Source organism: Myotis lucifugus, unplaced genomic scaffold (assembly GCF_000147115.1).
Source record: "Myotis lucifugus unplaced genomic scaffold, Myoluc2.0 scaffold_7, whole genome shotgun sequence".
NCBI classification, from domain to species: Eukaryota; Metazoa; Chordata; class Mammalia; order Chiroptera; family Vespertilionidae; genus Myotis; species Myotis lucifugus.
Window position 1 is genome coordinate 1443958 of NW_005871055.1, and position 72089 is coordinate 1516046.

Here is a 72089-nt window from a genome sequence, read left to right on the forward strand (position 1 = left end):
CGCAGCGTCCACTTGTACTCCTTATACTATTTCTCACCTGCCTGTCTAAGCCTCATGGAATACTTCAAAGGACCCACAAATAGGTGTGTGTGTGTGTGTGTGTTGAGTGAGTGAGTACGCACACACATGCATGTAGAGATTTAAGCCAGGCCAGCTCCAGGCACCCAGTTGGATGATCTTCCCTGGGATAATTTGTTGGCAGAGTTTCAGTAGATCAGAGAACAAATGTCCTGTTCTCAATTTGCATCCTGACTCATAACATAAATCATATTCACACAGGCTTACAATTACAGGCTCCAGGAAGACCACAGAGCACACTGGTCAATGGAAGCTGGAGCCAGATTGCCTGGACTCATATCCCAGTTCTGTCACTTACAAGCCATAGGTCTTCAAGGAACTTCCTAATTGAACCTCTCTGTCCCAGGTTAGCATCTGTGAAATGGGAATAACCATAGTGCCTGCTGGGAGAATTGCTCTTCTGGCATAAAGTACTTATAACAGTGCCTGGCACATGGCAAGAGTTCAATAAGCATTAGCCATGTACAGCTCCAGAAGCGCCCACCAGCCCCCTAGGGCCCTACTATGTCAACCCAGTCCAACTACCACTCCGGCTCCAGTAACAGCTCCTGGCTGCTGTCACTGCAGAATGCAGATGGCCACAGTTAAACAGGGAGGTTAGCAGTCAGCCTTGTTGGAGACAATCAGAAGTTACAAGGTTCCTGGGGGAAGCTGACACTTCATTAGGCTTTCTTCCTGGCACAACTTAAAATTGAAAACGCTGCCTGAAGCATCTTGTGATCAGAACAAATACTCTTCACTCATTCACCACACATTTATTGAGCACATCTTAAGAATAAGAGCCAACTATGTATAAGCACTCCCTGTACCAATGCTGTGCTGAGAAGTGTGCTTTCCATCCATGCACAGCAATGCTATAAGGGAGGTACTATTACTTTTTCCATTTTCTCCATGAGGCTCACAGAGGTACTGTGTGACCTGCCACAGGTCACACAGAATATGGCAGAGCTAAACCTCCACCAGAGCCAGAGCCCCATGTCTTACTACTCTGCCACTTCTCTCATGTCCTCAAGCCCATTCAGAGAGGCCAGGTGGCCTGTGCTTTATCTATCCTCTTGCCCTCTCATCTGTGAAATGGGAGATTGCAAATCTCAATTCCGTTCTCACTAACTCAGAGGAAAATCCCCAGGCTTCTGTCTACATGGCACACTGAAGCCCAAAGGAACAATGCTGGAATAAGCATTGCTACTTAGCCACACAAAATCTAGGCTTCAGTTTAAACTTTGCATGCAAAACCCTTCCAATCTCTCTGCCATCACATTCAGACAGAAGGTGTGAAGATACACTTCCTTGTTTGCAAGCAATACAGATGTAACTGTGATAAAAATTGTCTTGGGTGTGCCTGTCACAGCCATAAAAAAATAAAAAAAATCTGGGTAGGTATTTTGGGCTGCTTCAAGCAAATAGAAACTATAGAATGTTTTTTCTAGAGAAATGAAACTCTTTGTTTATTGTAATTTTGTCAACTGAACAATAACACTAGCCCTAAAGTACAGATAATGTAATTACAGAGCATTCATAAGGACTCTAAAAATATTCGTAGTGACATCAGTCAAATCATAACCACCACCCCACCCCCCACCTCACCCACTTCAAGGGCACACACACCACAAACACACACACACATACTACCACCACCACCACCACACAGAATGCTAGGACACCTTGCTCCATGATTTAGCTACACAGACTCATTCAAACTCAGTGAAAGTCACATAGTTAACACCTCATGCAATGCCCTGAAATCTATAATAATAAAAGCATAATATGCAAGTTGACTAAATAACCGAACAGCAGAACAACCTTCCGGACGGCCTTCCAGACAAGCACACTATGACAACTACTGGTGCCAGGCCAGCCAAGGCGGGTGCGATGCAATTGTTCGGGCCCAACCATTGCCCCACAATCTCCCTGCAGAGGGAGGCCCAGGCCACCACCTGGCAGGGAGATCAATTGGGGGCTCCATGATCTCCCTGCAGAGGGAGGCCCAGGCCACCAACTGGTGGGCTGTGGAGGGTGGGCAGGGCCTCCTTCTGCAGGGACGATTCATTGAGGAGCCCCAGCTGGGTGGGCAGGGCCTACCTCTTTGGGGCGATCAATCACGGGGCTCCCAGACTGTGAGAGGGCACCGGCCAGGCTGAGGGATGCCCCCCCTCCTCCAGCGCATGAAATTTGTGCACCGGGCCTCTAGTTTTTATAATAAAAACCCATAGAGCAAATCATGTCAAGAGCATTTTTAGCACAGAGATATGGACAGGAGGCCCAGAGGGGTTCATCCCTTAAGCACAGTGCCTTTCCAGCTGGAGGTCTCCTGTGGAGTCTTGGCAGGGAAGCTGCTGCCTTCCTTGGATCAAGAGCACAGAAATCCCAGCCCTCTCCTGCCTGTCCAGAAGCCCAGCTGCTGCCAAGGTGGAGCTTTCCGGCTCCTCCCGGGGCTGCAGTTCCTGCCCTTGTTCAGCCCTCCTGGGTCCCACACTCCTTAGGTGGTTCCACCAGAAACACAAACCCTAAGACCCTCAGGAGAGGGCGCTTGGTGGGGCAAGAGGCATGCACAGTAGGAACTGGCACATCCGGGTTTGGGGCCGTGGCTCTGCCTTTGGTTGGGTTGGAGATGGGGCGTGTTCCTGGGCCTCTCAGAACCTCCGTTTCATCATCAATTACATGGTGACAGTAATGCTTACCCCAAAAGGTGATTGTGAGATAAGTGTTCTTGACAAATAATAATAATAAACTAATAATACACGGGATGAAAGAAAACTTCGGGAGGTGATGGCTAGTTGATGGTGGTGGGTTCATAGATGTATATTTGTCCCTAAGCTCATTAAAGGTGTACAGCTTTTTACTGTCCGTGTGCCTCAATAAAGTGGTTTTTTTTAAAAAAAACTTTATAGATATTCACTCAACTTAGGTCTTAATCATTGCCTTCCCCTTCTATGTAGTCTTTTCCTAATGAAATTAAGAATTTGCTAGACACCATCTTGGCAAAAGTGTCTAGCAAAATTCTGGAAAAGCTGAAACTAGAAGAATAAAATGCTGCCTACAGAGAATTAGAATTCAGCTCACCTAGAGGGGAAATACGCACATAAGGAGGGTGGCCTGGGCCCTGAGGTGAGCCTGGGGGTCTTAGGGTGCTGTCCACAGCCAGTGTCACTGTCCTCACTAGCCTGTACTTCTGTGTACACCAGACCAGGCATGTGTCCTCCACCCTGTGACAAAGCAGAGACCCAGCCACACTTTGGAAGATTACACTAATGGCTAAGGGATCAAAAAAATACTTAAAAAATAGGCAACCAGATCATGTTTACACATGTAGTTTATCCATATTTAGCACATGGCCCGTATGGGGGGGCCTCCCTGACTGGCTGTCCTGCTGCCTCCACTTGCTGGAGGTCACGTTCAGTCCCTGCCACCCTGGCAGGGTCTTGTGACTCTGCACCAGAGATGGCCAATTTGTAGCCTGCAGGCTGCGTGGTTTCCCTGGGCTGCTCCTGGCAGATCACCAATCAACCACAGCACACTTCCTCATTGAATGGAGACTTGGATTCAGTTCTCTAGGCAGCAACTACCGTCAAAGTTATACCCACTCCTCAAAGTCCTTATCAAAGAGACCAGAGCCCTGAGAAAGCCAGAAAATTCCTTTCCCTGCCTGAATAAGGCCCACCTTCTAAATTCTGGTTTTCTTGTCTGAAGATCACCTTGTCTCCAAGTTAATAATCTTCCAGGAATGACTTCACATCAGAGGAGCCCACACCTGCCTGCAGAGAGAGGTACCTTCTCAGTACCAGCTCAAAACCACACATTCATGTGAAAGTCAATAAGAGAAGGGTCTTCACAGGAGTTTCCTCATACTTTCCAGCTAACCCCTGGGTTCAGAATCAAAACACCAGATGCCACGATATTGGCTGAAGATGGACATCTTCGTCATGTTGTCATCATTCACCCTGAGGTTATCCTTACTGGGGACAGAGAAAAGTGCAAGCCACTCGCTGGTTGAAAGGATTACTTTGCACCCCATATTTTACCTCCTTAGATCTAATGTGACACAAAGGAGCAAGTGGTCTGCTCCATCTGCTCTTCAGAGTGGAGACCACTCTTGAGCTGGGCTTTGATGGTGGGCAGGACTTCCCCTGAGAGCAGGTGAGAGTAGTGCAGGGAGCATGTGCAAAGGCATCCAGAGAACAGAAAGTGGATCTAAATGGCTGGTTATGAAGAATACAGAGGGGCACAGGTAGAAAATGAAGTTGGACAGGAAGGCTCGAGCATGGAGCATGGAACTTGCATGCCAGGCTAAGGAGTTTAAATGTGACCCTGTAGGAGAAGGGTTTTAAGCAGAGGCGTGACCTAACTGTGTATTTTAGAAAGATTATTCTGACAGCAGCCTGGAGGGTCGATTAAGAGGAAAGCACAGTAGGAACAGGGACTGCGGAGAGCGAGCTGTGGTAGTAATCCAGGCACGCAGGCTGCCCTAAAGTGTCAGAGAGAATTAGAGAAGAGGCATGAGCATTGGGAGAGCCACAAATGCCTACAGCCTAGGAGAGTAGAAAATTCCAGGTTTGGGTGATGAGTTGATGCCATTTTCCTAAACAGGGCACACAGGAGGAGGAGCAGGTTTAGGAAGAAATACACCGAGTTCTTTTTTGAACATGTGAGTCCACTTCTGCAGAAGCACATAAGGGCAGGATGTTGTGGCCAGTGCTCTTATTTTCCAGTGGCAGGAGCTGGACTCTTCAACCAAGTCACTGTACTATCCACGCTTCATCTCCTCTCAGGCAGGAGGAAAGCAAGTTATGATCGCCTCTTTCCTCGTGGGGGTGTAGCGAGGCTTTGTTTAGCTATTTCAAGAGCTGGGCCACTTCCAGATGAAAGGAACTCTGTGAGTGAGGAGCATAAGGAGACCAAGCACAAAGAAATGTTTAAAAGGCTGCCTGAAGGGTAGGAGGCAGGCTGGCAGGGGTTCGTTCTGGCTTCATAATGAGATTTAAAAATCCAGGGATGAAAAACAAAAGATATGGCTGCAGGAGACATGGATTCGTTCTCTCTCTGGACGGATTAACATTTGGATTGTTTTTTTCCAGATGTAACTGGCCAGGATTAAAAACCCATGCTTCTCCCGCAAGCGGACAGGCAGAGAGGCAGTGGAGACCCGAGGGGCTCCTAAAGAGACAGCTGTAGCTCATCAGCTCACCATGGGGACCGCTCTCTGTAGAGGTTCAGAGACAGGGACCAGTCAGGCTTCAGGTGTGGATGCAGCCCTTCGCCAGCCCAGGGAGCCATGAGTCCCTCCATACTCACAAAGCCCAAGGGGACAGCGCACCAGACACCACAGCCCAGAAGCCTGGAGAAAATAAAAACAAGTTTGCTTGGTACTAGGCACCAGATGGCTTCCTTTCATATAAGATTTTTGAAGTGTCGATGGTGTCCTCTCTTCTCAGCTCACCCCAGAGGCAGCCCCTCGGACTGCACCTGCCTTCTACAAGCCACTCCTCCTCGGGGTCTCTGTGAAAATAGGTCAGACTTTGTGAGTTCTGGACAAACAACTTCTCCAGCTTACCAGTTTCTGGGAGAAGCAGCACCTTTTCCTGCCTGCATGGCTTGGCTCCTTCACACTCACACTTTCCCTCCACTCCCCTCACTGCCCCGGGTCTAGCACATGAGCCGTAGCCATCCTTCAAGACTGTGACCATCATGCTTCCCCCCAGAACCTTCCTGGATTCCCCCGAGAACCTTCCTGGATTCTCTCTCTCTCTCTCTCTCTCCTCTGTCTCTTTGTTCTCCTGTTGCCCTTTATTTGCTCTAACCCTGAGTTAAGTCTACTTGCATTACAGTTTCTGGTTCTAAGCTTCTCTCACACTCTTGATGTTCAGCCACTGCAGAGCAGGGCTGTATTGGCTCTGTCTGCTAGCCTCCTGGGCCTGCCACATTGAAGCTGTTCAATCAATGTTTGTTGAATTCATTAAAATAGGTGAGTAAAAGCTGCATGTTATACTGCTGTAGTGTGGAGAGGCAGGTGTTTCCCAAATGAGTCTGTTTCTGCTAAAGCTGCCTGGATTTCATAACCTGGCATTATTGCAGCGGGATTTAGGGATGTCTGGCAGGAGCCATGGTTATAGGTCTGGGAGCATCCAAGGGCCAGGCCTGCCAGCAGTTAGGAGGGGCAGCATCAAGCCCCTGGGAAGAATTCTGGCTCAACATAGTGGGTTGAATCCTGGTTTCTTCTACCAATTTTTATTCCTGGAATAACAGGAAAATCTCTTCTTCTTCTATGATCTTCAATTTCCTACCCTTGCAGATAATTATAGAAAGATAATTGTAGATGCACAGTGCTTGGCACCAAATAGGTGTGCAATAAGTTCTCTGAATAATTAGTTCATTGATGGAGAATATTAACTAAGAGAAGGTGCAGCTTGGAAATGGGGAATCCATAGCTTGTGAACAAGAATGGTTCTTGTGATGCAGGTGAGTGAAAATGTCCAGGTGTCAGTGCATCTATCATCTGTCATCTGGGTTACCTGAATTCTGCGACTTACCTGGATTCTGTCCTAGCAACTCTAGCACCCTCAGAAAATGCCAAATGACTTTTCTGAGCCTTGACTGCACTGTCTCTGGTCTGTGGTTTCCATTATCTCTGCAGGGTTATCATAAGTAATAAACCATCAAAGGGCTGCTGAGCCTTTTATGAAATACAAATATATTACATAGCCCTGCACCCAGCCCTTAGTAAGCAAGCCATTAAAAAAGTTAGCTTTTATGATGATCTTTTTCCCCTGTAGACTCTAAGCTCCATGCGGTCAGTAACTGTGTCTGTTTTGCTTTTCACTCTATACTCAGATCCTCAACACAGAACCTGACAGAGAGAGGGGTCTCAATGCATATTTATAGAAAACATTAATTATGACCTGTCTGGCATTAAAAAAAAACAACTCTAAAGCATGGAGGCCATGATGATCCATAATGTTTATTTCATTCTACAACATTCAGTAGTTTCTAGTCAGATAGGGGGACGAGTTTAAGTCAGAAAGTATTCTTGCTATTGAATCTGTGGTTGCATTGTATCATGAGTAAAAATCAAAATTTTTTTCTCTTTTTCAATCTAGTTAGTATCTCAATTAGTGCAATAATTGGGAATTGGGAGAAATTATATGTTCCTCCTTTTAAATGTTGACCAATAAAATCGTGAATTTGAATATATGTTAATAATGACTATTGATTAATTTGATGTACAAGCTTGGACACAACTTTATGTTGGGAAATCTGCAAATTTTCTTGACCACAGCCATGGATAGCCAGAAAAAAATCTGAATCCATGACCACTGTGAATTTCTTATAAACCAAAGACCCACACTTCTGAGCCTGCCCAAACTTCTCCAGGAGTGGTAAGAAAGAGAAAATTTTCCATTTTTAATGTGCCAAACCTTGTGCAAAGACTTTGGGTTTGTGTAGCAGTATTTTGTGCTGCCTACCAAATAAATATCTTCAGTTCTTCTTTTGAGCATACTTCCCTGCCCCCTCACAGTTAGGTTGAACCATGTGACTTGCTTTAGACAGTGCATGTGAGCAAAAGTGATGTATGTCACTTCTGGGATAGAGTTTTAAGAGCCAGCATGCTATTTTGCACACTCACTTTCCCTCTGCCATGGCAATGTGCCACATCATGAAACCTCCTCACCCTAGGACCAAGAGTGAGGATAACTTAGAACAGAGTTCCTAGCCCATTCCCCATTAGTGAGTGGCATTAGCAAGAAATATTTCTTTGGAAGTTTAGGGCAAAGAAATTTGTTACTGAAGCATAACCTGAATTATCCTAACTGATATATTATGTTAGATCATTTAATCATTTTTTAAAAAGATCCACAGGTTTTTGAGGGAGACAATTTTTCATGGGTCTCATGAATTCCTGCATGTCTTGCAAGCAAAGCAATAGCTCCCTTTGTTCCAGAATATCTTCTCGAGGACATTAGCAAACAGTCTGCAAAGATAGAGATACATGTTTGCTGCCCTTTATAAATTTAGGACTCTAAGCCTGGGGTTTCTCTCCTATTACACAGCTGGCTGTGTGTATAGCCATCCATCTAAGCATTGCCGAGGGAACTTATACAAATATGATGTTCATGTTTTGCTGTTCCATGAGTAATAAAGTCTTGTATCTGACCTAAAAGTCCACATCCTCTCCAAGCAACTTTGAAACTGTGGCAGGCTAACAAGTAAGCTGGAAGTCAGGTAAAATTTAAGCTTTTCACATTTCTTGACAATAGGTATTAGCATCACCATTTTACACATGGCAAAATTGAGCTTCAGAATAAGTTACCCAAAGTCATGCTGCTAATAATTGGAAGATACCATTTTTCCCATTGTTCCCTATTGCTTGCCATAAAAAACAGTATTCCTGAATTCACTCATTCACTTATCTAATTAATGTCTATTAAATAACTATTTTATTTCAAGCATTATGCTAGTATGCTGTTTTCTAGAGTTCTTTAAAAATTAGCATTGAATTATCCCAACATACCCAGTTTTGATGCCTAAAGTAAGACATTTGATATTGTTTTAATCTTGGCATATGCTACACCATTTTCAACTGCCTTCCCCTGAGCAAGCAGATGACCAGGCGAGTGTAGCAAGGAGTCAGTTTTCCCATAATTCAATGTCAAAGAGTATATTTTGCCCCTGAATGCAGTGATAGATCTAGAAGCTTTAGAGAGCTCTGGAAGAAGCCCGAGTATGTATACTGTCAAAGATCTCACCAAGGAGCAGCACACAGTAGACGCTTCACCTTTCCCCTGTCCTCTCCGAGGCGCTGCCACAGGATGAAGAGGAACCAGGGGCTTAGCATAATTAAGCTGCAATAGAAATATGCACTTCCCCCACTGAAAAACCTCAGGGTGCTAGATCTCAGGAAAAGTGAGCCAGAGGCTGACATCCAGCCCAGCCTTACGTCATCCTTTTCTAGTGGGACATACTTACTGAAAACGATTTAGACAAATAGATCTTGGTTCAACTCTTGCTCCAACTCTAATCTACTACTTAAGTGATTTGGGTATATTTTTAACCTCTCTGAGTTTCAATTTTCTCATTCATAAAGTAGGATAACAATATCTAATTTATCAGATTTTTATGAATATTAATAAATGAGATTCCATATGAAAAGCGCAGTGTCTAGCACGTAGTAGGCTTTCAATAAGTAGCAGCAATTTTCATTACCATCATTATTTAGCTTTGACTGAGTGGACAGAACATCCCTTTAAACAAAAGAAAATTAAAGAGTAGGTATAGAGCCACTGGCTGAAAGCCAAAGAGGGAAGATAAAGCATTATAATTGCCTCTCCTGGGAAAAGCAATAAATCCAGGCAGCTGTGCTGCTCCCACTCTGTGGCAGCGTGAGAGGAGGGCTGTGTCTGAGAACATCTGTCTCAGAACGAGTGCCCACCATGTACAAAGCCCACTCTGGGTGATGTAAGGGATACAGTGCTAGGAGGCAAGCACTGCCCTGCCTTCCAGGCGTTTATTATCTACTGAGAATGGGACAAAGGGAAGATGAAATAATAAGAGATCAATAATAAAAGTGGGTAATCTTTATCATCTACCAAGAATGAGACAAAGGGAAGATTAGAAAATCATTGTTTTATGAGAGAAACTGAGGAAAGGGAACTAATGTGCCTTATTTTTATGGTGGGTGAGCTTTCATTCCAGTGAAGAGGCATTAAGACAAGCTTCATATATGGTATTTGGGATTGGCACTGAGAGATGAAATTGCAAGAAAAACATGGAGGGAGAGGGACAATTAAGGCAAAGGGAAACAATGACTGGCAAGGATTGGGTCCATTCGGGAAACAGCAAGTAATTTGGTTTGGCTGGAAAGTGTCATGGGCCAACCAGGAGACAGTCTACACAATGGGCGGCCTTCAGAGTGTGCTTAAACTGGTCATCAGTGAAGAGTGGCAAACCCAGAACTGTGTTTCAGGAGCGTTAATCTGGCATCTAGGACAGGTTGGAGGAGGAAGAGGTTGGCAACAAAGAGACCAATTAGATAAGTATGCAGCACTTGGTGCAGAAAGAACAGGAGCCCCGATCGTGGGGAGAGGGGAGGGTGAGGCAGGGCAGCAAGACTAGAAAGGGTGATTCCAGAAAAGGTAAAGATTCTAGATCTAACAACATAGAGTAGCTTGAGAAGAAGCTTAATATTTGTGCATGTAGCAAACTTTTCCTGTGCTGAACCCAGAGAGGTACAGACAGGGCACCCCTGTGACATGGTGGCCCACACAGTGTGGAGAGAAGACGTGCCCCTGGAGAACACTGCTTAACAAGACCAAATTGGTCAAGGATTTGGGAGGTAAACTCAAGCAGTAATTTCAAGCAAATGAGAGGCATTAGTAATACACTAAGCAAAGAACCCATGGGCCCAGCTGCTCTGAAAGCTTTTAAAGATGAGTATGATGGAAGATGCTATTTCACTGGTCAGAAGACTGAATTAGGTAAGCTGAGGTCATGAGGTCAGCTCAGGCTTGGGTAACTCTCCAAAAGGACCCTCAGGGGCATTCCCCAGGCAATGTAGGAGTAGAAGGAGAAGGAAATTGACTCTTGATTGAACAAGAACATAAGTTAACAATTTGTCTACCCTTTTCACACACAAACAAACAGAAACCCAGACTATTGGGAAATGTTGATGTGTGCAGCTTTGAAGAATGAGCTTTAAAAAGTAAGCACTGCTTCTTTTTGCAAAGCAACTTGCCAGTTTGAATCAAGATTCTGACATGTTTATGTTTTGACCCAATAATTTTACTTCTAGAAATCTATCCTAAGAAAATGATGAAAAGTGCAAACAAAGATTGATATGTCAGGATGTTTATAAAAAAAAATGGGGAAAACAAAACTAACTTTCAACAATGGGTAAATAGTTAAATAAATTATGGTATGTCTATTTATGAAATATTTTGTAGACATTAAAAATCATGTGTTTGAAGAAGAAGGGAAGATGTTCACAAAAGAATGCTAAATGAATAAAAGCAGCCTGCTAAATTATATACCCATTATATTATGATGATTCCACAATGGGAAGAGTAGCAAATTCAGAGGAATGAAATTGAGGCAGCATTTCTCCTTCATACTTTTACGACCTTTCATATTTTTCCATAAGTATTTATGAACAATAGTAATAACAATTATCAAGGACTTACTATACGCCATATACATTATTTGGAACTTTGCGTATATAGCAATCCCCTTAATCCTCATAACAACTCTACAAAATAGGCACAGCTATCAAACCCATGTTGCAGCTGAGAAAACAGAGGTTTAGAGGCAAGTTCTTTGCTCAAAGTCCTTCTTCTAAGAAAGTGGGGAGGCAAGACTTGAAGTCAGGCCCCTGAGGCTCCAGTCTCCCTACACTTACTACCAGATTAACTCCCCTCTGTGCTCAGTGAATATATAGGTGTGTGCTTTCAATGCTTTCAATTCCAAAATGTCCTTTTCCTTCTACATTTTACTTTATAAGGGAGTATAGGGTGTTTAGTAGAGAAAAGCATGACCTTCCAGAATTGGACTCTGGTTTTCTGCCAAGTAATTCACCTTTTATGCCAATGTCACCAAATCGCTGATGATTGGGACTTCTTTTCTGTGTGGGAGTAACGTGGACTATAAAAGGTCAAAGAAAACTACTTTTCATTGTTAGCAATTAGCTAGTTAAGTAAATCATGTTAAGTACTTAATACTAGAACTAGTCATTAGAGTTTACAAGTAGATTAAGAACAAATAGGAATGTGTTTTTTGCTCTGGAATAAAATGAAATGGGGAAATATGCCCATTTTCCCTCTTGGGAGCCCTAAGTCTGTTTCTTTGATAGGCAAAGTAATGAAGCAGAAGCACAGTCATACTCACCTGAGTGAGGACCTTGGGCGAGTCACTTGCCTTCTCTGGGTCTCAATGTCCTTATCTCTGGGATAAAAAAGTCAGTTGGGGAATGTTTTGATCCATTTCCTGCTCTGATTGTCAATGCATCTATGACAAAATCATATAAAGTATAAACCTGTTTCTGAAAAGTCTGGTAGACCAGCAGGCACAGAAATCCAACATTTTATGTGACTTTTCTCCTCTAGAAACAGGGACCCTCCTCTTCTCTCCAGCCTGGCAGCCCCGAGGCTTAATCCAAGCTTTTCATGATAAAGCAGCCAAAGTAGGGGTGATGCTAAGGAGAAAAGGTGGGATCAGGGAGAGGGGACAACTCAGGGTGCCCTAAGGACTGTCAGATTGTGTTCCTACCCATGCTTGCTCTTTGGAGCTGCCAAGAGAGCTGCATTCTGATTCCTTTGTTGTTGTTGGTTTTGCTTGTTCCTTTTAAAGCACTATTTATGGGAATAAGGGATCATAATCCCAGGCATCCTGAGCTAATTTACAAATTGAGAAAAGGAAGTTATTTTCCGTGCATGTAGCATGACTTCCCCTGACAGTGCGCACACTGCGCTGGCAGGGCCTGGCTTGCTGCTTCCCCTCACCAATTGATATTCTGCTCACAGCACAGAACACAGGAGAGTCAAGGCCAAACACAGAGAATGCACAACAGAAACGGGCCAAGAGCAGGCCATTTTCCAGGGGACAGATCTTGTTACCCTCTTATCGTTTGGGGACAGCAGGGAACAGAAAGAGGAGCAGGCCCTCAGCAGTGTCTTTGAGAGACAAACCCCTATGATAAATCTCTACAGGATCTGCCTGCAGGAACCTCAAAGAACCAGAACATCATTCTAGCTCCATGGCCCCTAGCAAATGGAACACTCTCCCTTCATTCGACCCAACTTCATTCCTTCATTCAGCAGCAGTAACAATGATTACACATATGCAAGCCAGAGGCCAGGCATGGGCTAGGCCCCTATGGCATATATGAAGTGAGGTGAGTCAGGTCAGACCTGGATGCTGCCAGTAAGGAATATAAAATCTGTAACTAAATAAAAGATTGACTGCGGGCATGCTCCCATGGCCAGAAGAGAGTACATTTTTCTCTTCTGGGAGCCTCCCCCTGCTCAACTTAAAGGTTCTTAAAACTAGAGCTGAAGTAAGAATGAGGAAAAACTGGTGACTGCCATTTATGGACTGATCATATGGGTCACACCTGAAGCTCAGGACTGGGAGATATTTTATCAGTTCATCCTCACAATAACCATACTTCATAGTTGAGGAAACAGACTCGCAAAGTTTAAGAAATTTGAGGGAACACAGCCAGTAAATCATGGAGCTGGGAGGATTTGAAACCAAGTTGGATTGCCCCCAAACCAGATCTTTTTCCATTATGCCACACTAACACCTCCCATCTATATGCTATATGTCGAGTGCCTGCTATTTAGTAAATAGTATGGGTGGAAGAGTGTGTGTGTGTGCATGCGTGTGTGCGCATGTGTGTGCATGCATGTGTGTGTGTGTGTGTGTGTGTGTGTGTGTGTGTATACAGATCTCTAAACACCCTAGGACTGGGACACAGATCAGTCCAGCAGAGCAAGCTTCCCAAGACCCTGCTCAGTCCATCTTTCCTAATTCTAAGAACCCTTCTTCCCAGTGGAGGCAGCCAGGTTGAGTGTCAGCCTTTGCTTTACTGCTGGGGCTGGCAGCAGACGTGACTGTGACCTACCTCAGTGAGTACCTCTGTCACATGCTGCCCCCACCACATAGCTACATCATTAGCATATTGTACCCAAAAGAGTTCTGTTCACACCACTGGGTCATCAAGAGCCCAGCCCTGCACGCCAGCTTCCCAAAGCTTCTCCCCGCGGCAGCTTTGGTGCTGAGCGGGGACTCCAGTGAGACTGGGGCCTGAGGAGGAACCTGGGACCGATGTCCCACTGCAATCTGCATTTTTGTGCAGCTTGACTCCTTTTAGGCTTGCCTTGGTGTTTTTCCCAATCGACTCACGTTTCTCCTTGTCGCTAAATTACTGTGTGAACATAGAAGCATGTGTCTCTTTGCTGCTCCCCCAAAACAAGAAAAAACTAAAGAGATTAAACAAGAGACAAAACAAATGGCATTTTCCTATGAGGTGCCTACAAATAGGGTGACTACATGATCGCAATTCAAAGGGGGGCCACTATGAATAATTACACCAGGACGGCAAGCATAACCCAGACTGGCCCAGGCAAACAAGATGTCACCGCTCTTTTCGGGGCAGCATGTAGCATATTAGGACGTGGTGGTAGGGGTGGTGGCTGTTTTTAATCGTATCTAAGAAGAAGAAGAAGAATTAAAAAGCAAGAGTTTTTGCTAGGGGCAGGGGGTAGGGCGGGCCAGCAAAGGTAGGTAAAGTGTCTTCTTGCCATTGTTCCCCTTTTCCAGTCAGAGATGTCCCTCATCTACACTTAGCCCCACCTTCCTCAAATCTCTAAACTCTCCATTATTCTAACTTCTCAGGCAAGGTGAAAAAAAAACATTTTGAATAAATATCTTGGCCAATGATATTTGCATTTTAACTATAAACAAATACCTAAGGCAATGGAGTGGCTCTCCCAGCCTGGGATTCTCAGGATCTTACAAGAGGTTGGCAAAGTTGACAGACTCAGCTCCATTCTCCGGACAGGTGAGGCCTCAGAAGGAAAAAACACCTCCCCTTCTGCACTGTGCCAGAGGTTTGAAGGGAATAGCCTGGCACTCAAGAATATTGAATCACTCGGATTAACAGGCTCTAGGTTTTGCCAATTCAGGGTTAATGAGAGCCAGACACTAGAAATGCATGGCATGCCAGGCTGGCATTCTCAACCTCGCAGGAAAGGGCCAAAGTAAGTATCAGTTCTGAGATGCCCCATTGGTGTGGGGCCCACTTTAGAACCTCCTTTCTCCTGTTGATAAAATGGACTTTCTCTCTCCCTCAGGCAATGATGACAGCCATGCAAATGTGAGCTCTGCTGCTGGCCAGATCTGCAGCCAAATGAGAGCAGAGCAGCACTGAGAGGGAGCTTCCAGGGCACTTCTTAATTGTGTGCACGGAATCCGGAGTCTGCTAATGGCCACTTAAATACCAGCACCATTAGTTGCATCACTGTGCAACTGCCTACCAGATGTGTAACAACCATATTTACTGGTCTGTTTGCAGCTGGTTGTACCTTTTCTGGGCTCATGCCCCATTCGCTCAAATGACTGTTTCCCCATCTGCTTAAATGAGAGAGCCTGGTACAGCCCCAGGACATGGTGTCCCACATGTGCCCACAGGATGCCAGGTACAAGATCAGGAGGGAGAGCAGTGTAGAGGTCAAATGACTGCAATCATCTGATTTTTATTAAGCACAACATTTAAAAAGAACAATCATTCTATTGTCACTGGAGTATTTTATTTTTCTGCTGGGAGAAGAAAAGCTCGCCAAATGTTTTATTCAGCAGGAACTAGAACACTGTTATTATAAACTTTCTTTCCCAAACTAATTCCCTCAGCTGATGCTGCCAGAATTCCTCCTCTCCGGGGCAGTTCTGTCTTCACTCAGTGACTTCTGAGATTTTGCTAGAGAACCTGTCACTTGGACTCCAGCAAGCAGCAGATGGTCTCAGGGGGGCCATGCGGTGCAGCCCTGCCCATGATAGCTCTGAGAGAACCAACACACTGTGTGGTATCATTGGGAAGGAAGCCCAAGCTACCATTCTAACCCAGGTTTTCCTCAGTAGAAGATCAGAGCCTGTTGAAGGCCCTGTGGTAGTCCCTCTCTGCACTATCACCTCTGGGGTTCTGGGTAAAACATCACCTCCCAAACACAGCCTGTCGGCCAAAGGACCCTTTAAGACTGCCGGGGGTGGGGGGCAGGGAATATCAGCCACTATTTCAGGGATGATGAACAGAGGGAAAATGAGAGACATGGCATACTCCAAATTCTGGAAGTTTCTGGATCATTCCACAAATAGAAGAGATTTATATTCTATCCTCAAAAAGGAATTGAGGAGCCCAGGCCTGTCCTAGGACACTGGTGGATTCCTGTGATGGATTCACCATTGAGATACATTCCAACACCTCTGATGGAGTTGGCAGAGGAACTACAAAGCTGTAAAAGCCAGCTCCTCTGCAGAAGTTCATTCAGAGTGACCACTGTTAGAGGAAAAATTCTCCCACACTCTGGTGGCATCAGGGAATGCCACCAATGGGTGTGAGCATTAAAAAAAAGTGACCAGTCACCAGGGGATGAAGGAGGCGCTGACAGAAGAGTCACCAGACACACAATGAAGCAGTAGTGATGGTGACAGCAGTGGTCACCAAATGAGGCTGCTGCCAGATATTGTCTATTGGCACTGGCATTGATTTTCAACCTCTTTCCTTATATTACAGGGCAGGGAAGATTCCAACTACATTTTCCAGTCTCCTGGATAGATCCAGTTTTTGGCTAATTTTAGGTTTAGTCAATGAGAACCACTTGGCAGTATAACCCCTGAAAGGTGGAAGGCTTTCCAGGTGTGCTAGTGGGTAAGAAGCACCAGCAGAGATGAGTGTTGGCTGCAGATGGACTCCATGTTCCAATGTCTTGGTACCAGTTTGGAGGGTGTGGGGATGATACCAGTGGCAGATGCAGTTTCTTGATTTCTGGGTTGATGGCACGGGTGTGACCTCAAAGACAAATGTTAAATGGCAGCCTTTGGCTGCCATTCCTCCAGTCTTTCCAATGATTTGTAAGCAACTAATTCTCTGCATTAAATCCTTTCTCCTTACAACCCATTTATTTTCTTCTGTATACCCAGCTAGACTAAATGTTTCCCAGGTTCTTTTGCAGTTGGGTGTGGCCCTATATTAGCGGATAGCGAGTGGGAGTGTTGGGCACCCACTTCAGACCTGTACTAAACAATCTCCACCTAAGACCCTCCATGCTCTTCTCCCCTCTACTTGTCTGATGCAGACAAGCACAATGACCTTGGGAGCTATGGGTGGTAATAGTGCAGCCACAATGAGCCTGGGTACCTGAATGACCATTTAGAAGAGAGTCATCTTGGAAGACTAGCTCACTCCCATCATAGTGGCCCCAGACAAAACCACAGCTGGCATGTGAGGGGGAAGAAAGGTGTTGGGGATGAGGCAGATATTATAGAAGCAGCAACCAAGGGCAAAATGGTGAAAGCATTGGTCACTGAAGTGAAGGGATGAAACCTGCTATTTACTAAGTCACTGGCATAGTGATGTTTCTCTAATGTGGCAGCTAGCAGCAGCACCCCAGTTCAAAGCAGGTGTTTCTGTTCCTGTATTGAACTCTGATGGATGACAGCCACAAGTGAAAGAGCAAGTCACTGGCAATACTGACATAAGCACAATATAGACCACAACCAAAAGGAGCACATGAGTTGGTAGAATCTAACTAAAAAAGAGAGGAGATTGGAGAGCCTTGGGGTTCAGCAAAAATTTCCTGTGTGGCGGCTAAAGGACCAAATTCCTTTGATGTCATATAAACCCTGGCCTCTGTTCATCATTCCATCCTCATCCTTCACATACACAAAACTCCAGAAAAACCACTTAGAAGACCCCAAACACACCAAAGGTTTTTGTTTGTTTGTTTTTAATATTCCCATGTCTAGTCTAGGAAACCAGGCTCACAGGTTCCAGGATGTCCAGGGGTGGCATCCAAGGAGAAGCCTCCCATCTGGACAGGCTGAAAGCCATCTTTCTCCTCCATGGACCTTGATTCCAAGGGCTGTTCCCTTTGAATGGATTCCAGGAGCAGATGCAGATCTCAGAGACAAGTGGGCACATCCTGAGGTACAGATGTGAGGCCTGGCAACTGAGCTGACAACTCAAATAGCATCTCTCATCAATGAGCCAGGCCAGCTGGTCTGTTCCCCTGGCTGGGAGCATGCCTGAGAAACGTGCCTGCCTTTTATATTTTGATGTGTCACGATTCACCCTATTGTTGTTCCAGAACATTCTGGAGCACAGGAGGCTAATCATCCTTAATGGTATGACATCTGTTTGAGATGACTGGGGGCTCACACCCAGAACCTCCCTCCATCATCCTGAAGGCAGCCACACAGTCACCCTCTCTCCAAACATTGTCATTTCCCTTTCAGTGGCTCACAAATCAAGAAGAGAAGGAAAACACAGTCTTATGGCTGGCAGTGCAAACTAGCTTTAAAAGATAAATATATGTTACTAAAAGTAGAGTACAGAAAACATACCTACGCCTGTTTAGAGAAGATTGATGTTCCATTGACCACAGCATGTAGGAGAGCACGTGCATGTGTGTAGTTCCGGGATGAGGCTTAATGAGAGTTGGCCTTTGGTTAGGCTTTCAGTGGCTCAAAGGAAAGGTAAAGCACCTCAGTTTCTGCTGCTCGTGTTGCTCTGTCCCTTGGAGTCACAACATGAAAAACATAAGCTCTGAAGATCAGTTGTGGAGTCAAAGACAGAGAGAGGGTGTTCCAGCCTTTGGAACTCTTTCATACCAGAAGGGCACCTGCTTAAAGACTCAGTAGTTGCAACAAGTCTTAAAGGGGGGAAAAATGTAAACTCTGATCCCAATTAGCTTGTATCTTGCCAGCCCAATTTAAACCTAAAGTTCAAATGAGAAACAGGGATAATAACTCCTGTTCAGGACAGAGCATGTGACAAAGACTGTGCTAAACACTTTATATACTGAACTAGGGGCCCAGTGCACGAATTCATGCACCTTGAAAGGAACTGTGGGCTGCGAGGCTATGGTGGGCATCCTCCATGCCCCCTCTGGCCCCTCCCACCGTGGCCTCCAGTGCTCTGTCTGATGGCCATGGAGTGATTGGGGCTGGTGCCAGCAGCAGGTATAAGCAGGGCCAGCACCATCAGTCAGTGCGAGCTCTGGCTGCTGCCCAGATCGCCCCTCAGGAGCAGGGGGAGGTGAAGAAGCCCTCAGAGGCGATCAGGGCTGGCAGTGGCCACTCTCACCTGCTGAAAGCGCTGAGAGTTTGGGCTGGCGCTGGGCGCCGGCAGGGGGTGCGAGCAGGGCCAGCTCTAGCAGCTGGTGCGAGCTCTGGGCAGGACCAGGGCGTGTGGGAGCAAAGAATTTTCAGTAACCACCAGAGGCTCGCCCCAATGACAGTGACAGGCGCCCCGTCTTGGTCTGGTGCCCCTGCTCACCTGCTCCACTATCCCACCATGTCCAACACCTGCCATGTTCCATGCTCTGCTGCCTGCTGCTGACGCCCACCATGTTTCGCGTGCGCCCCCTGGTGGTCAGAGCACATCATAGCGACCAGTTGTTCAGTTGTTTGGTTGTTCTGCCATTCAGTCTATTTGCATATTAGGGTTTCATATATATATAGATACTATTTAATTCACCCAATAAGACTCTGAGGTAGGTGGTTTTATCCCATTATACAGAAAACAACACTGAGTACCAGAAAAATTAAAGAACCTGCCCAACACCATGTTGCTTGTAAACAGTTGAACCAAGAGTCAAATCCAGTTTGGCTTGACTCCAAATCCTACACTCTTAACCTCTGTGCATCATTAATTAGTATCAGGACTCACCTAGGCAGAGATGCTTGTGGTACTGGGGTAGAGATTGGACAAGAAACATTGAATAAAACCAGTGGCTGGGGAATTTTCAAGGTTTGGAAAGTCTCGCCAGGTAGGCTTGACTGATGCCCAGAGCTAGACAACTCCTTCCCTTGGCGATTTCAGTTAACTAGAGAACACTTATAGAGGCAAGCAGGTCACCACAGCTCTTCAAAATTCCCCAATGGCCCCCAAAATTATAAATATGTAGGAAACCCTCAGAGCCACTGGTAATGCTCAGTCACCCTCTGGGGTAATTTGAGCCCACAGTTCCCTTTTTCAAGAGGAGACCTGAAGAAGCCAGGTTCAAAGGCTACATATTGTATGATTCCACAGAGATAGAAAATAGATCAGCGGTTGCTAGGGGCTAGGACATGAGGTAGGAGTTGACCACAAAAAGGCACAAGAAAGGTTTGGGGGGCAATAATGAAAATGTTTTATAGGCTAATTATGGTAGCCTTGAGACAACTGTATACATTTGTCAAACTCATTTGATCACACACTTAAAATTAGCAGATTTTACCACATCTCAATAAAGCTGATTTAAATATATATACATAGTTGTTGTTTTTTATTCCCAAAATAAAGCTAGCTGATGAATTAGAGCTACATTTGTATTGTATAACTTTTTGTAGGAAACCGTGGAACCTGAATCCATTCAGTTGTTCAACCTTCCCAGCAGGGAGGTTTTCTGCAGGTAGCCCCTGCCGGCTGATCCCCTGTGCCCAATGGCAAGGTCCTGGAGGGAATTTTCAGGCAAATGCTTCTGTAGCAGTTTAAATAAGAAGCTGATTGCTAGAGTTACCTTGGCTTCCTGCCTCCTTTCCCGAATCTTCAGAGGTCATACTGTGTATTCAGTAGAAACATTCATCTGGAAAATTGCCTAGGGCCAGATTAAATATAACATCCCTGTTTTTAACTTATATCTCACATGACATACCTGTCTTTATCTTCATATCTTGCTGTACTTTGAAGGCCATGCCTAGTCTCTATGTTTAGCTTTGAATGACAGGGGAAAATCCTGCTAAAAATACTAAATATTACAGCTACCACCTGCCTTAAAAGGCTTGGCATGGATTAAAAATTAGCATTTTGGTAAGACTAACTACACAAGCCTTGCCAGTCTGTCCTTCCAGCTCTGGGTCACCCGTCCCTTCCACCTTCTCTTTGATAAAGGTACTCTCTCCCTAGTATGGCCAGTTAGTCCCTTTGCTTGCTGTGCAAGACCTCCTGTTTTGGAAAGATCTGGAGGTTCCTGACCCATGTTAATAGCTCATTTGGAAAAGGAACATAAGCCACACAAATATAGTCTAACATTGGAAATAATCAGATCAGTCATGCAAATTAATAAGTACATAAGGTCATATCCCAACAGAAAAGAGTGCAGTCTCATACAACAAAAGCTGCCAGAAAGAATGGATTTTAAAAGGAAATAAAAAGACCAGCCTGACTTTGGACTCCTTTAAAAGCTATTAATGTTATTTGCCGTCATGTATATGATCTCCCGGGCTTTGTTGTTTGGGAGGTAGCCATTCTCTGTGCCTCACAGCAAAGTATGAGCTATCCTATTAAGATTTTTTTTCTAATTAAATTAAAAGAGTAAATAAAAACAAAAGACAACAATTTTTTCAAAGCACATGTTAATCATTTATTAAAAGAAGAAGAGTACAGCATTGAAGGAGCCAGTTCTAGAGAGCAGAACTCATGAACATTAGGGGAAAATATCCCAAGACCAGATGATAAAGCCTCCAAAAGCACAGAAGCACATACACCCACAAGGTTTTCAAACTGCATTGATTGAAGAGGTACTTGCAACAAGTTTTCTATATTTCTTCCTCAAAAAAAAATTATTTTCTTACAAGTTTCAGTCTTAAACAAAGACAAAAATTGCATGAAACAATTTATATGACTTCATACAAGTCTCACATGTGCTCCAAGGGCTTTGTTATATAACCAGACATGCTGCCATTTTGTCTCTGCCATCTGATTTTCTTACAGTCTTAGAGTCATGTCAGTAAACATTCATGATGAGGGGGGGAAAAGATAATTTTATCTCATATCTGTTCCATTAAAAAAAACTGGTTAATTTTTATTTAAAAAAGAAGATGTAGGAAGATGGGAGGCAGTAATTGGTTGGCAAATCTGTTTCCAATCTTCCAATCTATCTTTGGGTTCTACTTATTCATATAAGTAGACAATGGGAGGGGGAGGGAATAATCCAGAGCCTCTTCTGCAGATCCATATGGGGTTGATTTTCAGTGTATGCTTTGATATACAAAAAGGCTTTTCTCCAGAAAACTCAGAGCATTTTACAGATAAAATATAAGCACGCTAAATTTACTTATCTGCTCCATACAAAACACTCTTTCAGGCTTGAGCAAGAAAAGGAAGTTAAAGATTTGGTTCTTCAAGGAGCTTCAGATATTACTCTGCATAATTAGGCCCCAGGTTTTTGTCAGGTATGAAAGAATTATTTGGGTACATGGAGGAGACTGGTCACTGAGCCTCTCTGCTGTACAAAGGCCCCCAGAAGCCATACAGAGTCCTCTTTAAGTTTCATCATTTCCAGATGTCACTGCACTGAAGGCTTTTTTGGGGTCCATAATGTTCCCAGACCCCTGACAACCCTACCCTGGAAAGGCCTTATTTCAGGAAGGAAATGCATCGCAGGAGGCAGATGGCTTCCAAGAGAACTAATCAAATCAGGACAAATATCTTAAGTCTCTAGTATGGTAGAACTATGCTCCCAAATATTAGTACTAAGCAAATATACTTCTGATCCCCTTGCAGGTATCTAAAAAAGTGGAGAATAGAATTTTTTCAACTAATATTTATTTCTCTCTTGCCCTAATACCTAAACAGTTTAGCGGGGTTCCTGGTCAAAGATAAGATCATAATTCAGAAGGTAACCATCATTATAGACAAAAAGTTTCTGCTCAAAAGGGTGATAATTAATGCTCTGCACGTTTTCCTGCATCTTCTGCATGACAATGTGTAGGTTGCCCTCTCTCCCTGTGTTTGTGTCATAGTAGTAGAAAATCTCCTCTGTTCTGGTGTTCAGAGTACGGGTGGCATAGAGAACCCCACAAACCATGAAGGCGTTAGAAACAGATGGTTTAAACTGCTTGGTATGCCAAGTTTCTAGCACCACAAGTGTGGTGTCATTGAGTTTACTAATCACTATGTTACCAGTGCTGGCTTCCGTTGAATAGATCACCCACAATCCATTCTCATCTACAGCCAAATCAATATCTTGCCAAGCAACGTTAGCATATGAAAAGCGGTTATTAAAGGCAGCATCAGGGAGAGTTTGAGTCACAGCAACCGTGTTGGTAGTCAGGTTAACTTTGGCAATGTTGCGGGTGTTGTACCAGTTGATATACATGTTGTTTTTGTAAACTGCTGTACCACTACCTTGACCATACAGAATCCTGTACTCTCGGGCATTTACATACAATAGCAGATCATCCAGTGTGTTATAGAGTCTGTAATATTCCAAGATTCTCCCATCTGTATTCAAAGGTGCCACCCAATACAGCCCTTTGTCTGGATTCTGGGGAGAATAATCCCGGCCCCAGGCACCATACTTGTAGGCAAACCCTCTCCAGTTGAGCTGAACTATAATAGGTCTGCTGATGTTCACCACACCACCGTGAGCACATGTCCCTATACAAACAAGAAAACAAAAGGGTATTCTTAGAGAAAATGAACAACAAGATACAAACAGTTCAATATCCTAAGAACTAAAGGAAGGCATAAATAGTTGTCTTATTGAAATTCAATGACAACAGTGGTTCTAATGGAGAAGAGCCAAAACCTTCTGTTGGTTTCAGTCTCAGTGCAAACCTGCTATCAGCTCCACAGAGAACTTACCTTTTATTTCCATGGATTGGCTCTCAATCTGGAAAATGGGGATAATGAAACTGCCAAGATTAGAGGGACGGCCCAAAGACAGAAACGGGGGACTGGGGAATTTAATATATCTTCTTCTATCAGGGAGCATTTTGCAAATAGTATTTTATTTCCTTTTTCTTATAGAAAAATCAAGATAGCAGGATCATCCCTGAATCTTACTCTTTCCCAGAAAGCCAGAAGGTGCCAGGGTCAGGAAGAATGTGATGAAGGAGAAGATTGTCCCAGGCAACTCTCCTTTCCCTTCACCTTTCTCCCTTTGCCTGGACTCCAAGTGCATATCCACACCCAGTACCAAGGCTTCCCCAAGCTAATCTTAATCAAAGAAGTTTTAAATGTGATATTTTAAGATACAGAAAGATGGTTCTATAATGGTGGGATTTCAGCCTTGAGAAGCCATGGGAGTTATTTTAGGGCAACGCTGCCTGCTCTGTGCCCAAAGCATAGCCCATCACATAGATCACTTGGTGATTATCTTGCTGCAGAGTTATAAGGAGGGTCTTGCTATTTGTCACCTGTGTTCTACTACACCAGCGGTCACCAACCAGTGGTCCTCGGACCACTGGTGGTCCATGAGGTCCGAAAGGTTGGCCACCGCTGTACTACACCACAGAATGACAGGCAAGTGCCTCATCATTCCCATTATATACTGTCGTTGTCACAATGTATATAGTCAAGTGGGACCAGACTCACTGGTCCACTGAATTGATATCCCCTGTAACATTTGGGTGAATGACTCAGGCTGGGTAAATGGCCCTTCACCTTGCATTTCCTCTAAAATGCCTGTGAGCCCAAACTGTTTTTACAACCGAACAACTGGAATGACCAGTCGACCAGTTGCTATGATGCACACTGACCACCAGGGGGCAGACTCTCAATGCAGGAGCTGCCCCCTGGTGGTCAGTGCACTCCCACAGCGGGAGCGCTGCTCAGCCGAGTGAGTGGCAGCAGCAGGAACCATGCCCAGTCCTGGCTGGGGCTCCTCCCCGGCAGCCTGCTGCTTCATCACTGCTAAATCCCCTGATGGAGCCCGGATTGAGAGGGGGCGCGGGCCAGGCTGAGGGAACCCACCTGTGCACGAATCCGTTCATATTTTTATAATAATATTCAAAGAGTGGAACACACATTTTTCTGGGCTCTTAATAAATACCCTTAAAAATGGGTGAGATTGTGTCTTGGATAACACAAAAAAAATACTACAACTTCAAGTACGTTTTAGGACATTTTGCCTCATCCTGCTGCCTGGAACAGAGCAGGTGAGAGAGGAGGGAGCAGAACCGGAATTTCTGGCTCTGGCTTTAAATGCTTGGAGGGAATCGGGGAGCTTTGGAGAGCATATGAAGTGAGCTGGAGCCAAAAGCAGAGCTCCAAAGAATTGCCTGAGGTTAGCATTGGGGGGGTTGGGGGTAAGGGGTGTGTAAAACTTTGCCTTGGAGTCTCTGCTCCAGACCCATTCTCCTCCTTGCTAAATGTCTCTCCCTCTCCCCACCTCACTCAAGGACTGCTCAGAGGTGAAACCATTACTAGAAATCCTGCTTTTGTTTTTCCAATCTGCTGGTGTTTTTTGGTCCCAGAATTAAATACGTGCTCCTTAAATGCTCTCATAAATCTGCAGTTGGTGGGAAAGCCAGCCAACCATACAACAGGTAGAGAAATGAAACCACTCTGTACCCAACCTCAAATAATTTTGCATATCATTAAGCAGAACACAGTCGTGGGTTTATTTTAATAATGCATGCGCCATTTCATAAATAAAAAAGCAACATGTGTTCAGCCAAGAGACTGCTCCCACTAAAGAAATAATAAATAAAATTATAAATTATTATTTCTTCTCCTAAAAGTGATCTCTCAGATGAATGCTTGTTTGCTTTTGTTTATGAAACAATGTATAAATTATTAAAATAAAGTTAGCGGTATGTTCAGTTTAATGATAACAAAAAGTATTCGAGTTTTCATATGCTACAAACTGAATTTTCTAGTTAAAATATCTTTCTAAGAACTTATTTATTCAACTGCCTTTCACTCTGAGGAAATGAAAGAAAGTCACTTTTTTCTTGCAGGTTAGAAGACTTGGGAAAGGAATTGTTTGCTTAATTGAATCATGCCTTCCTGGAAAGGAAATATCCCAAGCCAATAGCCAAAAAATATTTAAAGAAAATTTATGATGCATATAATTAATTCAATCATCACCATGGGGTTGAAGATAATAAACTACTCTGTCCTAGATGTGGAAATCCTTATATATGAAGGAACCAAAATAATCTTTTCTTTAAAATCACTAGCACTACTACTAGCACTAATAATAGTAATGGTTCATCACTTCACATGTTGGCCAGGAAATTGAAATTATACCTGGTATAAATATTAAAACTGTATGAACTTAAATCTCTTTTCCTCACCTCCTAAACATTCCTAAATAATCTCCTGTTTGTTATTTTTGTTTTGTTTTGTTTGTTATCTTTACTTTATCCTCTATCGCCTTTGGGCCATTTTTAGGATGCTGGCTCTGGTAAACAGTGAATTCAGGGGAAAAACTAGTCATTGTTGCCAATACTACAGATGTGGCTATAGCCGTGCAAAGCTATGGCGGACTTCCCTGGGTCCTGGCAGCAAACGTTCTTGGAAACAATGCTGAAACTGACAGCCGTACCCACTGCTCATCCAGCCCAGCCAGAGTCCCCAACCCTGCCCCCACCTACTCACCTACCCTAAGCTTCTCCTTATCCCCCTATACTGACCCCCCTCCCGGTCTCTTCCTTCATTTCAGGAGTATGTTAGAGATACTCCATTCCCTTCCTTACCCCTCTATCCTAACTTTACCCTGCTACTGGCATAACAACCCATAGCCCAGCCATGACACAAGAACTGTGAAAAAACAATGAATCATTTTGCATTTTCTGGTGGAAGAGAACACAAGATAGAACTGAGAGCAAAAGTGCCCCTTTAGCTCCTCCACAAGCAAGGAAGAGAGGGTAATTTGGTATTAATCTGGTTGGTGAATTACTGGAGCTTTCTTGTCATTCCAGGAGTCACAGGTGTACCTCTCTCTATCAGAGCATCTATGGAAGGCAGCCTGGTACAATGAAAATATTACCAGGCAGATTCCAATTCAGTCCTGACTCCAATACTTATTAGCTGTGTATCCTTGAGCAGTTACTTAACCTCTAAAAAAAATACTAATACCGACTCTGCAGGACTGTTCAGAGAAATAAAGAAAAGGTAGGTACATGTAACTCAATGAATGGTAACTATCATGTTACTACTGAAGGTCTATGTGACTGTCTCCCTTCCTGGATAGTGGTTTTATACCCATCCTGGTAACCCCAGTACTCAGAACAGGGCCAGCCCTACAGTGCTTGTGGAATAAGGGAATAAATCACCAATCAAATCTCTCAAAACCAGTTTATCTACCCTTATTTATAAAATATCAGCCCTCTCCCCTGCTATATATCTGAATTTTTTGAAGACCCTGGTGTTCACTTCCTAGAACATCATACAAGGAACCTCTACACAGTGGTAGCCTTGATTGGCAATCTCTTCACCATGTAATTCATTAGCTATTGCCATGGCATTCTGAAAATATCCTGGGGAGCCACATGATGAAACTTTAAATTCTATAACTTGGCTTTTATAAAGTATCATGGTTAGCACTTTTCTTTAAAGCTGAAGATTATATACCTGCAGAAGAAACTTCATCTTAGATCTATCAATATGCTCTCTCACCTGGACAAAGTAAACTTTGAGCCAAAAGGAGAATATAATTGACTTGTAAAAATTAGGCAATTAAAATGGTAATAATTATAAAATAATTAAAACTAAATTGACCCTGAATTATTGGATATATGCTACCCAACACTCTGCTCTTCCCCTAGGCTTGTGATTTTGGCAGGTCACCCCAAATCTTTCACACCCTAGTCAGTCACCAACCATTTACTGAGCACCTTCCTGAGCACAATGGTGATCAAGCCCTGAATGTTTCCATCACATTTTGCCTATGCAGTCATTTAGATTCAGGGGGAAACAGAGCAACAGAGTCAGTTGTTTTCAGGAAAAAAGTTAATGAGCAGAAGGCCAATTATTTTAGATTAGGAAGTTCTATGAAATGAAGCAGAAAAAGATGCCATTTGCAGCATAAAGCAAATGCAAAGTGCACTTTATTGAACCCTCACTGCATGTCCTGGTTCTAAGATCAAGCTGACCAGGGGGATAGCAAGCCACAGCTGCAAGGGAGGGGCCAAGAGGGCACAGAATGACTTCAGAGCTGAGACTTGCATGCAAGCTCTTTTGTTCAGTACAACTCTGCAGTCCAAACAGCAGAGAGGCCAGATTTTAAAGTCCCATAATAGCGAGGAACTTTAATTAAAGTCTCCACAGGCTCACAACTTGGTGGAGCCTGGGGATTTTTCAATTCTGCATTATCAACCAATCCAAACAGAAAGAGAGCAAGTGAAAGAAATTGATTTAAAAGCATGACAAAAAGTCAGTTTAATATAAACATCATAAATATAATATGAACAAAGCTGGAGGAGGGCCAAGTGGCCTGGCTGGGATCCAGAAACAGCCAAAGTTGTAGGAAAGTGAGAGGAAATCTGGGTCCAATTTGCTTAAACAACACAGCTGGGCTGGGGTGGCTGACACAAGTCTAAGTGTGAGGACCTACGGGAAAGTTCTGGGAGAAAGTATTCTGACGAAAATAATTCAACAGACTCACTTGTTTTCCTCCTTAGATACTAATCAGTGTTCTTTCTCCCGCATCACTACCATTGAGTTATTGATGCCTGACACTGTAGGTCCTGAGATGACCAAGAAGGGAAGGCCTTGCATTTCAGCCTCAGCTCTGTCACCACCTATGTGGCCTCAGGAAAAGCAGTGTCCTCACCATCTAAGTCCCCTCCTCTGAGAAATGATGGGCCTGGGCTAGGTGACCTTGAATGTTCCTTGCTGCTCCACAATGTCCTCGATCTAAGGGATGCATAGGAAACTGTGCCAGAAAAATCTATTCCCTGAGGAAGATTTGCTGAGGTTAAAAAAAAGAAAGAGAAGAAAAAAGGAAGAAAGTCTTGCTCAGGTATTACCAGAGGGTGTCAATGCTTCGACTCTTGCTCTCAAGGAGCCCTTGGTTGCCTAGCACAAGGAGCTCTCATTTACAATGTATGTTGACACCACTGATCCCAGACCCAATTGAGCCTCACTTTGTTACAGAGGCCAGAACATGGCCTTTGTCTTAAACCTCCTCTGAATGTCACACTCCTACAGATTCCCAACAGCAGAAGGAACAGGACCAAGAGGCTTAAAACTATGGCAGCATCTAATTAAAGCCTTAAAGAAGCCAGCCACACTGACAATGATCCAGAAACTCGGGGCCTAAAAGGAAACAGGTTTGACAATAGGAATTGATGAAAATAACAAAAGCTGGCCATTTGATGAAAAGATAGTCCTCATTCAGATGGGGATGCTCACGGCCTGTAGCAATTGTTTCCCTGTGACAAGGTGTCTCTAAAGGACAGGCTGACTGCTGCAGCAGAGGCTGGCTTCCGTTCGCAGGAGGGAAGTGCTGAAGCGCCAAGAACCTGGCCCTGCCTTAGTTCGCAGCAAGGTTTTCATTTCAATGATCCTCGTTAGTAATAACAACTGCCAGAGTATAAGTGCCGATCATAGAGCTCTGAGCTCCTCAAGTTAACCCTAACAGCAACCCTGCAACCCTGCAAGGCAGGCACTACTATTCTCCCACCTTATAGTGAGATTAAGGATCTTTTCACTGTGGTCACATAGCTGGGAAGTTCAGGTCTTTGAGGACCCAAAACCATGCTCCTGGCCCCTACACTCCACTGCCTCCATTCGCATTCACAGGGTACTTATGCTATGCCTCAAGTGTGATTCATTAGAGAGTGAGATGCCACCTCTGCCCTCCAGGAACTCAGTCCAGGAGGGACAACAGGAGACACCCACAAGTATAGGACATGTGGGGCCCCCGTTAAATCCTCACTGAATCCCAGGACACACTATACAGCAGGTGTTCAACATGCACTTAAGAAGAGCACAGAGAGCCCTAGCTAGATGGCTCAGTTGGTTGGCACGTCATTCCGTACACTGAAAGTTCTGAGTTTGATTCCCCGTCAGGGCACATACCCAGGTTGCAGGGTTGATCCAGCAATCGATGGATGTTTTTCTCTCTCCCTCTTCCTTCTTCTCACTCTTAGATTCAAGTCATAACCCCAGCTCATCAGCTAAAGGAGCTAATCAGCCCTTACAACCCACAGAGAAGGAGGAGGCCATGCAGATTCCAGACCCTCTCACAGGCCCCCTGATAGCAACTCTGTCACTGGAGGGATGTTTGTCCTATTCATAAATGCAGAGAGGATATATGTAACATGTGGATTTTGCTTTAAATCAATTCATTGTTCGTGCTTTTCCTTTGTGAGCTCCAGAATGTGATAGTTTGTAAAGCTACTAGGGAAGGAGATCTAAGAGATGGAAGGGTAAACTCAGGACTGCAAACGCCCATCCTTGCTTAGGGTTACAATCCGAATCCCTTCCCCACCCTGCTCTAGGCTCCTGGGGGCCTGGCTCAAGTGGTAGAAATGTGACATGCTTACCTGGAGCTGGAGGAGGGGGGCCAACAGGGATGTTTTCACCTTTAGAGGCTTCACATTCCTTTAGCTTGTTCTTCAGCACTGCGATTTCTCGGCGAATGCTAAGGACATTGTTTTTGTCTAGTGTCTCGAGCTTCTCTACCAGGAGAGTCATATTCCTTATCTAAGAAAATAAAAATTCATAGTGACTTTATATTATTGTGCAATTTCTTTTATAAACATTCCAAGGCTGAATTTGTCACTTAGTGAAACATCGCTAGAGAATACACCCGAGATCCTTCTGAATGGTTTCATTTGGAAGAATACATTTTATGGTTTTGCGTGAATGCCTGTCAGATCTCAGGCAGATGTGTGTGACGAGAAGAAAATGGCAAAGATTTTAACAGCTTCAATAATAGAGCACAGGCTCCATCTTAAGCATCCACAAATGTCCATTAATGTTCATTTCTAATAACCTTCTTCTGTAAACGCGTGTTTACTCCTGTTGTATCATAATTAAGTTTTTAATGAGTGGTGAGAGCCAGAAAAAACTTAAATTCTAAAATATGTGACTAGAATTCTCAATTATAGCCTATGTCATGACTGTGCTAGTAAATTCTCATTGATATAAATGACTCAACCATGGTCTTTATCCACAGAGTTTAAAAGGCTTCACTAAAACATGCTCAGAAGAACCTCCTTTAAAATGGGTTGCCAGTATGTAGAAAGAAATTCCAAGAGGGATCAAGGATTACATGATCATCCAAAAGGAGAAACAGATCTAGTGAGTCCAAAATCGGGTAAAATGTGGCTTTTAGTCCCATGAGGATAAATCCAGAACAGAGAAGACACTTGATCTATGTTGTCCACAAAGTTGTTTTATGTCATCTCCTTTCTAGAGACATGTAAATGCCATTTGGCTCTGGGGCAGGACCCTGATCATTAGCTGGCACCTGCTCCTCAGTCAGTGTGTCCCCCTTGTCTTTAACTTACCATCTACAGCAGAACACCGGAATATGTCACATGATCATGAGAGAGTGCAGAATTAGAAGTCGGAAGAAAGAGATCTGTACATCCTCAACCTACCACTGATAACTGAGGACATTTATTATTAATACACTGAGAAGTGAGTTCACCCCTTACCTCTACTTCTAGCTGGTCAACAATTACTGAGCTTCCAACAAAAGTGTCCTTCAGCCGGATGATCAGCTTCTCCATCTCCTTCACTTCTATCTTGATCAGTTCAAAGTCCAATTCAGTGTAAGAAATAGAATCCTTTTCCATGATCTCTACTCGGACAGTTAGGTTTGAGAGTCTCTTTTCATAGACACTGATTAACTGGACATACTCTTTGACCTAAAATGGAATAAAAAAACCTCAAGTCAGTTCTCAGAGTGGGATCATACAGTCTTCCTCCACTACCACACCCTTGGAGGCAATTTGATTGCTGTTAAGCATTAAAGAAATGGATCAAAAATATATTTCACAATATATGTTTTTATCTAGCCAAATCAAAGCTAAAAAAATTACTACAATTGGGGAGGTGAATTTTGCACTTATATAGACTACAAATAATTTTGTTTCAGAATCATCTTTTGCAAGTACATTTTTATCTCTGAATTAATATTTGAAGATATCAGCTCTCCAAACTGAACTGTTTGAATCAACTCTCCCTTCAAAGCACATGCTCTAAATCAGGGTTTCCTAACCTCAGCACTATTGACATTTGGGGCTAGATCATTCTTTCTTGTGGAAGGCTTTCTTGCATATTACAGGATGTTTAGCAGCATCCCTGGTCTCCAAATGCCAAAGGCACCCACCCATCCCCGAGGTGTGACAACCAAAAATGTCTCAGAGATTGTTAAGTGTTCCCTGGGGGCAAATTCACCTTCATCGCCACTACCACCACCCTCTCTCCATTTAGAACCGCTGCTCTAGAAGAAGAAATGCACTAAGTACAATTCTTTCCTTGGTCACCATATGCAATGAGTTTTAAGCCCCTCTGCCTTTTACAAAATGACATAAAGACTCAACTTACTACATAGAATGTAGGTGTATGTGCAACTATACTGGTAAAGTGCACATTTCATTAAATGTACCAACATTTATTCCAAGAACTGATAATTGCAATCAGACCTTAAAATTACACATTTGTTGCATATATTTAAATGTCTTATCATTAAAATACTTCCAAAAATTCCCTTGGTATTTTAACGTATAATTGGAATCACCAAATGGATATTTCAATAAACACAGTTTGTTCTTTCTGTGTCTGATCTCTAAAAGAAATGCCATGGCTTTGGGTTTTTTTAAGGATCTGCTCATTATAAGTTGCTGGTTTTACATTCTTTTTAGAAATTTGAACATAAGTGATACTTTTCCCCAAACCATGCTAATGTCAAGTAGCTGATCCACTGTGCCTGGATGAATTCAGGGCCAGATGTTGGCCTCTAATCCTTCTAATACTAAAGGCAGCCCTAACTTCTGTCATTTTAGCCCTTCCACTTAACCTCACTGTGCAAATTAGTATGGACTCATAGGGCGCAGACCTAAAGAGCCAGGGCTCCAGGCGAAGAGGATTTTAATGAAAGTTGAAAATGCAGCCCTTGGCACTGCTCATGTATCTCCTCGGGCAACTGATGCTCATGGCCATCAGATGTGCCATCACCCAGAGGATGATCAGGCTGGTGATATTTTGGCAGATAAGGAGGTTAAATATATACACATATATATGTATGAAACCTAATAAGCGACCCTCCAAAGTACAAACACAGATATAACGTAACCAGGTTTCAATTTCTAAAATAAAAAAAATTCTGCATAAAACCTTGCCTATGGTAAAATAATAATAATAAAGTGCCAATCTATTGCAGAAATAAAAGTTTGTGAAATGAGTATTTCCGTTGGCATTTGGCCTTGCCAGATCTTAGAACAAATGAAACACCCTCCGCTTTCCTGGAACATTTGGGTGGCACGTCGCAGCTGTTGTTCTACAAAAATGAGTGACTCAACTGTCATCTGTGCTAAATGAAATGCGGCTCTCTCTGAAAATCAAGGCATAACTTGGAGTTTGTTTCCTATGAGAATGTGTGGTGTGCCGGCACTAGTTCGGCCACTAAATGAAAGGTCTCTGAAGATCTGTCTGGGGAAGGTTTAGGTTCTTTCAGCTGAGAGAGAAAGAAAAGCTCCGTGGTGTTCAGGAAAACTGGAATCATCCATGGAGCTCTGGAAGACGGGAGAATTTGAGGATAAACCAGAAAAACTTCACCGTCTGAACTTTACTAATCCAAGTGGATTGTTAGTATAAACCTTTCACATGTACAAATCTTTAATGCTGAGATGGCATGGAAAATTCTGAGAACATCCCAGCTCTCTGGAAGCTGCAGTCTTAGCTGAGGCAGCCCAACTTGCCCTAGGATGTGTGGCAGGAATGCAGGTCTAGTCTTAAGGAGATATATCCCTGTGTCAATATCTCTACCCAAGACTCCTCCTCATCACTACAAGTTTGAGCTTTAGAAGATTCATCTATGCTGGCCTTCAGTTCAGAGTCTAACATTCAGAGCATCCATGCTTATATTTGTTGTATACATATTATGTCATCGATGGGTTCTAAGAATCAAAGTTTGTTTAGGGATTTGTTCTGGAATGTTTGTTGTTGTTCTGTACAATAAATGAGGTCCTGCAATAAATAAGGATGCAATACAGCAGGCTATTAAACTAAAGAATTAGTCTGGCTCGTGTTTCTACCAGTTCTCCAAAATCTGTGATCATAACTATGGCCAGGTTATTTGAAATAAGTAAATGTACTTTGCAGCATACTCTTATATTAATACTGGGGGGGGGGTCCTCAGCCCGGCCTGGGCCCTTTCGCAGGCCGGGATCCCTTGGGGATGTCCTAAGCACTGCCACAGAGGCAGTAGAGGCTCCCGCCACCGCAGCTGCACTCACCAGCTGTGAGCCTGGGTTCTGGCTGAGTGGCACTCCTCCCTATGGGAGCGCACTGACCACTAGGAGGCAGCTCCTGCATTGAATGTCTGCCCCCCTGGTGGTCAGTGCATGTCATAGCAACCGGTCATTTTGCCATTTGGTCGATTTGCATATTAGGGTTTTATTATATACTAGAGGCCCGGTGCACAAAATTTGTGCATGGTTGGGGTCCCTAGGCCTGGCCAGCGATCAGGGCTGATCAGGTTCCCCGCCTCCCTGCCTCCCTGTCTCCCTGCCTCCCTGCCTCCCCCCCTTCTCCTTCCCTCGCTGCCTGCATCTACCGCCACCCATCCCCGATTCCCTGTCCCAGCCCAGGACTCAGCCTCGATCTGGTGATCAGGACCTGCCAGCCAGGGGGAGGGACCAGGAGGTTGGCCGACAGGCCCCATCAGCAATTGGGGCCTAAGGGCTGGAGGCAGCTCCTGTGTTGAGCGTCTGCCCCCTGGTGATCAGTGCACATCATAGTGACTGGTCGTTCCAGTCATTCTGGTTGTTTTGTTGTAATAGTTGCTTAGGTATATATATATATATATATATAATATCTTTCAAAATAATGCAATGAGATTAAATGAGCTTGAATTGACCATCATAACATATGAAGCACCTCAGACTTACACCCACATGAACTCTAATCTGACCAAATCACTTAATTTCTCTAAGCTTTAGTTTCTTCCTATAAATTGGGGATAAAGGTATCAAGATACAAGATTATTGTGAAGACTAGAGATAATATGTATTAAGTGTCTGGCATAATGGATGCCCAATAAATTATAGCAATTATTAGTGAAACAGTGATTTTGGTTTTTTTCAATCTGACCTTTCAATTTATTATATTTCACTACACAAAACATTGGTCAATCAATGTTGCTTGTTTATGAGTTGCCTAAATGTCTTGCAGGCTGCCTCAACCTTCTCATGCATGAAGATCTATTAGCAATGCTTGGTATTAAATAACTTGACCCAAAAAACATAACCTTCCAGAGAAATAAAATCCAGAGCTGCCTTTTGTGTCGTCCCCTTCCTAAGTATAGTCACAAGAGGACATACCATAAACAACAGAAAAGTATAAAATGCTTTCAGCATCTTAGACAGAGACATAAGTCTTCTCTGTGTACTGGCAGATAATGAATCAATGAAAGGCAGTGAAAACCCTTTTCTACTGGCCTGCCCAAATGGGCACTCCCCCAGGCCTCTAGATAAACGGTATTTCCAAGGCAACCTAGGGACAGCTATAATAATTCACCTGGAAATTCAAAAGCCCTCAGCTGAAGAGATAACTTTGGGTTTGAAGGCATTAGTGACCTACTGCCTCTCTTCTTGGGTCTGCACTGGAGGATGGTAGCAGTATGGCTGAGAGGAAAGAGAACTGGGATTAACCAGCCCAGAGAGCAATGACCTTTACTTTTATGTCTCTTTACCTTTATGAATCTCAGTTTTTCCCTCCCTAAAATGGGAAGGAAAACATGGGCCTATCTGCCTTGAGAGTAGAATAGAAAAAGCATTTAGAAAAGCACAATCATAACATGTTAACATTATTTTTATTATCAACTGTCACACCTATCTAATATGCAAATCTCAACAGGCAGGACTATTTCTTTCTTAGGCCTTAATCACAAATATTTTTAGGTCAAGTTACTGACATTTTCAGAACTGAAAGTTTTCCCATCTACTCCGAACTCCCTCCCTGCCAATTATTAGCAAGGCAGATGCCACCTGCCCCTCTCACAGAATTGGAATTAAATGCCCCATATTCACAAACTGGCAAGTTACATGCTCTCTGGAGCAGCATGGGGCTTCACACTGCCTTCACACTCCTGCCAGCAGAGGAGACATACAAATCAGGAGCTTGCACTATTTCAAAGCAAATGATTCTGACTGAAGAGATCTTTACCTAGGATTTTCCTCCACTTGTTATGTTTTTATGCATAACTTCTTATCTGCACTTGATTATGCTGGAATAAGGCTATGAATATTAATGGTTGGAATTTATAATTTAGTGCTATGCCTTTTCTGCTGATTAATTCAAGGACATTTTACTTCTTAAAAAGCTAGGTTCCTGGAGTTGTCAAACACATTTTCCTGGACACTCATTTAAATTTAGAATATTTATCTACCAATTCAGGCTGAAAGCAGGATGTCAGCTTCACCATAATTTTTGTCTTAAAGGATAACTATGCTGGATATTGTGGTAGCTAAACTTAAATGTCTCAGGAAAACTTATTTTGAATCTTGCAGGTAGGCCAGAGCTCCTTGTAAATTAATGGATTTGTAATTAATAATGCATAATGTGATAATAGCCTAGCGTGAACTTCTCCTGTGCAGAAAATGGGGGCCTTTCTAATTGATTTTTAAGTTGGGTAAAAAGGTAGAAAGGGTCAAAACTGGAATGCCAAGTCCCATTGCTCCAGCCAGTTCAGAGGAAGGCAGGCCCTGCAGGACAACCTCCTCCCCTAGAGGAAAGGGCTAATCAGGGGGTGGAGTCAAGGTCTCTACCGAGGCTGAGTGACCTTTTAGTCTTGATTCAGATTCCCAGGAAAGCCTTAATTTTTGGTCTAATGCTGGACATGCCTAATGTACTGTTCCCACTGAGACAATAAATGATAACCACCAAAAGAAGAGAGGGGAAAAAAAGTAAATTGAAAAGAGGAAATAAGAAGATAAAGAAAAAGATTAAGAAAGGTAGGAGTATAAGAGGCAGAAGATTTGGGGGAGAGAAGGAGGAGAAGGAAGAGGAACAGGAAGAGAAAGAGAAGGGGCCTTCCAAAAAGTAAGAGAAAACCAAAAAGAGCTTTAAAAAAAATTAAGGAAAGGGAAAGAAAGATTAGGGGGAATGGACAAGAGAAAGGACTGAGGCAGAGAGAGAATTTTTTTTTTTAAAGGGAAGGAGTAAAGGAATAAGAAGAAAAAGTGAAAGAAAGGGAAGATAAAATAAAACATAAAGAGGATAGAGGAGAGGAGATAAAAGAAAGAAAAGTTGGAGGGAAGACCAAGAAGAAGACCAAAAGGAATTAAAAGCAATGAAACAAAAACGGTTGTAGGTTTGGGGTTTGCAGGGAGAGCTCCAGGCCCCTTTCCAGCGGCATGAGCACCGCAATACTGACATTAGTGTATCCATGGCGTGAAGAATCCCCATCCCATGTCTTCCATGCCCTCATTTCTCCTCCTGTAAAGAACTCCACAGGTGTGCTGTAAATAAACGCTAAAGCCTCCAGAGATGCAAACATGCTGTCTGTGATACCGTGAAGAACAGCTGCTTAGAAAGTCCTGAATAAAAGTGTTTTGTGAACTGACAACAAAGGCAAACTCAGAGATACAGAAAACAGAATGGTGGTTCCAGAAGAGAAAGGGGGTGGGTGGAGGGTGAAGTGGGTAAAGGGGGTCAAATATATGGCAATGGAAGGAAACTAGACTTCAAGTAGTGAACATGCCATAGAGTACACAGATGTTGAATTATAATGTACACCTGAAAATCACATGAGGGTGTTAGCCAATGTTACCCCAATAAATTTAATTTTTAAAGTTTTCTGTTTTGTTTGTTTGTTCTTATTTTCCCCTTGTTGGGAGAGGGGAAAATGCTTACTTTAGAAAGCTCCTTCTCGAACTTCTGGGAGAGGATGCGTGCTGTGATTTCCAAGTGTTCCATTCTTTCCACGGGGAATGTGGTGTCTGGCAGGGCAACAGAGCACAGGCAGGTCCCGCGGTCATCCTTGGAGCCGGTGAAATTGGAAAACTGTAAATAAAAATAAGTTCAACATCAGTAATAAGCTGAGAAATGAGCTTTTTGGCAACTGGAGTGACAGAAATTGGCTTGTCAAAAGAGTGCTTAGAGCAGTGGTTCTCAACCTTGTCTGCACATTAGAATTACCTGGGAATCTTTTTAAAATCCTCGGAGGATGAGGCCCAGAAATCAGGATTTTAAAAAGATTCCCAGGTAATTCTAATATGCAGCCAAGGTTGAGAACCACTGGCTTAGAGGCAAGCAAGTGGCGTCCAATACATAAATGAATAGAATCATAGAAACAAGCTACAACTGCCATGAGTCACGGGCAGTAACTACTCTTAGCATTTTAGCCACATCCCCACCTGTTGGGCTAAACCACTGTGTTAGCCACCTGTATCTAAAAGAAGATTCTCCTTTCTTGAGGAGCCTTAAAGGAAACTATTACTGTCTCTATGTAAGGAAAGGGAAATAAAGAATGAATGAGAGTCCTAAATTTAAATTCCAATTCTACCACTTATCTGACAAGACTATGAGGCAACATAATCCTTAATAGTCATTGAAAGCTTCCCTACACAGGAGAACAAGAGACCAGGAAAAAAGCTTGCTGGATACCAGGAGTCAGACCAGACAAGGAATAGACACTGTCCTGAAGGCACCTGATTACACATCTGCACTCCATCTGCATTCCAATCCCACCCCCTTTAGCCCCCAAACCCACAGACGACAGAAGTTTCCCGCCAATGACTGCATATAAGGATGAAACTCCAGCTCCTGGGTGCTGCCACCATTGACCCAATGTCCCCTTGGCTCGGTGCTATGCAGCCCTTGCTTTGGATACCCCATTTCTCACCCTCTTCCCCTAAATAAATTCAGTTTTTCTTTAGTCACCATCTGAGATGGCTATTTAGCCTACCGTACCTGTCACTTCCCTCTTTAAGTCTCGGTTTCCTTATCTGCAAAGAGATGACTTACTTCCCAGGTTGTTCTTCAAATTAACTGCGTGATGTAAACCAATTCCAGGGCACATGGTAGGCGGTCAGTACATGTTACTTTCCTTTTCCTTCTACTTACTCATTTTCTTTTCCTCACCTTCACCCAAACCCCAACCCAATCCCCCCCTCCAACCATAGGAATGAGGAAAACATCAAGGATATGGGTTACAGTGAAAATACACAATGCAAATTCATATCCTCTCTTCACCTGGGAAATGATATAATTAGCATCCTTCAAAGTGAAAACAAACCAGCCATTTGTTAAAAAAACTGAACAATTTATGAGTTTGAAGGTTTTGTGCAAATGTTTAAAGTTTTCCAGCTTACCACTTTCAGAAAAGCCATTTTAAAATATCGGATGTTTCTTTAAAATATTCAGGCTCACACTTCATCGCCACTGCATATTTTAAAATGACATGTTTGAAAGATGTGGTTTTTCTTTTGTCCCCTTTGAACTTCCCCAATGGGATCCTGCCACAATTAACACTTTTTATTACTGCTATTGCTTTGCAGAGTAACTCTTAGCAGCCACCTGGCTGTGCCTTTCACTGATCACATCTGCCCGCCAGCCCAAAGCTCACCTGTGGACCTCAACCCAAAGTATCTGTTTCTGAAACTATCAAGGGGAGAGCAATGGTTTGCAGAGTGTGAAATAAATCCAGGCTACTCCTCTCAAAGATTAGGTCGGCTGGCTGCAGCTAAGGTTGTGAGTTCTGTGCATTAATGTCCACCAACCTCCATGATTCCTAAGCAAGCTGGACCTAGATGCTTTTATTCCATCAGTGATCTCTGGCTTTTGCAAATATATATATAAATTTGTACCCCAAACTGCTATGCCAAGTCAATCCTGACAATCCCTCAATTTCTGTTTCCCAATCACACCCACGCCTACATAAGCTGCAGAATAAGGAGGAGGGACAAGCAGGTTTATGCTGAACACCAGGGCTAGGAAGGGGGAATTGAAGGTCTTTGCCAGGATGAATAGGACTGGACAAGCCACACTGGGAACCTGTCACAGAGGCCAGCATTCCTCGGAACCAGCTTTATAATTCCCTCTGAAGATAGAAAGACTCCAGCTCAAGCATGCCAAGCCTTTTACAGAAGGACCAATATATCATGGGCTTTTGAAGAAATAGCTTATTATAATAACTGTGCAAAAAAAAGTCTTACATTGCATTTTGACAAGGGAAGGTTAATTAGCTGCACAAGGCACGGTTGGACCATTCTTCGAGTTCTGTGAAAAGCTCTGTCAACTCAAAAAACACTGCCGGTCATCAAGCAGTCTCAGACAATCAACTAGAAACCACTAGCTAACAACTTTTAATCCTGAAGTTCACCTGAAAGGCAGGCAAATAATTATGAGCCCTGCTGACAGTCATTCCACCGGCTTCTATTGAACATCTCTGTCCCAGTGCTGCGGACTCCCCAGCTGCCACCCTGCTTATCATCAGCCCAGCGTGCTCAGCTGACATCAAAATGGTCCATAAGTTTGATCAGTGTCTCCCATTAGAGATATTTTTGCTCCTCGCATTCAAAGACAATGAAGCTAATGGTGATGGGTCTCTCTCTGTGGTGAATGCTTAAACTCTGTGTGTGTAATGTGGGGAATGGACGACAAAGGCAAGTGCTTGTCCTTTAGTTATTGGGAAGGTATGTGATGCCCCTTGTGGAGGGCAAATAGGACCCTGAATGCCCTACAAGACACCTTCTACTGGTAGGTCCTAACTCAGCATGTGTTCAGTTAACATTTACTGGTGTCTACAATGTGCCAAGCTCTGTGTTAGAGAGATAGACAAGGGAATCAGGCTCATGTTCATGGTGAAAGCCTCCATTTTTTCAACAGCCCCTTAGCCTGATGGCAAAAGTACATTCCTCACTCCCGTTCCGACTCTGCCAGTTACTGTGTGGAGCAAAGCGTGGAGCCTTTTCTCATCTGTGAAATGAGGACCCTGATGGCGGCCCCTTCATTGGAGGGCGGCACCTGAGGCATGTAGAGTGCTCTGAGCACTACAGCAGAAGGTGCGCCTCACATTTGTGATTTGAGGTTGCAATTGGCTCTAATTAGCAGCTAAGTCTAAGTGCCTGTGAAGATTCAAGGCATAAAATAATGGCACTCAACATTTTCAAAGTACCGAAAATGATACATTTGGAATTTGCTCAATGACAGTTATGAAGGGGTTTTCCACCATTTTCCAAAGAGCTCATCAAGCTGACAGCCAGCCCTAGAAAACTGGGTTTACAGTGGAAGTAACACCTTGCTATCTGCTGTAAAAAAGAAGTTGGCGTTATAATCCTGACTCACCAGAGGAAGATAAGCAAACCAGGAAAGAAATTAAAACCTCTAACCACAATTTAACTACCATTTCTTATCTACTTTTAGATATTCGTCCCCTTATCAGATAATAGGTATTTTGGATTTCTCTGTTTCTTGACCTATATTTTAGTTTCTGTTATTTTAGCTAATCGCCTTACTCAAATGTCAGTTTCTGATTGGTGATGAAGTTTCAAAATAAATTATTATTATTGTCTCATTTAAAAAATGTTAAATTATAATTATCGCCATGAAAATCATTTAGTTAAATGAAATAAAATGATGCATCTGATTTCTGGCTACAAAGAATCTTTGTGCATAATCCTGATTCCCAAAGCATTTGCCTCTTAAAAATAAGTAGTTTTCATCTATATGCCTTGAAAATACAGAAAGCCACATAGAGAGAGATGGTGAGGAGCATGGGCGTTTGAGCTACAGAACTTGCTTGCTTAGTGACCTTAGCCAATGGTTTCACCTCTATAAGCCTCGTTTTCACATCTCTACAATGGGAACATTAATTTTATATACCTCTTAGGGTTAAATAAGATAATATATAATATGTACTTAACATAGTCCTGGCATTTATTAGGCACCCAATGAACACCATTCCTGCCATTTCTATCTGGGTCCTATCCAAACAATTTTTTAATCAATAAATTTGTATTGCTTATATTAGCCCGGGTGGTAAAACAAAAACAACAAACAAAAGTCTTTTCCTCCCCTTTTCCCATTGGCCCTTCCATTCAGACAGGATCACATAAGACCTGACCTGTGAGTAAAGATCATAGAAATGCAGAATGGGCTCTGGGGGTTAAGACTTCCCCACCCCAATTCACACCTGAGCACGGAAAGCCTAGGTTTTGCAGAGCAAAGCTCCTACTGAAAGGCCCAGAGCTGAGAGGAATTTCTTCTTGCCCTCTCATCTCTCACCCCACCATGCCTCTTTCTATTTCTTTAAAGGAGGTCCATAGGCCTCATTCCCCAAAGAACTGGGCTCACTGTGCATTCTGGTGATGTAGCCTCCAGCTGGACCAGTTTCTTCCTAGTACATGGTTTGCCTTGTTGCTACTTCTGCTGTTTTGAACTAAAAATGGCTCTAAAAATTCCCTACAAGGAAGATTGAAAGAGTACTATTACTCCTCTGGGAAAATATCTATGTGTAATAACACCTTCCTAGAGGCCAATGTCTCCTCCCCCTACTTCTGTTGCCCATCTCCTTTACAAACCAGGCTCAATGAGAGCACTGTGGCTCACACTCCCTCCAGGGCTCTCCTTCACCCTCCGCAGGGGCCCTGCTGGGCGGTAAATTAATTGGACAAACTTTTCTGGAGCTAGCCCAGGCGGGGCCCCTTCCCTAGCAGTTCTCACAGAGGATAGACTGGGCATCTCTGCTTTTGGAGCGCCCCTCCCCCCCTCCTCCCACTCTAAAGTGCAGCCAGGTTAGAGACCCTCTTTAAAGCTTAGATTGTTTCCTGAAAGTCTGCTGGAGAACCCAGATGACATCTCTCTTGCTAACAATTTAATTATTTCACCCAGGTTTTAATTCATTTCCATGGCGCCTACAGTTAACAAAGGGAGTCGTAAATCTTTTAGAGTGCTCAGGTCTAGCCATCCATGAAATTATATCCAGGTCCCCAAAAAGCGAGAGGAAGGGAATGAATGCAGCTCTCAGACTCTGGAGCCTACTCACCCGGGACACAGAGCCAGAGCCAGAGCTGAAGCCTCCGCTGGAACTGGAGCTACCGCTGGAGCTACCCCTGGAGCTACCGCTGGAGCTACCCCGGGAGCTACCCTTGGAGCTGGAGGCACCAAAGCTTCTGCTGGAGCTGGAGCTGGAGCCAGAAACGACGTTAGAGGTAAAGTCAGTGAGGGGCAAGGAGCTGGGGCTGGGGCCAGGGGTCCCCAAATCCCCTGCAGCTGGGCCGAGGAGGAACAGAAGTGCTTCTAGGAAAGGGAGGCCGGGCTTCATCTTGTGCTGTTGGCTGGAGCAGCTGGCTTCTGCACCGAGTCCAGAGCCTTCTTATAGTGCCCAGTGGGGATTTCCCCAGGGCCAGTTTGTGGGGAAAGAGGAAGCCATCAGGGAGCACGTGACAGCCCTGAGAGGGTCAGGACACCCAGGAACCTGAGTCACCTCCACACCTGTCTCAGAGCCCAGCTCTGTCAGCTGCCCCTTGATCTGGTTATCTCCTTCCCAATATTAATTCAAATGTGCTTTTTCAAGCCTAATATCTGATTTCCAACATGCCACTTCCTTGAAAGAGGCCATATCAAAGTAGTCTTTGTGGATGAGACAGAGCTGGGAGGTCCCAGGAGGGAAAGGCAACCCTCAGTCCTTTGCCCAGAAGCCACTTCAGTGGCCCATTTCACTGAATGCTGCTCTCCAGAGACAGGGCGGCAGGGGGAACTGGTGAGAAACTGTGACTCTCCCCAGGGTGTGGTTCCCTCTTCAGTTGCTGCTGCCTGGGTTCTCTGACTTCTCCTTTGCAATGTCTGCTTCTAGCCCAAGTTCTCTCAACAACCCACCCTGAGGCAGGGACCAGCAATGTTCCGCTCCCTGGAAACTCAGTTGGGGCTCTGCACATGAAGCACTCACCACTGTGGCTCCATGCAGGAGAAAGAACCCCAAGAAGAGGCTGCCCCAGACCCAGGCAGGGAAGCTCGCATTGAGCAGTTACTCTCTCCAGAGGACTCTGTCTGAGCTCCGTTGTTCCAGACCCTCCTGTGAGCTGGCCAGGTGGTCAAGGGCTCAGTGCTTATCATGAAACTGAGAGACAGGAATGGTCTGTAGGCTCCATTTGTACCTCTCCAACATTTCACACATCTCTGTGTCCTCTGCCTTCCTCCCTGCAGAGAAAGGTGCTGGCCTGAATATTAAAAACTAGCTCTGTCACTCAGTGGCCTTTGCAAGTCCTTTAGCCCCTCTAGTGTTGTAACAATTTTAAATTGTTAGAATTAAAGAAAATATTATATGGGGAGTTGCTCATAAGCTTTGAAGTGTTATACAAATGTCAGATTTTTGTGCTCCTTTGTTGTTGTTTTGTTTTTAACTTTCTAATGCCTGGTTCAGTATGTGAGGTTGTTGGGTTCAAAACAGAGAAAGAAGGTCCCTGCCCACTTCATCTTCATCCTCCCCAGGAACATTGGAAGACCTGGTTTGAAGGGTTCTTTCTCCTCATGGGCTCTACAAGCTCTCACAATAAACACTGCTCATGTGAGAAACAGTCTTAAATCCTTGGTAAACTATTCAGATACTAAAGGAAGGGAACAAGCAGGAAAATAAGAATGAATGGAAGAGTGTGAGAAGAAGAGATAGAGAGGAAAGGGGTGGGAAGGACAAGTCTCTCCTTTGGGTGCACCCAAGGTGCATTTGGGCTGCATCTCTCTTTATGTGCCCCACTCTCCCCCCTGACCCACCTTAATCATTCCCCCCAACCTTTTTTAAAATATATATTTTATTGATTTTTTACAGAAAGGAAGGGAGAGGGAGAGAGAGTATTAGAAATATCAATGACAGAGAAACATAGATCAGCTGCCTCCTGCACACCTCCTACTGGGGATGTGCTGGCAAACAAGGTAAATGCCCTTGACCAGAATCGAACTTGGGACCTTCAGTCCGCAGGCCGACGCTCTATCCACTGAGCCAAACCAGTTAGGGCAATTCTCCCCAACTTTAAGGTCCACACTTCCCCAACCATCGAGACTGTTATTGTTGCCTCGACATTAAAACATACCTCCAAACCCCACAGGATATCTTCTCATACCAGTCTAACACCCATTTTCAGGTGGCTGTGGTCATTAGAGGTGGTAAGAGTAAACCCAAGAAAGACAGGAGCACTCTTCCAGAAGCTTTCTGGAAACAACAGGGTCTACGTACATGTCTGCTCCAAAGTTAATCTGTGGTGAAGACTGAGGTCAAGGACAGGTAATCCATGGACAGCTCTTATAAGGTAGAAGTAGTATTTTGGAGCCCATCTCTCATATTCTGCCCTAAGTAGGGTTACCAAATTTAGCAATTAAAAATACAGGACAACCAGTCCAATTTGAATTTCAGATAAATTACAAATCATCTTTTTAGTACATGTCCCATGCAATATTTGTAACATATTTGCTATACTTGGGCAGAGCCTCCTGGGGCAGGATGTGAGCCGTGAAATTCACTGTTCCCTATGGGAACAGATTCAGCCTTGGCCTCTGTGGTTGAATGTTCTAGCCACTTAGACGGCCAGTCCAAGACAGGAAAAGCATGCATGAGGATGAAATATGGGTATACTGCATCTGTCATCCTGCAATTGATTGCTATGGATATGGATACAGGGAGGAGAGCACTTCTCTCCCTCCCATCACAGTTCCCCTTCTTCCTCTTGATTCTCAGCAAAGCAAAGCAAAGGGCAAAATCTCATCTCATTTGTTAGTAGCCTCTGTCTGTGCTATAACGAATTTTCCTTGTCCATTTTTTCCAGGAGCATGTCAGTGCCCTTATCAGAAAAAAAAATCTCATTAACAATGGTAGCCCACAGTTACCTTTAGGAGACCCCTAAAGGGGCTGCATTCCTGCAGAATGAGGCAGCAGTTCTCCCAAACACAAGTGTGCCCCAGCCGGGAAAGAACCAGTCTCCCACCCCTTGCTCATAAGCTTCTTTGTTCCTGTATGCCTCCATCATTTTCAGAATAAAACTTAAATCTATTTGGTAGCCTCAAATGCACAAAAGCACTGGTGATGCCTCAGTAATGAGATTAATAATAATAATAGTTTGATTAGTTTCTCTGCAAATACCTTTGTCCTAAGAAACAATAAGCTTCCTGGTTATTTGACAGCCTCAAAGACAGGAGGAAATTATCAGCATGGCAAAGCAAACAGTATATTATCCATAAAAATTTGTTCCCACACTAGGCTCCCTCTAAAGTAAGGGGGTCACTGAAATTCACTTGAGTAACAGCATTTCACTGACAGTTTGAAGGAAAGTTACTGTTTATGCACTTCATTAGGGGAATTCCCTAATGCTGTACTTCTTGAACAGTTGCAACACAGAGAAAAGATACCCAGATAGATGGAGCCTTCATCTAACGCCGCTGTCGTTAGAAACCAATGCCAAACATACTGTGGTACTTTGAGAAGGAAGTGTCTTAAGGTACCTGGTGAATAAATGGACAATAGAGGCTGTGTTTAGTCTATAGATGACTTAAAAGGTTGTGTTGGTGACCCTTTTCATGTCTGTTGAGCCTGTCTCCCAAACCCTTCCAATGCCTATTAACAATACCAGTAACCATGTGTAAAAAATAATTATCAATTGACAACATTCATGCACCCTGGAAAGAAGGAACATTAGTTAAGTGTTATTGGGCCCCACTCTCTGCAAAATATCAGGATCTACAAAGAGTTATACTAGTAAAGAGAGAAAGAAGAAAGCATAATATTTACTAATAAAAATGTCTAGTCACTCAGGGGAGGCAGGCCACTTCAGAGAATATACTAGGAATGAAAACAACAAATTGAATACAAACCAATTACATGAATATTAAAGAATGACTGGACAGACTGTGCTGGCCCAATCCAGGTGGGTTGATGTGAGAATTCTCTAAGTAATGAGCTTCTTGGGGATGGAGATGAAGGCCTTACCGGTTTTGAATTTCCAGCACCTAGCTCAGTGTTTGGCACTTGGTACCCAATAAACATTTGCATGCTGAAGAAATATATTTAATAAATGTATAAATGAATGAATGAGTTGATTAGATAAGAATTGTTAAGAAAATTCTTAAACTAGTATTGGAGAAAATACTAACTTTTTAAGTTAGCATTGCATGAAAAGAAGTAAGTTCCAAGCAAGAGAAATTACATGAGTAAAAGCCCTCAATCAACCTGAATTCTCTCCAGGGTCATGATGATGCCCACGCTCCTGCAATGTCGTGTAGCCAACACTAGCAACTCATCCTTGGATCACAGTTCCTAAGGTTGTTCCTCAGCCTGACCCAACCCCAAATCAACATTCCAATTCCCTCCGCATATTCTATATCCAGAGCTACCTAGACTTAGCCATCCCATTATGGTCTAGCAGATTCAAACCCTAAAACACAGAATTTTCTACCAAATACTTCTGTTTTTCAACCTTCAGCAAATCATCAACACTGTCAAGATGCAGAACCAAGCTCATGAAGAGCACAAAACCAGTGAAAAGTTCTGAGCAAATGCTGAAAAACACAATGACAAAAAAGCGTTGCATGGTAACATATACTGATTTTTTAGAAGAAGAAAAAAGAAGAAGAAGCTTTACCTATTCTAAGGTAAAATTTGGACTAATGAAACACAGAGAGCTCAGAAGTATTTCCTCATGGCTTTCAGTGTGGACTCGGGAGACACCAAACTGCAGGCTTATCTCTGGACCCCACCAGAGAGTCTCTGCCCAGAGACCTAACAACACAGGCTGCCCCTAAATTTCTCTTGCTCTCTCCTGACCACTACATTGAGGCACACCCTCACTGCATCCCCACCACAGCACTCAACTTTTCCACATCTACTGGATTTTGTAAATCACCCAGTCCTCCCTCAAAGCCCAGTTGAGTTGGTTTCTGCAACCAAAGGTGAAGATGCTTCTTCTTCATTCTTACCTGCCCTGTTGCAGACGCTATGCTTGCCTCCCATTCACACCAGCTGTCAGTGTTCTCGGCTGGGCCTACTTTCCCCTAGTTATTGTACATGTCTAGCCTCATACATCTCTCACTGTGAAAAAGAGGCAAACTTTTTCTGTATCTGTGAGAAGTTGTCACCTGAAAATTCTAAATATGATCACTGTAACTATTGTAGCATTTTCAGATTTAGTTGCATCTTTTATCTTTCTGTTTCCATTACTTCTCAGCATGAATCTTCTCAAACCTTGCAAATGCCAAGTTCAAGCTAGGGCCAAGTCAATGTAGTGAGACGGGCAAAGAGGCCAAAATACTGAGAAAAACTATTGGATCTACCAAACTCCTGTGTAACATTAGGTATATAAGCACAGCAGAACATATCAAACCTGAGTTTTCCAATATGGTAGCTACTAGCCATGTGTGTCTATTGAGCAGTTGGAATGTGACTTTGACTTCTTCACACCAAAATGTGTTATAAGTATAAAATACATAACAGATTTCAAAGACTTAGTATGAAAGAAAAGAATGTATTAGTAATTTTTATATTGATCATTTGTTTGAATGGTAATATTTTAGTCTTATTGAAATAAAATTTTATTAGAATTAATTTCACCTATCTTTTTTATTGATTTTTTTTTGAGAGAGAGAAAGAGAAACATCAATGTGAAAGTGAAATGTTGATCAGCTGCCTCCTGCATGCCCCCTACTGGGGATTGAGCCCAGAATTTGGGCATGTACCACCAGGAATCTAACCAATGACCTCTACATGCGTGGGATGACACTCAACTAATTGATCCAGAGCTGTCTTTTCTTTTTAATGTAGCTTCTAGAAAAATTTTAATTACATGTGTGGCTTACATTATATTTCTATTTCACAATGCTGTGGTGAAGCATGCAGCATTATTAGCTTTGAAGCAGAAGATTCTTGAGATTACTGGCACAGGAAATTGTACAAAATTGTTCTTCCCACTGACAGGAGATTAGCTAACCAGGTGGGTTGCTGTCAATGGATTTCAAATTTAACATTTCTTCATAAATGTTAATGTTAAATGTTACAGAAATTCTCTTTATGAAATTATAGATAATTTTTTCTTTATCTTGAAAAGCTTATCATATAAGAGAAAGGAAAACTATTTCAGAGCTATATGGAACAAAGTAAAGGGATCATGGTAAAAATTACCTCTACAAGAGGGATCATACAGTGTTTTATTTGAGCCTACATTTTTAAAAATCAAGAGATTTCACAAAAATTTCTGTTTGGAATTTCTTTGGAGACAAAAAAAAATCTGATAACAACAGACCTACATTCCCATATCAATGAGCTAGACCTGGTAAGCAGCTGCCCTTTTAAACCACATACCTACTCCCTAGTCAGCCTCATCCCTATCATTCATACCTAGTCTCTTTTCTTTATGTATTTGACCTGTCTAGTCTTTATAAGCCTTTTAGATGTACAATTACTGTTCTAAAGATTTAAAATTCGAAAAGCCAGCTTTTTAGAGGCAAGAAAAGTTTGCTAAAAAAAAAAAAAAATAGAACATAGCAATTTGGATGTTGCATTTCCCCTATTGTGTTTCACCTATTTCATCAGACGAACAGTATAGTGTTAACACTTATTACCAAGGATTGCATGCCATACCACTAAACTTACACTTATGAGTTTTGGAAAACAATCAGAACACAATGAAACAAATTTTAAAACTGCTATTTAAATTTTTAACAAAACAAAATTTTGTTAAAACAAAATTTACTTATTTTTAAAATTTTAAATCTTTATTGTTGAAAGTATTACATATGTCCCCTTTCCTTCCCCTCACCCCATTGACCCCTTCAAGCTTGCCCCTGCCCACCTCCTTAGGCCTTCACTACCCTGTGACCGTGGGTTATGCATATATGCATATAAGTTCTTTGGTGAATCATAAAATGAAGCAATAGCTAAACATGTGCAGGAAACTTATGCAAATATGATCACAAAAGTGTCAAATAACTCAACCTTATCTATGATCATCCTATCTAATAAAGAGGGAATATGCTAATTGACCCTCACACCATCACAAAGATGGCAGCGCCCACAGCCAACAAAAAGGGAATCTGCTAATTGACTGCTCCGCCCTCAAAGATGGTGGCGCCCACAGCCAATAAGGAGGGAATATGCTAATTGACTGCCCCACCCTCAAATATGGCGACACCCACAGCCACAAGATGGCAGCGCCCAGTCCCCTCAGCCCCACTGTGGCAGCAGGCATGCGGCATGCCTGCAGGAGTCCCCCAATCCCTTCAGGCCCCCAGCCGCCCAGAGCCAGCCCCAGGCACAGGCAAGCCTCAGATGGCAGCTTTCCAGCTACCCAGGACCGCCCAAGGCTCAGGTAACAGGGCCAGCTGAGGCTTGCGCTGCTAGCAGTGGCAGCAGCAGAGGTGTGATGGGGTGTCGTCTTCCCCTGATTGCCGGGTCACCTCCCACCCCTGAGAGCTCCTGGACTGTGGAAGGGGGCAGGCCAGGCTGAGGGACCCCCCTCCAGTGCATGAGTTTTCATGCACCCGGCCTCTAGTTTAAATATAATTGAAGTTGGGTTGGGATTCAAGATAGCAGCAGAGTAGGTGGGTGTTACACTCACCTCCTCATTTTTGTGAAATTACAACTAAAATATAGAGTAAGCAACCTAAATAACCAACAGAACACTAGCTGAACAGAAGTCTTATAACCAAGGATTTACAGAAGCAGCCACATTGAAACTGGTAGGAGGGGCAGAGACAGAAAAAGGACTGGTCCCTCTTCCAAGACAGGTGGCAACTGAGACTCCAGAGGGATATCTCAGCTGCAAAGGTTCCCTTTGAAGAGTGTGGGGTCTCAATCTCATGTCAGGCTCCCCAGCCTAGAGCACCAGAGCTGGGAAGAGGAGCACATATAACATCTGGCTGTGAAAATCAGCAGGGATTCTGTCTGCCAGATAGAGACACAAATCTCCTAGATTCACAGGCATCCTCTTAAAGGTGTAACTCACAAAATCTCACTCACAGACACTCACCTAGGCTCTGGCCAGGGAGGGCAGAATGGACTAGTGTTACATGAGGAAAGACTGGAGTTTGTGGCTCTGGAGAGAGAGAGAGATGAAAGGATAGCCATGAGTATCCCTGTGCTGAGTCTCATTCCCACACTTAGATGTCATCTTTCCTAGGTGGAGCACTCCCCTACATATGGCATCAGCCTGGGGGAAAGCAATAGCCCCACCCTCTGGATTGCTTCTCACACCACCCTGCAGAGCTTTCTCCCTGCTGAGGAGTCATTGCCTGTACCCGGGTGTAGAGATCTGGGCAGGCTCAGGTGGTATCAGTGACTGAGTTGTATGGCTTTGAGGAAGGGCTATTTCCTTCACTTTCCCTCATGGGAGATCTAGTAACCCCACTCTCCAAGCTTCCATGGCCTCACCATCCTGACTCCTGATGGGTCCACTCTGCCAAGATCTGGGCAGATTCTGGAACAGAGTGAGTTGTGTGGCTCTGGGGCAGGGGCCACTCCCCTCACCTTCTCCCAAGCCTGACTGGAAGCTCCCCCTCATGAAAGATCCACTAGCCCCATCCTCCTCACTCCCAGCAGCCCTGCTCTGCTGAGATCAGGCTCCTGGAAAAATCTGGGACAGATTGAAATGTGTGTCTTTAGGACATATTTTCCTCACACACCTGACCAGTGCAGAACACCTTCCTTCACACAGCCAAATCTTGATCTGTTTAAGCCTAATAACCTCTGCTGACCTTACTCTGACAACTCCCTGAGATCCGACACCACCACAAAGCACCCACCGGTGGCAGCTATACTTGGTATACCCTGGACATTTGTTGAGTGGCCTCAGACACAGATTGGTACCAAGTTTGAAACTATAACAATCTGTGGAACACCACTCACCCCCAACTGCTGACTCACTGAGAGCCTACCTCATGCAACTCAGAAAACCTTAAAGACTCTACCAGAAAACTGCTAGACTTAATAAATGAATTTGGCAAGGTAGCAGGATACAACATTAACATGCAGGAATTGATGCAATTTTTATACACTAATAATGAACTCTCAGAAAGAGAAACTTAAAAATAATCCCATTTACCATTATAACAACAAAAAATAAAATACCTAGGAATAAATTTAATTAAGGGAGTAAAAGACATGTACTTAGAAAACTATAGGACATTGAAAAAAAGTAGAAGATACAAACAAATGGAAGAATATACCATGTTCATGGATTAGAATTAACATCATTAAAAGGTCCATACTACCCAAAGCAATCTACAGATTAAATGCAATCCTTATTAAAATACCAACAGCATACTTCACAGAACTTGAACATATATTCCAAAAATGTATATGGAACCATAAAAGACCCCAAATAGCTGCAGCAATCCTGAGAAAAAAGAACAAAGTTGGAGGGATCACAATACTAGATATCAAACTATACTACAAAGCCACTGTAATCATAACAGCCTGGCACTGGCACAAGAACAGACACATAGATCAATGGAACAGAACAGAGACCCCAGAGATCGACCCAAAACATTACACTCAATTAATATTTGACAAAGGAGGCAAGAACATACAATGGAGTATAAACAGTCTCTTTAACAAATGGTGTTGGGAAAACTGGACAGACACGTAAAAAGATGAAACTAGATCACCAATTTACACCATAAACAAGAAAAAAAACTCAAAATGGATAGAAGACTTAAATGTAAGCTATGAAACCACAAAAATCCTAGAAGAAAACATAGGCAGTAAAATCTCAGACATCTCACGTAGTAGAATGTTTGCCAATACACCTCCTACAGCAAGAGAAACAAAGGAAAAAAATCAACAAATAGGACTACATCAAAATAAAAAACTTCTGCACAGCAAAAGAAACCACAATCACAATGAAAAGGGAACCCACTATATGGGAGAACATATTTGCAAATGATACATCTGATAAGGGGTTAATCTCCAAAAATATATAAAGTACTCATACAACTCCACAAAAGGAAGACCACCAATCCAATTTAAAAATGGGCAGAGGACCTAAATAGACACGTCTCCAAAGAGGACATACCAATGGCCAAGAGACATAAAAAAATGCTCTAAGTCACTGATCATCAGAGAGATGCAAATGAAAACGATAATGAGGTATCATCTTAGATCTGTCAGAATGGCTACCATCAACAAATGACAAGTGCTGTTGAGGATGTGGAGAAAAGGGAACACTAGTTCACTGATGGTGGGAATGCAGATTAGTGCAGCCACTATGGAAAAGAGTATAGAGTTCCCTCAATGTGGGGATAAGGACACATATGTAATAACTTAATCAATAAAGAAATTGAAAAAAATTAAAAATGTAACTGACATTTTATGTAGCGATCCCATTTCTGGGAATATATCCTAGAAATCCTGAAACACCAATCAGAAAGAATATATGCACCCCTAATGTTCATAGTAGTGTTATTTACAATAGCTAAGATTTGGAAAGAGCACAAGTGCCCATCAGTAGATGAGTGGATAAAAAAACCTGTGAGACATTTACACACTGGAATACTATGCAGCTGTAAAAAAGAAAGATTTCTTACCCTTTGGGACAGCATTTATGGACCTGGAAACTATTATGCTAAGTGAAATAAGCCAATCTGAGAAAGACAAATATCACATGATCTCACTTATTTGTGGAATCTAATGAGGAAAACAAATTGACCAACAAGACTCAAAGCATGGAGGCATGGAACAGACTCATACCTTCATGTGGGGGTGGGAGTAACGAGGAGAGATAAACCAAAGAACTTATATGCATAGCCCATGGACATGAACAATAGAGTGGTGAAGATCTAGGGTGATTGGTAGGGGCTAGGTAGAGGGGGGTAAAGAGAGTGGCTGGGAGACATCTGTAATATGATCAACAACAAAAAATTTTAATGTACCAAATAAATATAAAGACCAAATGAGATACTGTGTCTGGCCGGCTTTGAAAATTATGAAAGCACTATGTAAATGAGAACCTAAATCTGTTGTGGTCTAAGAAAATGGCTTTCAAAATGTCAGCCAGACTCAAGAATTTCTGTGCCCAACTAAAGCTTTTGCACCTTAGGAGACTGTGTCCTCACTACACTGATGTCTATTCCAAGCAAAGAGTAAATCTTCAAAAAATTAAAGTTCAAAGACTAATCAGTGATAAGCATGGGCTATTAAACTACCCTTCCTAACTTGGTTTTACAATCAGTCCACAAATTACAGGATGAGGAGAAAAGCCGAAGTTCTACACACAAAGAAAAGCTAGTTACTCTTTAAAAAATGGGTTCTTTGTTCTTCAGGGTTACAGAGCCTTGGAAAATTCCCAAGTCAATCAATACGTCTTGCTTGTTTACAGTATCAAGATACAGTAAAATGAGAAATTTCCAGTAAAAGTGCTTTCAGCAACTGTTACCGAGAATGAATGCCCCAATGGTATCAAAGAGTGTTACAGTTATTCAAAATGAGTATCTGTCCTGTTCCCAATTCAGGATGTCAAGTTAATATTTTCTTCCTAGAATGTGCACAATGTGCCTGCAGGACTGGGTCCATGGGCTTGAGGCAGGGTCCTCCAACCCAAATGACTCCATCCTTTGAGGACCCAGGCCCACAGACCACTGAGAGCAAGGCTACCCAGCACATGGTACTCAGCATGAAAGGGCCATGGGGTCACACCTGGAGCAAGGCCGGCACCTAAAGCAACATTAGCTGAGGCTGAGGTGGGAAACCGGTCCACTCCCTAAACTACACATCTATCTACCAGTTCATTTGTTCAATAGATGTGCCAGGCAGTACACTCTTGGCCAGCACACTCCAACAAAGATATGATGTGAGCCACACTGCTTTAATTTTCTAGTGACCACATTAAAAAGAGTAAAAAGAAATAGTTGAAATTAATATCATTGATATATTTTGTTTATCCTTATCCAGATATAAGACTAAAACTTATCTTTCCAACACTTATCATTCCAACAAGTAATCAATATAAAAAATATTAATGAGAATATAAAATTAGTTTGCATTTTTTTTGTTTTAAGTTCTTGAAATCCAATGTGTATTTGACACTTCCAGCACATCTCAATTCAGAGTAGCCACATTTCAAGTACTCAGTTGCCGCCTATGGCTAGTGGCTACCATAGGTCAGTACAGCTCTGGACACTGAGGATTCCACAGTGAACAAATCACATATTTCCTTTAAAATGCCTATAGACTATTAGGGATAGACTGGACTCAGACAAGTAGGAGGCTCTTAGATTCATGCCAAAATAGAGATAAAAGCAGTGTGACAGTGGCCTGTAAGAAAGGAGCACCTAACCAGATCTGAGGGGGCAGGGTCAGAAAGATTACTTCAGGAAGGGAAGTTTTAGCTGAGTCCCCAAAGTAAGAATCAAGGAGAGAGAGAGGCAGGAAAGGACACGGGAAATACGGTGAAGACTGAGGAGCATCATCTGCAAAGTCCTGAGAATAAGAGAGAATATGGCATGTTCTTGGAGCTGCCTGTCACTCATTAGTGCCAAGTCTGAGGAGGAGAGTGAGAACAAAGCCCTCAAGGTAAAGAACCAGATGATGAAAGGCTTTGTGAGCCACAGGGAAGAGGGTGGGTTTCCTCCTGAGGGTGACAGGAGTCCTTAAAACCTTCTCAGCAGGGATTCTAGGTGGCCCCAATTTCTAGGTCCATCTACTTTAAACCCCTCTTTTTAATTCAGGAATGAATAGAAGTGAGGAGAGCTGCATAGAGTTCCCAGATGGTTGGTAGCAGAGCTGAGACCAGAACCCTGATTGTGACCCCGATCCCACTCCCACTGCTCAGATGTGTCTGAGCAGAAGGGTAAATGTCATTGCTCCACACAACAGACAGGTAACACTGCTGATCACACCAGAGGTGGGGCAAGAAGGCCAGGAACTAACCCCAGGGGAAGAAGAGGGAGAAGGGTGATTTCCAGGAAGGGAAGTGGTGACCAGCTCCAGTTCTGCTCACCTGCCTGAGCCCAGGGTCTGGGTAAAGGAAGAAGTCCCATCTGATGAGAAGGGAAAGTGCAAATGAGAGCAAGGCCAGCAGCCCTGGAACCTGCTGTCTGTAACTCCATGCCACCCAAGTAACAGGGGTGAGAGCTGACCCGGCCCAGAAATTCAGCAAGTGAGACAGTGAGTCTGGAATGTACCCATTTGGTTTTAATATAGAAACAGCATTTTAAAGGGACACTGAGTAGCTGAGCTAACCAAGCACCTAGACTTGGGAATCCTTACCCTCAGTGTGGCAGGAGTGTGGCACACCATGGGGTTAATGTAGCACATCTTCCAGTTGTGTTTATTTTAAATATTATTTTTATATAAAACAAAAATACATTCTTTTCTGGCTTCTAAAGGCTATCGGCATTGCTTGGCTTGAGGCCACTTGCTCCATCGTTAAAGCCAACAATGTGCCATCAAGTCTTTCCCACTTCACAGCATTCAGACACTGACTCTTTTCTTGCCTCCTTCTTCCAGTTTTAACAACCCTTGTGATTATATTGGGTCCATGTGGATAATCCAAGATCATCTCCTTATCTAAGGTCAGCTAATTAGCAAACTTAATTCCCCTTCGCATGTAATATAAAAGATTCATAGGTTCCAGGGGATTAGGACATGGACATCCTTGGAGGGGAGAGGGGCATTATTCTGTCAACTACATGGAGGTTAAACATTCAGATACGAAATTAATTCTAACACAAGACAAGAGCCACACAGGACAGGAAAGATCACTTTCCGCTGGGATCTTCGGGAAAGGCTTTCCAAGCCAAGGGACTGTGCAGTGTGCAGGAGGTGCCGGGTAGCCCGTGAGATCAGGGGCTTGGTCTCTAGATCCTGCTCAGCCATCCAGTGCTGAAGTATGATGTCCTACAGCAGCAGCAGCAACAAGAGCAGCAGGAGTGGGAAGGGCTGAGAAGGCTCCTGGGGAAGTCACAGGGTCTCTGCTGAGATGAGTTTCTGGGGACAGGTCATGGAAGACTGGGATGCCCAACCAACAAGTGGGGCTTTGTTCCAGAGGCACTGAGCAGCTATCAAAGGCTGACTGAAAAACACAACTGATGATGATACAGGGAATAGAGAGATGGAGAGTGATGAGGCGGGACGGGCAGCATTTTTAACAAGCCACACGTAAGTGAAAAGGGAGAGAATGAGGGTGGTGGCAAGGGAACTGAAAAAGCATCATAGGCACACGGGCACCTTGCAGGCAGAATGAAGAGGATCAGTGAGCAGTGGAGAGTTGGGCAAGGAGAATAGCATGGTAATGTTGGGGGAGAGTGGGGGGGCTTTTAGGAGCAGGAGTCTGAGGTATGGGCAAGATCCCCAGGAGGAAATGGTTCGGTGGGCAGTGGAAACGCAAGCTGGGGTCTGGGGAGATGCCAGGGGTGCTTACAGGTGTGGCAGGAACTGGTAACTATGATCAAGAGCAAGGTAATAAAGAGAGGGGCATGAGGGTACAACCTTGGGTAACATCCTATTTTAGGGTCTCTAGGAGGAAAGAAGCCACTGAAGAAGACGGGAGAGGAGCAAATAAACCCCATGGATTGCCCCACTGAGGCACAACTGCTTGGTGTTTTATGGAATTATTAAGATATGAACACCTTATCAAAGGGGTTGTGCAGTAAATTCTTATCAACCACAGGGCTTATCAGCAATTAGTCCATCAGAAAACCACAGAGAATTGCGAGGACCCTGAGAAGCTAGAACAGGTGGGTCCTGAGTGACAGAATGTTCCAGCCTGGGCTCTGCCAGGAAGGAAAAGTTCAAGACAGTGCCATTTCTCCACGGGGCAAATCAGAAGTGCTTCCCTCACAGGCCCCAGTGAGAGGACACTAGGGGCCCAAGCCAGTTCTGAGATTGCTGGGCCCCTTCCTGGTTTCTCCACAGAGCCCCCTGGTTGCTGTTCTGTAACATCTCTTGGGCAACTGTGTGTGCCCACAGTCTCTGGCACAACGTCCCATGTGTAATGAACCAGCCATGTTTGTGATTGCAAGGATAGTGGGAAGGAGGGGACAGAGCCACTCGGAGTATTTCCCATCATGATATTTTTCCACACAAAGCTATGCTATGATGAAAGAAGACACTGGGTTGTCCCCGTACATAAAGGGAAAACTAATGTGTGGTGCTAGAGGTCAAGATAGAGGTAACCCTTGGAGCTGGGGAGTAGTGACAGGGGTGGTGACATGAGAGAGGCTTTTGCTTCTTGCTCTGGGGCCCATTACATAATAAGGTTCACTTGGTGAAAATCCATCAAGCTGTCGTCTTATGATATGTGCATTTTTCTGTATGTATATGAAATAGTTTGCTTTTTAAAAATTCTATTGTGGAAGAGGGCCCTGTGCTCCTGAGTGGGAGTTAGGAGACCTGAGACAGGAAGAGGGGAAGTGATGCCAAGGAGAGGAGGAGGAGCACAGAAAGAAACCATGGCCATTCTGCAAGGACCACACTTAGCTTTTCTCCAAATGGGACTCTGGTAGACGGAGGAAGCTGCCAACTGGGCAAGCCCACCAGGCAGAGTCAGGGTGAGAGGCAGCTCTAGAGTTCACTGCTTGTCATGTGAAGAAGGCACTACAGACTCCACTGTCAACATGACCCTTGGTTTTTGTGATGATCAACTTTATATGTCAACTTAGCTAGGCTATGGTGCCTAGTCGTTGGCTCAAACACTAGTCTAACCATAACTGGGAAGGTATTTTTTAGAGGTAACATTTACAATCAGTTGACTCAGGTAAAGCAGATTACCCTCCATAATATGGGTGGGCCTCATCCAATATATTGAAGGGCTTAAGAGCAAAGACTTAAGGCTTCCCAAAAGCAAGGACTTCTGCCTCTAGACTACAACATAGAAATTCTGCCTGAGTTTCCAATCTTCAGATTCCAGACTACAACATCAATTCTTACCAGAATTTCCTGCTTGCCCTACACATTTTGGACTCAATAGCCCAACAATCATGTAAGCCACCATGTAGAAGTAGGTCATATCGGTTCATCGTGTTGGTTCAGTTTCTCTGGAAAACCCTGACTAATACAGTTTCCAATAGGCTGTTCTCCAGGATCCCAAAGCATCTTTCTCAGGCCTCCCCTAAGGGCAGACAAGGCAAAGGCAGCACTTCTAATAAAAAAAGAAATCCACGGTCAGAACGAGGATTTAAATGCTGGCTTTGTCCTCTTTACTCTTAAATCAGCGAATGTCACCAGGCACGTTCGTTCTGCTAGCACTGAAAAAGAGGAAGTGCTGTGGGAAGGAAATATTGAGAGAAACCTGCATGTTTTCAGCTTTTCCTGCTAGGGTTACGTTTGTGGCTTTTTCAGAGGGTGGCCAGAAACTTCAAATGAACAGCCACCTTCCTGAAGGTGTTTCCAAACCCACCCTAACTCTGACCCAATTAGATACAATACAGAAGCTGGGCGAAACAAACACAAAATCTTTGCAGGGATTTAATCTTCTCCAAACACTGAAATATTGTTGAAATGTTTTATCTTCTATTGCACATGGAGGAGATTAAAAAGCCGTGATAAATGGTGTGCTCTCCGGGAGGGAATGCCATATATAGGGCAATACATAATTTCCTGCTTCTGGTTTCTTTCAGGATAATTGTCCTGGTAACATGAAAACAGGAGGGATATTAATTTAAGATTAAAGCACAATTATAAGCCCTGTCATACTGTTAATTTCTTTTGAATGTTCTTCTGAATAATTCTACCTTTGCAAGATGGAATAAGCACACAATTAAAAACTGCATTAAATAAATGAATAACTAATTAATGAATAAAAAGAACTCTGAAAATAAAATAGGCCATGTAAATTCTAAACAATAATTTTAACAGCAAACCAGATCTTAATCCTTCAGATCTTTGAAGAAACAGCATTTTGGTGCATATAGATAGCATCTCCCTCTAGATTTAGCTCTCAAATAGCTGTGTTCTTGGTTCATGCACTGCCAAGTGATAGCTTTGTAGGTGAAGGCACTTCGGGCAAGGGGCATAAGTGACCACTATCAGCACCATCCTACTTTTCCAACCTTAACACCATTGCCTCCTTCATAATGCTTGAAATTCTATACTTTCCTTTGCTCTCTAGCCAGAAATTCTACCTGGGTGATTCTGCCATTGATTAGGAATTCTGATAGAAAATGCAAATGACTCCTGTAAAGCTTAATGATGGAACATTCATTAGCACATTGATATGAATCAATTTAATCAGATTGCTTTCTCCCAATACCTAATTGAGGCCAACCTTTTGGGGAAGTGGATGAGGGAGAGAGAAGTGGTATTTTGCACCAAAGGGTAATATAAGAGTAGGCTGATAAAGGTAGAATTGCCCAGTGGAGGAGTGTTCTGGAAGCCCAGGGAAGGTGAAAGAATAAGACTCCATAATGAGCCTTCATTACATGCCTGCATGGGAGCTAACACTTTAAGGATGAGCCTTATGGATGAGGCAGGAAGGGAGGGAGGGTTTTACCATGTAAGCTTGCCTTCTGTGTGCTTAATGAAGATCAGTATGATTATATGCATTTTAGCAGTTGAGGAAACTGAGACTTAAAAATAACCCAAGACCACATAGTAATGTGGTAAATGGAGGAGAAGAAATTAAAACCTTCCTCCAAAATCCACACTCTTTCAACTACATCACATTTCTTTACAGCAATTCATGAGTTAGATATGATTTCCCCCATCTTTAAAATGAGCAAATCAAAGCTTTTGGAGACTAAAGAAGAAGTGGAATCCTTCAGTAGTTCCAGGTATAAAAACATTGGGCATGTTCAGTAACTTCAAATACTCTGAGTGTTGTACTGCATGTTGGAATGGCAGAAGGCAAGGCTGAAATGTTGCAGGTCAGATTGCGGAAACCAGGAAAAACCACTAATGCTGCCAATAGATATATGAGTCAAGTTTAAATCCTAGCCTCCAGGCTCCAACAGGATGTTCTGACCTTGAACTAAGTCAAGTTGCCAAACAAGGGAAAGAATCCAAGTTACACCTGAAAGCATTGTTTTCACGTCAAACTGTCTTGCCCTAACAGCCATTGATAAGAGTTGCAATTAGCAGCTCTGTTATCAGCGGTGAATTACCAACATAAAACCTTGCAATTATCAAAATTATCACCTAGTCTTTGAAAGGATTGTGAGATAGCCCTTTTCACCTGGTGCCAGGAAAGAATGAGAGAACCCTGGGCTTGGGAAAAGGCCTGTAACTCATGCACAGGAATGTTTTCATGAGGCCCACTACAGGCATCAGAGTCCAGTACCGCCTGGGTCTCCTGGCCTCTGTGGCTCTCTGCTTGCCTAGAAGGACCCCTTGGGAAGCTCTCCTAGGCTGGGAGCCTGCTACAGCCCAGCTCTGTGCCCACCTGGCAGACACTTCTCAGCTGGCCGCCATCAGCCCCACCGGGTCCCCAGAGCTATCCTGACACTCTCTTTGACCTAGTTGGTTCTCCTGGTTCCAGCTCTCTCCCAGCTCCCCCTGATCACTGAAATCTTCCTTCCCTGGAGATTCTACCACCCAAGCTTCCCAAACCCAGCAGGATCCCCTCTTTATTAATCAATCCCTAACCACTCACTCTCCCTTCATCAGTGTCCATCTCCCCAATCTCTTCTCCCTTCCAGAGCTAATTTGATAAACTCATTCATAGTCCGGCTACACCTTACTTTGAGCATTGTCATGCATGCCAGGAGTTGTGGTGGTGCCTGTCTCCCATCTGCTTATTAAGTTCCCATTATGTCCCTGGTACTGTGAGGTGCCAGATATCCAGTGGTGAACAAAAAGGCACCACCTTGGCCCTTGTAGTCAAACGCCTCTGAAGACAAGGTCAAGTTGTATTTGTCTATGTAATTCCAGCCCCTATACAGGTACCTATACATAGTAGGTAGTCAAATAGAAATATTAAAGCTAAAAGGTATAATTATAGTTTACCAAGGTTTTTGCTACTATTAACACTTAAAATGCTTACGTGTTAATAGCCAAAACAGAATCAATAGGTTTTCTATAGCAGATAACATATTTACATCTTAATAAGAAGCATTAATCCCTTAATCATTACTGCTCCTCCCCTCCCCAACTCCTCATACCCCAATGGTTAAGATTTCAGTTTCTGGAAGTCCAATAGGGACATATTTGGAGAAGAAGCCCCTTCAAACTACACTAAATCATCACTCTTCTATACTAGAAACATAAAAATAGGCCTTGGTTATCCCATCTGGACTTCCTACACAAGAGTTGATAAATTGCTCTACCTTACATTTTTCAGAAATCTGAAACTTGTGGCTAAAGTCAAATTGAGCTCACAGATATTTTGTCAGGCTCTACATGGTTTCATAAAATTGAATTTTACAGAACGCATGTCTCAATGTGCCAGAGGCCTCACCACTCTCTGTTATTTTACATCTGGCCTTAATTAATAGATTTATGTAATTTGCCTAGTCCCCAGCCAAGCCCAGATGCATTTGGATGTTTGACTCTTCAGTAATATATAACACTTTAAAAATAATTTGATGTCCACAATAACCCTTTATCTAACTAGAGGGTGTTATTATTATTCCCATTTTCTGGTTGAGGAACCTGAACTTCAAGGAAGAAGTAAATGACTTCTCCATTTTTAATATTTTTTTATGGTCTATGTCAGTTTGGTTTGTGGAGTTTTGATAGGCTAGGTCAACAGCAATCACCAGTGGCTGCCTCTAAGGCAGTGATGACCTTTAAGGTCCAGCTTCCTTCAGGGATTCTTAACCTGACCTCCATATACCCCTGGAGGTTCTAGAGATGAAACGTAAGGGTTCCATCAGCTCTCTAAAATAGTACACAATTTTGGTGGACATGCATACACTGAGGGAAATTACTGTAGCTTTCATCAGCTCTCACAGAACGTGTCACAGGAGTGAGAGGCGACCACCTGGTTGGCAATCATTTCCTGGAGAAGAACTGTCTCCTACTCATAATGTGCAAAGCCATCTGGCAGGGCCTGAGATGTCCCTGGAGGTTTACAGTTAACCAAGTAAAAGAATCATTATTTGCTCTTGCCATTGGTCCCCTGGATTATCTCGATAGCCAAAGGGTAAGAGGGTAGCAGAGTAGAGGGGTCTAGCTGACCCTTATGAATGTCTCACCTGGAAGGAGTCCAGGCCTTTCTGCCACTAACAGCAACATAAAATATTGCCCAGGAGCAGAGAAAGGAAGATACAGTGTTTCAGCAAAATTTACCAAAACCAACAGGAAGTTAAGGTAGAAAGTTTCTGAAGATAATGAGGGTGGCAAGCTACAAAGCAAAAATGACTATGCAATACACATCCATAGGCGTCAGCAAGACTGCCATCCAAGGCCCTCCCCTCCTGCTAAGGCTTTTCCCTAGACCTTGTTCCATTTCCCACACTCAGGATCCAGCCTCTTTTCCTCCATTCATCCAAATGTGGGGCTTAATAATATCCTACTGGTTTAGCTCCTGTTTTATAGATAATGAAATATTAAGTCAAATGAGCAATTTCTAATATCAATACCCCACTGGGTTGGAGTGAGACATATTTGTTGCCTTTGTGAGCACATCAGGACAGTCATGAAAAAGGACAGGCAAATATAGAAGACCTGGATCTGGGTCAAGAGAACAATTAAATTTCTTACATGTTGGGCTTTTTGTAAGTTTCCACTTAAAGAAAATATTCCTTGTCTTTTAAAAGCAGAGAAAGTAAAACCCTTTGGTTTAGATATCTCTAAGATCCTTTAAATATTAAAATTTCTAAGGAAAAAATGAATGAAACTAAGAGCTGGTTTTTGGAAATATAAGCAAAATAGATAAACATTTTCTTGGAATTACCAAGAAAAAAGTGGATATTTAAATGAATAAAATTAAATTGAAAGAGGAGACAGTACAACTGATACCACACAAATCCTATATAATAAAACCCTAATATGCAAATTGACCAAACGGCAAAACGATGGGTCACTATGAAGTACACTGACCACCAGGGGGCAGATGCTTGATGCAGGAGCTGCCCCCTGGTGGTCAGTGCACTCCCACAGGGGGAGTGCTGCTCAGCCAGAAGCCAGGCTCACGGCTGGCGAGTACAGCAGCGGTGGCAGGAGCCTCTTCCGCCTCCACTGCAGGCAGGCGGTAAGGAACAAGGGGTCCCAGACTGTGAGTGCAGGCTGGGCTGAGCTCCCCTCCCCAGTGCATGATTTTCATGCACTGGGCCTCTAGTACAGTCATAAGGAATCTCAAAAGAGACTACCATAAACAATTATAATCCAATAAACTGGACAACCATACAAGTTACCAACACAGAATCATGAAGAAATAGAAAATCTGAATAGACCAATTACTTGTAAGGAGATTGAATCAGTAATTAAAAACCTCCCAACAAAAAAAAAGTCCAGGTCCAAATGGCTTCCCTGGTAAATTCTACTAAACTTTAAAGAAGATTAATGCCTATCTTTCCCAAACTATTCCAAAAAAAAAATAGAAGAGGAAGGAACATTTCCAAAATCATTTTACAAAACCTCCATTACCCAGATAAGAATACCAAACCAGGACACCACGAGAAAAGAAAATTATGGGCCAACATCCCTGATGAGCATAGATGTAAAAATACTCAACAATATACTAGCAAAATGAATTCAACAGTGCATTAAAAGAATTATAGACCATGATTAAGTGGAATTTATTCCAGAGTGCAAGGATGTTTCAACATCTGTGAGTCAATTAATATAATACACTACATTAGTAAAATGAAGGATACAAATAATACATATAATGTGATGGTTTAATATATGTATACATTGTGAAAGGATGCAGAAAAATTATTTAACAAAATTAGAAATTCAGTGCTAATAACTTAACACACTGGGTATAAAGGAAATGTACCTCAATATAATAAAGGCCATATATGAGAAACCTACAACTAACATTATATTCAACATTGAAAAGCTGAAAGCTTTTCTTTAAGATCAGGAACAAGACAAGGATGCCCATTCTCACCACTGTTATTCAACATAGTGCTAAAAGTCCTATCCAAAGCAAGTTGGCAAGAAAAATATATAAAAGGCATTCAAACTGAAAAATAAGTAAAATTGTCTCTATTTGCTGATGGCATGGTATTATATATAGAAGACTCTAAAGATTCTAGCAAAAAAAACCTGTTAGAACTAGTGAACAAATTCAGTAAAGTTGTAGAATACAAGATTAACATACAAAAATTAGTTGCATTTCTTTACAGTAATAATAAACTATCAGAAAAAGAAATTAGAAAACAATCCCACTTATAATTATAGCAAAAATAATAAAATACCTAATAATAAATTTAACCAAAGAAGTGAAAGATTTGGACAATAAACTATAAGATATTGATAAAAGAAATTGAAGAATATACAGATAAATGAAAAGATATCCCAGGCTCATTGATTAAAATAATTAATATTGTTAAAATATCCATTATTACCCAAAGCAATCTACAGATTTGAGACAATTCCTATCAAAATTCTAATGGCATTTTTCACAGAAATAAAAAAAGCACTTAAAATTTGTATAGAACCACAAAAGACCCCAAATAGCCAAAGCAATCTTGAGAAAGAAGAACAAAGTGGGAGACATCACACTTCCTGATTTCAAACTATATTACAAACCTATAGTAATCAGCAGAGTATATATTGGCATAAAAATAGGCATAGATGCCAATAGATAGAAAGCCCAGAAATAAACCCATATATGTATAGTCAATAAATTTATGACAAAGGAGCCAAGAATATGCAATGAAGAAAGTATTGTCTCTTTAATATACAGTTTTGAAAAACTGATCAGTCATATACAAAAGAATGAAACTGGACCCCTTACAACATACACAAAAGTCAACTCAAAATAGATTAAAGAATTGAATGCAAGACCTGAAACCATAGGATGCAGTCTCCTTGACATCAGTCTTGACAGTAATTTTTTTTTTATTTGACAAAAACAAAGGCAACAGAAATAATAATCAACAAGTGAAACTACATCAAACTAAAAATCTTCTGCACAACAACGGAAACATCAACAAAATGAAAAGGTAACCTACAGAATAAAATAAAATACTTTTAAGTCACATATCTAGTAAGGGGTTAGTATCCAAAAAATATAAAGAACTCATACTACTCAATAACAAAAATAAACCAAAACCAATTAAAAACTAAAACAGCCATTATGGAAAACAGTATGGAGTTTCCTCAAAAAATTAAATATGGACCTGCCATTTGACCCAGTGATCTCACTTCTAGGAATATATCCTAAGAAACCCAAAGCACCAATCAGAAAGAATATATGCACCCCTATGTTCATAGCAGCACAATTTACAACAGCTAAGATCTGGAAACAGCCCAAGTGCCCATCAGTAGATGAGTGGATAAAAAAGATGTTGTACATTTACACCATGGAATACTATGCAGCAGTAAAACCAAAGGACCTCTTACCCTTTGAGACAGCATGGAGGGACCTGGAGAGTATTATGCTAAGCAATATAAGCCAGTAAAAGAAAGTCAAGTATCATCTCATTCATATATGAAATCTAATGAACAAAATAAACTGATGAACAAAATAGATCCAGAGACATAGAAGCATGGAACAGACTGACAAATACAGGGAAGGCTGGAGTGGGTGGGAAGAGATCAGTCAAACAACCTGTATGTATATATGCATAATCCATGGACACAGACAATAGTGTGGTGGAGGGCTGGGGTGGGGAGGTGAGTGGGGGAAGAAAGACAGGCTAGAAAGGGTCAATGGAGGGGGGAGTAGACATATGTAATATTTTCAACAATAAATATTTTTTAAAAAAAAAAACTGGGCAGAGGAACTGAATAGACATTTTTTCCCAAGATGACACACAAATGGCCAATGGTACATGAAAAAATGCTCAACGTCATTAATCATTTACAAATGTAAATCAAAACCACCATGAGATAGCAGATATCACCTCACACCTGTTAGAATGGCTGTTATCAATACGATAAGAGGTAAGTGTTGGCAAGGATGTGGAGAAACGGTAACCCTTGTGCACTGTTGGTGGAAATTAAATTGGTACAGCCACTATATAAAACAGTATGGTAGCCCTGGCTGGCTGGCTCGGTTGGTTGGAGCATTGTCCCATACACCAAAAGGTTGCAGGTTAGATTCCCAGTTAGGGCACATACCTAGGCTGTGGGTTTAATCACCAGTCGGGGCACATGCAGGGAGGCAACCAGTTAATGTTTCTCTCTCACATCTCTCTCTCTCTCTCTCTGCCTCCCCACTGCTTCTCTCTCTAAAATCAATAAAAGATATCCTTGAGTGAGAAAAAATAATGGTGTGGTGGTTCTTCAAAAAATAAAAATCAAACTACCATATGATCCAACAATCCCACTTCTGAATATATATCCAAAGGAAATGAAAACAGAATCTGGGAGGGGTATCTGTACTCAAAGCAGCATTAGTCATAATAGGCAAGATATGGGAACAACCTTAATGTCTATCAATGGGCAATGGATTTAAAAAATGAGATATATGTGTGTGTGTGTGTGTGTGTGTGTGTGTGTGTGTGTGTGTGTATACAATTCAGCCACAAGAAAGAAGGAAATCCTGTCTTTTGCAACAACATGGATAAACCGGGCAAGTATTATGCTAAGTGAAATAAACCAGACAGAGGAAGACAAATATCACATGGTATCACTTATATATAGAATCTAATGTGAAAAAAAAAGTCAAACTCAGAGAAACAGAGAAGAAAAGTGGTTGCCAGGTACTGATGGTGGGGCAAATAGGAAGAGATTGGTAAAAGGAACAAACTTCCAGCTATAAGATGAGTAAGGTCTGAGGATCTAATGTCAAACATGGTGACTGTAATTGATAACACTGTATTGTATAATTGAAATTTGCTAAGAGTAGAACTTACTTTTCTCATAAAAATAAATAAACAAGCAAACAAACAAAGTGATAGATGTGTCAATGAATTAGATGAGAGGAATCCTTTCACAGTGTACATCAACAAATCCCACTGGTTCTGCCTCCAAAATGCCTCTGGGACCTGACCACTTCCCACCACATGCATGACTACCTGCCTAGGGCAAGGCATCACCACCTCTGATCTGGACCACAATCAGCTCCTAACTATTTTCCCTGACTCTAGTCTCTCCCCCTTACTATCTTTCTCCTCCAGCACTCCAGTGGTCTTCTGAAAATGTAAACGAAATTGCATATTCACTGTGCTTAAAACCCATTGCTCTGATCCAAATTCTTACCAAAGCCTGCAAGACCTTACATCTTCCAACTCTTACTTACTTCTCCATCTTGATCTCCCACCTGTATACCAATTCATGTCCTTCACTGTACTTACCACTCCCTGAAATTATCTTTTACATTTCATTCAGCAGATACTTACTGAGCACCTAAAATCTAGCTATCAGAGCCAAAACTAGCTGCTATGAATACAGCAATAAACAAAACAGATTTAAAAGGGAAACCCTGCCCTTGTAGAGCTTACATTCTGGTGGAGACAAATGGAGGATTTGTTTTACTGATGTACTGACTATCTCTCCTGCTAGAATACAAGTTCCTTGGGAACAGGGACCTTGACTATCTTGATCACAGCTGTATCCCTAGTACTTAGAACTATGAATAATAGTAGATGCCCAATAAATATTTAAATGAATAAATGAGAGAAATATTCTTGATTCAAGACTTTGTCCTCCATTCAGAACATATGTGATTATGCCTCACTCTGGAAGTGTGAAAGATCATCTGAAGAGGAACTCATGCTAAGACCCTTCTCACAGGGCCTCACCACACACTGGGATACTATGAGCTACAGTTGCCTGGACAAGAAGGGGAGAGTTGACTTTTCCCGGTCAAGGTGTTCTGTCTGCTGCTCTGCTTTGTAGAAAGACAGACGGAAGCTCCCATCTCAGGGTCTCTGGCTTCCTGGTCTCAGTCATGATGCCCCCTCCCTTTTACTGCCTCCCCCCCCACACACACACACACTAGGACAAGAAGTCTCAGAGGGGGCCCTGCTGCTCTGGCCCAGGCCACATCTGCTCTCACCACTTCGGATTTGCTCAGCCAGCACCAAAGTTCATAAAAAGGTTTTCCTTCAGAAATGAGTAGATTGAATTGATAACTGTTTCTATCATCAAGCCCTCACTACCATCACCACCCTACTAGCCATTTTGATATGGAGAATAGGTGGCTTCTACTGGGACTCCAAGTAATGAGCGGAGATCCCTATTTCATGAAATGGGTTAAAAGAAGCTAACTTTAGAAATAATGCTTAGCACTTTATTCTGCCAGAGTTTAAAACACTTCATAGGTAGCATCTAATTAATCTTCACCAAGTCCCCAAGAGAAGAAAAAAAGAAACCTTGTATTATCCTCTTCTGGCAGCAGATAAAATATAGAGAATCAGCATTTTCCTCCACGGAGCAGATCTGGAGCCAAATCACAGGGCTGCTACCTCCACAAGCCAAACTCTGACCATTAGAGCACCCTGCCCACCCTTGGAAGCTGTGGAACAGGAAGGGACACGCAACAGAAATCTGAAGACCCCTCTAGCTGTATGGAAGAAGGTGCCAAAGTCATCCCATGCCATGCAGTTCTTGTCACTCTACAATCTTGCTCTGTCCTTGGGAAGCACCAGCATGCTTTCTTTGGGGTGTAACCAGCTTTCATACTGAAAGATTCTTTTTCATCTCCCTGGGAAGTTGGGATACCTGGAGACTGTGTTTTGAAATACATATATTGACACCCAATTATACAGCTCTGCCTCCATGGTGTAACTGCCTTTGTCAGATCACTCTCTAGTGCATCCTCTGATCGGCTCAGACCTTCTTGATTTTCACTAGGATGTCTCTCTCCCTCTGGGGGGTTTCTCCGTAGCCGGCTGCCCCCAGGGAGAAATGACTGAGCTTGGGAGGAGGCAGAAGGGGAGAGAGTGTCAGGCTTACCCTGGATTGAGGGTGGCAAGGTGCCCCAGGAGAGTGATTACGCTAGGAAATCTGGTCTCTGTTCCCTTGTCTGTGTCTCCTCTGTCTACTTCAAGTTGCCCCTCACATATCCCTCAGGGGAGCGATACACCAGAATCCCCTTGAGTCTGCCCTTTCAATGCTGCATGTTCTAGATGAGACAGTTCAAATAACTCACACCAGCGTGGTCACAGGCATCAGAGGGTGAATGTGCTGGTCGAACCACGGATAATTTAATCTGAGCCTCTGGAGACATACTACCCTAGCCTGGAGATTCTGAATCTGGACTTCAGGAATTTATAAATTCCGTGAAATTTCAGGCAAAATTATATATACAGATGAATATGCCCATTGTTCTGGAGAAAGGGTCCACACTCTTCATCTGATTCTCAGAAGGTTCTGTTCCTCAACAATGTTAAAATTATATACCCAATAGAGTGGCTCTGAGGAGAAATTTTCCAGCACTCTGACCACAAACACTGAAGAAGAAATGAGAGACAAGCAGGTCCTTTTACCGTTTCTTAATACTAACAGCAGACATGCATGGGAGGTTCCCCACGTGCCAGGAATTGCGGTAAGCACCCTCAATTTATCAATTTACTTAATTCTCATAGGAGCCCTGTAGGAGCTACCATTACTGACCCCATTTTACAGATGGACAAACCAAGGCACCAAGAGTCACAGTAAGCTAGAAGCAAACCTGCATTTAAAATCAGGCAGCGAGGTGGTGAAGTCTGTGCTCTCAATGCAGCACCAGGTGTGTGGCTGCCGGGCTGCCTGCCTCACAGTTGTGGGCTCCTTCTGGGGGCTCCTCATCCACGCAACACTGAACATTTGCCTCCAGGGCAGCAGAACTGAAATCTACATCCTGACTGTGCTGGGAGAGACAATGGCTTTGGCAAACTTTTCTGAGACTATACACTTGAGATGATCTATTATAAGCAAGTGCTTTGTAGGCTGCACAGTGCCATACAAATGTGAATTAGGGTGACAACTATGGTCTATTTTGCCTGATAAAGTATAATTTTAAAAAATCATCCCAAGTGCTGCAGAATATTTCCGCCTGAACCAGTTTGCTTTCTTTGCTGTTGACAGCATTTGACACTCACTAGCCACTCCTCACAAAGTTCATTTAAATGCATGAATCTGACGCCCCTGTTTAGAAGGACTGGAAACATAAAATTCCCATAAGTAGGACATCTGGCCTCACAGCAGCACAGATGTGTCTGCCACATATTTAATGGGGCTTTTTTTCCACTGCTCTGCACCCAGTGGGCGCTCAAATATTTTGTCAGTGTCAATGGCGACATTACAAGAAGGCGTATTTTTCCTAATGCTGTTCCACTTAGTTTCAAATTTCAAAATTTCTAATATGATTCAATAATACGGGACTTAACAATAATTACTCAAATAAAAATTCTCTACATTTAATTGAAACTCTTTTGCACAAAATCTCAAAACTTCATAGACATAGAGAATATAGCTTCAATCCAATTCAATATATCTTACTTTCCAGAATAAAAACAAAACACCCCAGGCACTGTCCTAGGCTTTTGGGCTACATCAGTAAACAAACAAGCAGATTCCAACCCTGTGTAGAGCTTACATTCAAATGAAGGAGCCAGAAAATAAACAAAAAACATAATTAGCATATCTAAAGGTAATAAGTGCTCTATAAAAAGCAGAGATAGAGGTATTTGGGCAGAAGTATTTGAGGGATTTTGGAAGGATTACAATGTTAAATAGCATAGTCAGAGTGGACTTCAATTGAGAAGGGGAGAGTAAGCAAAAACATGAAGCTGGAAAGGGATACCTGGGAAAAGAGTGATGCAAGCGGAAGCACTAAGGCGGAAACATGCCTGCTGCCTTCCAGAAACAGCAAGGAAGCCAGGGAGGCTGCCGCAGAAAGAGCCAGGGATGTAGTGGTAGGGGGTGAGGTCGAAGAGTGGGTGGGTGGGAGAGAGGCTGGCTGTGCAGGCCTCTGTGAGCCATGGTAATGACTTTTGCTTTACTCGGTGTGACATGGGCAGCCACTGACAGTTTGGAGCAGAGAGGAGGCAGGGTCTGCCTTTTACTATATTAAGAACAGATTGCATGAGGGTTCTCTTTGCTCCACATCCTCACTAGGACTTGTTGTTTGTTGATTTATTGATGATAGCCATTCTGACAGGTGTGGGGTGGTTTTAATTTGTATTTCTCTGATGATTAGTGACATTGAGCATCTTTTCATATGTCTATTGGCCATCTGTATGTCCTTTAAGGAGAAGTGTCTATTCGGGTCCTTTGCCCATTTTTTAATTGGATTGTTTGTGTTTTTTTGGTGTTGAGTTGTATAAGTTCTTTAAAAATTTTGGATAGTAACCCCTTGTCAGATGTATTATTGGCGAATATGTTCTCACATTCAGTGGGTTGTCTTTTCATTTTGTAGATGGCTTCGTTTGCTGTGCAGTTTAGTTTGATGTAGTCCCATTT

General features: G+C 42.9%; 1 protein-coding gene across 1 annotated transcript; it reads right to left on the reverse strand.

The window, feature by feature from the left end:
- Window positions 1-21167: 21167 nt before the first annotated feature.
- Window positions 21168-43029, reverse strand: OLFM4 (olfactomedin 4). The gene is made up of 5 exons (XM_014448589.2): window positions 42723-43029; window positions 37589-37738; window positions 31165-31377; window positions 30046-30205; window positions 21168-23203 (listed from the first exon to the last, which is right to left on the reverse strand). Exons 1-5 carry the CDS (start codon window positions 42999-43001, stop codon window positions 22401-22403), a joined length of 1605 nt encoding a protein of 534 aa, XP_014304075.1. The 5' UTR covers window positions 43002-43029; the 3' UTR covers window positions 21168-22400.
- Between the last annotated feature and the right edge of the window lie 29060 nt (window positions 43030-72089).

What these genes read in the sequence shown, in the direction of transcription:
- OLFM4 (XM_014448589.2), bottom strand. Translation starts at nt 43,001, where the DNA reads ATGAAGCCCGGCCTCCCTTTCCTAGAAGCACTTCTGTTCCTCCTCGGC. An exon ending in TCGAGAAGGAGCTTTCTAAA is followed by an intron (nt 31,378 to 37,588) that starts GTAAGCATTTTC and finishes ATTCCATTTTAG; the next exon opens with GTCAAAGAGTATGTCCAGTT. An exon ending in CCCCCCTCCTCCAGCTCCAG is followed by an intron (nt 23,204 to 30,045) that starts GTAAGCATGTCA and finishes TTGTTTGTATAG; the next exon opens with GGACATGTGCTCACGGTGGT.